Raw genomic sequence first — 72,089 nt, 5'->3', positions numbered from 1 at the left:
TGAAATGCTAGCATCGGAGCACCGGAGCTAGCATCCTGATGTACAGAGCCAGACTGGCTACTATTTGGCACCGGTGTCTGGCATATTGTGTTGAAATCCGACCTGTCCTCAAACAACATTACCCCAACTAATCACTATTTTTCCACAATAAAAGCACACTATTCTCTCACATAAAGGTTACTATTCCTTAGTAGCCACACTCTCCATTATACCAAAGTCATAATATAAAATCAGTTTATAATTACATATGTATGCAATAATATTTCTGAGAATAACAGATAGAATTATAACTACAGCATTCTAGACAGTTTGGTGGAACTAAGCACAATATCATCTCTTCCCTTGTCATAATCATAATGAAAATCTCTTTCTACGTAAAACAAAACAATATTTTTTATATAAATAGAAATATTTAAAGAGGTAAAGTAATATATGAAGATCTATATTGTTATGCTATCGTCTGCAAAACTATCCAGTTTATCAAACCAAACAACATCTTAAATAAGTAAGTTAGTAAGCATTATTGTTTTTCAACTCTCCTTGGCATGGCTGAAATTTATAATTTTTTGGTAAAGAACTACGGACAAATTAATCAGCGCTGGTGGTTTCAGTATTCGTGAACAAAGGATACCATAAGCTACAAAAACAGCGTTCCTACACGTAGCTCGAAACATTTTTCTGTCGGATATACCCTCCGGATCAAGCACGAAAACATCTTCACATACAACATGAATATCAGTAGCACTTTTGTTACACGAACTATGTCAAGTACCCAGATTGAGTGGATTTATTTGTGCACATATAGGCCTATAGGGTTGCCGTACTGAAATTACCTAGTACAGTTGCAAAATGATACAAAATTAAGAAAGGAACTATCAATCTTACTATAGCTACCAGAAAGTGGTGTAATGAATTTTTATTTCGACGTAATTTTATTCCAAATTTTTGACTATATCCAGATCTTACTGTAATTGCAATTGTAGTATATGAATACACAACGAAACCGCGAAGTCGGATACAACAGCAACCACTGTTTTATTCTATGAAATGGTATCAAATGATGCCATATATTAATGTGGAAAATAATCCGATTTTTTTCACGAATAAGAGTGCAACTGGAGGTAACTAACAACAAGTGCTTAAGAATATTTTTTTACTTATTTTCAGTTCGCACTCTTTTTGTGAAAAATAATCTGATTATTTTTGCTGTAAATATACGTGAAAAAGTTAAATAAAATGACCTACGCACCAAGCATTTAATAACTTTTCACTTGCCGATTATGTAGATTCAAGAAGTCTGAATATATAACCCGCTCGTTAGAATAATACTAACATCCGTTCCCACGGTAATTTACGAAAAGAGACGATAAGGACATACACTACCTCACTCTAACAGACTTTGAATAATGACAGCGGCTGAACTTTTGGGCTGATAAAATTGACAACTACTGAAAAGTGAGACTCATGAGTGACTCAACAATTCCTAAACTACGGATATTGTTACAGAGGCGACGACTCGACACCATAATATAAAAGAAAGTCATCTCATATCTCTTTCTGTTGGGTTTCAAATTATTATATTCTCTGCGGCAAGAACTAAACTCCCAAAAATTATATTGTCAGTTCTCCCTTTTATATTCCGCGATATGAAGCTTGTTTTATTTTGCTGTTGCTTTTGCATGCACCGACTTAACTCTGAAGAGGATATGACCCATTCTTACTTTATAGGGAAGGTGAGTCACTAAAACATTTTTATGAAACTCTCAAAGAACTTGACATGCAGATTTTCGCCAGCAGTACAAAACAGTATAAGTTGCCTCATTTCCAGTATTCAAGGATTTCATTAATTCTTCAGGGAAAAAAGCTCTCTCCGCTGAAATGCACAAAATACTTGTAGGACAATCGAAAGCATTAGCTACAAGTTTCCGAGAATATTTGCGTGCCCCACAACCTGGCAAATGTTGGATTGAAAATCCTTTCACTAATGTAGAAATCCATAATATGTAGGAGACTATGAATCTCTCTAACACAACAAGAACAGCCATTGGAACTAACCTGCGATACTTCAAGGAAAAACGTTTTCAAAGAAAATTAACTTCGTAGCTTTTGGTTGCGTGTGCGTTGTATGAAAAGTTGCTTAAAAATGCATTTCATCATTTGATGCCTTTGACTACTACTTATTTACGTGAGAAGACCTTTTTTACTCTTAGCTGTATTAAGACCCTAAAAAGAAATCGTCCTCTTGTGAAATCGGACCTAAGATTGATGGTGTTATAGCTTATTCCATATTTCATCGCAATTATGTAAAACACAAGGAATTATATTTCTGACATTAGTAACCCACATTTAAGAACATTGTTCATCAAGTGGATTTCCTTTAACAAGAGAAAGAAAGTAAAATAAAAACGAAAGAGAAATGTCTGATTTTCAGTCTTGAAAGTTACTTTATTTTCAATTGAAATTTCGTTTACTAGAAAACAACCATGTATCTTTAGAACAAATTATTTATTGCATTACTTTTAGTGATCTTCTTGTGAGTTATTATTCTAAATAGCATATTTTTTTAATACCGTCTGCTATTTCAGATAGCATAGAAAGGGGAACCACTCCGAATAAACGCGATTCTGCGTTATCGAAAAGTTTGAGAACCAGTGGTCTAGAAAGTTCAAAGATGATAGTGATCTAAAATGCACTATCCTTCTTTCCCAACGTCCTTCTTGGATTTCACTCGCGAATTCGTTTTCCATGGGAAGTCTTGTTTTCATTTCATTTAGAATGTCCGCAAAGGTGTCCCGATAACATTTGGATAACATTTTATTGTCCACTTTGGAATCAAATAGTCACACTTTTAGTTGATTATACACAGTAAAAATGGTTGTGTTAATTCAACTCAATTTTAACACAACGCAGTGGTTCCAGCGTAACCACGACTATGCGGTGTTAATTCAACACACACCACGCGGCGTTGGCGTTTATCACAGGGGGTGTTACGTCTTTAACACACAACCTGTTTTGTTCGGTGTTAAATTCGGATCTGTGTTAGTAATTTCGGTGCTGAATTGACACCATGTCAGGGACGGTAGTGTGGAGAAAAGTGTTGAGTGTACCTGTGGCGGTGTTGCTCCAATACGAAGAAAGTAACACAGTGTGTAGTGTGTTAATTATTTTGTGTTAATATTATATCATGTCAAGTATCAATATAAAACTGTCCCTGTCTTACTTCAACATCATTTTCTTATTATTTCAACACACAATCTATGTCATAATTCAAGGTCAAAACAGTATAAGTAACAACGTTTTGGTGTTAATTCAACACTTCCTGTGTTAAAATTCAAGGGCAGGCCACTAGATTAACACCGTTTTTGATGTTAGTTCAACTCCACTTCTGTGTTACTACAAGCCTATTTTGGTGTTGATATAACTCCATGTGGGGTTTTGATGTAAGCATTTTCCAGTGTTGAAAAACCATGTGTTGTGCATGCTCACGCTTACCGGATATTATTATTATTATTATTATTATTATTATTATTATTATTATTATTATTATTATTATTATTATTATTATTATTATTATTATTATTATTATTATTATTTGTCCCACGCAAGATAGCCGTGAAAAACTTCAACAAAATCGTTTTTTCGGAGTTCTTACATCTCTAATGAAAAAGTAAGTCACATTTTTTTCATTTGTTTTCTGCTTCTAATAAAGGTTTTACAAAAATAGAAAAATTAACTAGCACTAAAAACAAATGGATGAAAATAATATTAGGATGTGATTTGTTATTTTATCTCTGTATTGCTTAGTATTCACACTCTCATTATGTCTTGGGTTTGCTATGATTCCTTCGTTTCTGCTTTTTGTAAATGTAATATTTTAGCAACATTGATCACTATCACAAGTTCGGAAATGCTAAATTTAAGTTTTACAAAATGTTATTCAACGAAATTCTATACATTTTACTTTTAACAGCTTCTACAGTGTTGGCGTTTACTTACCGGTACCATGAACCGGGAAACCGCCTGAGACCACACACTTTACAGCAAAGTCGGATTTAGATTTAGTGGTACCCTTTACGTGTCCAGGTGAACGTAGGCACCCTATATACATAAATGGATAAACTAATGATATTTTAGGAAGCAGGCTAGCAGGAAGGGTACAATTACTTTTATCAATGTAGTCTACACAACAGTAAGCACCGTTGCTACGTCCTACTTATATGTGAATTTTATTTTATTGATTGATTTTCTTATACATTGGAAACGGATATCGAGTTTTCTTCAGGTTTCCGGGGCCGCCAAGACAGTTTGGTCCTAAGCTATAGCTTGTTTAGCTTATACGTAAATCCGGCACTATTTTACAGGAATACAACTGATTTTTAAAAGAAACATTAATGGACAACAGATCATGCACCATTCAACAAAATTCTACAGCTTTGAAAATTCCGATTAATCAAACTGATCGCAGTTCCGTGAGTAGGTCATCTGGAGGATACCAACATATTCACCATGAATAAAAGTATACCCATTATTCGCTCCATCTAAATGTTTGGTGCCTTAGTTAGTCCCATCCTACTTCAATTCATCCTGTAGTGTTCCTGCAGATCTTAGAAGGAAATGCTCTGTTTTATCACCAATAAACGCTAAGTTTAATCAGAGCATTTAGCTGTCGAGAGAATCTTGTGTGGGAATACACAAGAAGTGTTACCAATCAAATGGAGAAATTACGTCAAAACAACCGCAATTTATGTACTAAGCAAGTGGTTCTTGAATAATATAATGAACAAAATTTTGTATTTTATCCTCAACTTCCACTAACTGCAACTTGTTTATTTAAGTGTCTCTAACGTTCGCCGACGAAGGCAAGACAAAACCTCGAGTACGAGTACTGCGTGCTGAGTTTGTTTTTGTTCTTTTGTTTGATTGATAATTGATTGCAATTTAGCCAGAGGCAACTCTATATGAGATGTGGAACATACAGATTAACCTGAGATCCGAACCACACGAACTTAGACTGGAAATAGAACACGAGTCTTCGTACCAAAGGCACAAACGCTAAACATACAGCTACAAGGAAGCTCTGCTTGCAAGGGAAGATTGTTTTCTATAATATAATGTTATATTAAATACTATCGTCACAGTCGTTTCTGATTTTCCGATTTATTTTACAGAACTCCTTCATAGCTATATAGATAGAGCGAAAGACTGGGTTCCATTCCCTTCGAGTTCATGAGATTCGGATCCAAAATTAATCTGTAGGACAGTGTCATATAGTTTCGCTTCTGAAAGCAATGTAAAAGTTTCAAGTATCTTCCTACTTATTATCCTACCTTACCTTACTGAGTTACTTACCTTATAAACAAGAGATGTTAAGTACAGCAAAGAGTTAATAAAGCAAAATGACAATAATTCCGGATCCCCCACAGGAAATCGAATACAATACAAAATACGCACACGCTATCCAGCAAAAGGTGATGGTTTTGTCTCGAATAAACAGTGAAACGTGGAACAGCTATCAACTGCATATCCAAAATTAAAATCAAGCAAAAAAACGCTAGAAATATATTTTATTGAAGTTATTTATTACCCAAAAATCCTGAGACGAATATTCGGGCATAAGAGAAACGGCAATGGAAATGGTTGAAACTTCGTTATGAGGAACTGCATAATTTGAAAATCAGATTGAAAGAGATTTCTACAGGCATGTCTGCTGTTCATTTGAACCTTACAAACAACCATTTCTAAGGGTACAAATATCAATCTATCTAATCAGGATTTTAAAATTCTACAAATTAGAAGTCTCATTTAGGAGTTTTTATCATGCTTTTCGCAAGTGAGACCAATGTGCGACGTTGTAAATCCCACACCTTTGACCTATATAACAAAAGTCGTGGAGACATTTGTTTGTTTTATTTTGTACATAGTATCCACTTTCGTTTCTTTGATAATATTAGATAACTTATTGTATCTAATTTACATTCTACATTTTTCATACTTTCTATTCTCCTCAAGTTATTTCGTAGAAGTCAAGAAAGTGGCAGGAAGTGTGTGAAAGGCTCATGCCAAATAATTTCTATAACGTAGAGTGGACAGCTTCTTTCCTCTCCAATAAAAAGGGTCCCAATTAACATGTTAAATGACTACATTGATGTTGATTACTTGTATTGCTAAATAGCTTACAGCTACGTTCCTTAACACGAACTGAAATTTTCTTCATGCTACTTGATAAGATTTAGTTTTTTTACGAAAGGAAAACAATATTATATTTATTTATATATTTATTACTTCATGATTCAGGTTGAATTTTAATATCTAACGTACATGAAGATAGCAGGGCCTTTAAGACCATAAAATACTGGTATGGTGCTAAATCCTTGTCTCTATAGTTCCAAGAAATCTAAAAAAAATTAAGCCGGATTGAATTCATTTAGCATTAATATTAGAAATGTCTCTTACAAAATAATTAAGTACGATTTTTCTGGTTTCATAGTAGATGTACTTACTTGTGCAAGCAATATTGAATTCCTCTGATATGAAGATATTTGACTTCTTATTCAATCAAACAACATATTTTTGTGGACAAAGTGGAAAAAATAAATAAAAAGAGACTTACGTGCTTTATTTTTCATGCAGCAAAATCCTTTAGCGATTGAAGACTGCTTACATGGAGATCTAACCACATTCAACCAATCAATATATGGCACGTGGGATTTCCTTAAAGGAACACATATTCCAGTACTTCCAGCTTCGTTGGTACACTTCTGTATTATTGCTGGTTATATTTTTCGTCTTAACCTCTTGACTTTCAGTTGATTTCCTTTGATTGTATTATTAACGAATTCTTTGAAAATTTGAATGATGCTACGTTTTTCATCCTTATCATGATTGAGGTGTTGTTTATTTGCTGAGTCAGTTAACACTATAGTAGCTATGAATATTATGGAAAATAAGTTCCGAATTTCCTGCAAAATTAAATAAAATTTATTTATTCAGAAGTAGCATATAACTTCACATAATTATACCTTGTGTTTTCCACACTCGAGATCGAGAGTGGGGCGAATAAACATCGGAAAATGATATGGTAGTTGCCTGCAAGCAGTAGAGCTGAAAGTGCATTGCTTGTAACATTCAAGGTTTCCGTAATATAATAATGTTCTTGTTTAATAATAATTCTCTCTGAACAGGAAGAAGAAACAATAATATGTTTGATAATAATAATTCTTTATAATCAAAATTCAATGGAAATTAAAAGTTCGCGGTTATTCTCTCTATTAACGGAAACTGCTGACCACTGTATAGTCGACTGCTGCATTTATTACGTGGGAAGTTTCAGCTCTTGATCAAGCACCAAATGTGAGATATGTAGGTATGTTCTTTAATGATTCAATTCTATTTGCTGTTCTTTCAAAAGCAATTGTAATCTGTGTATTAATTTGGGTTATAATATCACCAGACGTTGTGTAGTGTAAGAATTACCTGCAAATGGAGTAAGGACAGTGGGGGATAAGGCCCAGGGTCAGGGGGTTTTAGACTTCCAATCTTTGAGTGACAAAATAAATAAAGCTAGTATTTATATATTTTTAAAAGTTTATACTCATGATATGCCTATCATAATCTGGCTTTGGCTGGTTCCCCAGATTTCAACTTCTAAATCCGCCACTGAATAAGGGGCACTCTGATTACGTAGTAGACCCTGATGCTATGGAAGCCTGGACCAATCCTAGGTCATATGAGTTTCTGGTAGAGAAAATCCTGTTACTGGGATGTTTCGGGGCTCTTCCGTTTTCCTTCCACATTCTAATTCCACTACATTTTCCATATTCACTTTCATTAAAACGGAAGAGACTTACCCTTACCCTTACCCTAAAAGGCATAAGTAAAGGGTAAGAAAAGTACAAATTCATTTTTTTGAGCACAATGGAAAAAAAATAAAAAAATGTCAAAATTCTGAAAAACCGAAATTTGTCTTTTACAATATCTCGTGTATTTTGTGATTTTCGTTTCATTGTCATATTATTTATGTGCACCATATTATGATATTCATTTAATATACAATTATTAGGTTTTTTGTATTCCTTTGTATTTTGTACGTATTAGAAATTTACGTTAGATGTCGCGAATGTCCTGTGTATTCAAAAGTGGTTGAAAATAGGAAACAAAAGTGAATTATTTTCAAAGTATTTCGGCAATTTTGTTTTTCTCCATATTAACTGCCGAAGCCTTTAAAGCTGAAAGAAAATGCAAATTTGCAATAGATAAGAAAGAAAGAATGTTATGTTACACTGTTGATTTTCTTAGAAATGTTTTAAAAAGTTATTTTGTTACAAAAGAATTCTGAATCTATCAAGTGTCAAAAAATACGTCTTTCTTGTGTTATTTTGTATTGTTCAGTACATTGGTATTTTGTAATTTATTTTGTACTCAGCCAACATATAAATGAAAAATATATTGTTACCCATCTTCAAATGTAACTACAAATAAATGAATTCTTCTTTCCCAAGAGAAGGTGTTACCCTCTGCGGCTCACCCATCTTCATATCTGAGTGAAATTTCACTCTTTAAAAAAAGTGTTGAATTTGTGCTGTTAAACTGAAAAAATCCTATATTTTAAATGTTAAATTGAGAATTATTCTAATTACTTGGTAGAGCCCCTTCTTTGATTTTATGGATAGTAATGAGCGCAAGAGTCTTGGTCTTGCAGTTTTTGCAAGAGTTTTGCATGCAAGGCCAAGACCAAGAGCATAGCTGCAAGACCAAGACTCTTGAGCAAGAGTCTTGCACAAGTACCGGCTCAGTGGTAGAGCGTTTACCTTTGGTGCTCGAGTGCCTGGTTCGACCGCACCTTGCACCATGTGAGCTTTATTGATTAATAGAGACAGTGTGCGTAGTTTTCTCTAGGTTTACCCGGTTCCTCCTACTTTCTTCATTCCACCATTTCATTCATTTCTCATCATCACCATCCCTCTTAGCCTCGGTGCATAATCGTGGCACGTAAAACTAGATATTACATTATATCAAAATATTAATGGTGTACTTCTTCTAAAACTAAAGAGAAATGTAGTATTGAACATCGGTAATTCCCTACACCATAGGTGCCGCCTACATGGATATGGCCTTGGCTCCAAGCATCAAGCATCCGTTAGAAATTTTTAATGTGTGCTCAAAAAATTAATATCGAAATAACATTTTTATGACATTGACAAAAACTTGTGTATGTGACCGTAAGTTTGATTTCTTTTGCCAGTGCTTAGACGTTGAATAATTGTTAACACTATAACTTTTAGCCTTCTCAGGTATATGGCCCACGAGGATTGAGCGACATAACATTATACAACAATAAATAATCCATATTTACAAGTGACAGTGATTTTGTACAGTTATCTCAAATAACGTGGAGTTTGATGCTGTGTTTTTGTATTCCTAATATAGGTCAAAAGTATTTGTATAAGCTAAGCTTACAAAAAAGACATGGACAGTTGAGACGTTTTAAGTTTTTACTGAAGTTATACTAAAATATTAAAAGTTTGATTATAATCGATGCTATTCTGCCAGTATTGGCAGGTCACTTGATGCTACTGAGAACCTTTGATATACGGTGATCCTCAGTTAGTCTTTTTCCTCTAGACGTAGCAATTTTCTGTTTTAATACCTTCCATCAACTACAGTCTCCTTTGCCCCCTTCCTTTCTTTCCTTCCACCATATTCTCTAGCATAATAAAGTCCCCCTCAACCAATGTCCCAACCAGTTCTTTTTCCTCCTTTTAATTACATCTACAATTCTTCTTTTCTACTTTACTGCTACTTTTTAACACCTCTTCATTCGTTTTCCGTTAAACGCAGCTAATTCTCTTCTTTTATCGAAAGCCTCCAATATTTTTTTCATCAATTTTGCGTAATGTCCGTGTTTCTGTTCCATAGAGTACATATTGGAATAAGTAAATAACAAAATCTCAATATTTAACTGGGAGTTTGTTCAATACAAAGATTAGCTACTCTTATGGAAAATAAAAAAAAATATCTGACTCCTTTAGAGTGTAAAAATAATTAAACAATTTATGATATTTCAGTAAGCTGTGCCGTCTTGATTTTTCTTCATGCGTCTCTCCAATTTGGGAACCAGTAGAGTATTAAATCTGTTAAAAAACATAAAAAGATAACGAAACATTGTAATTTATCTTATAAGTAGTGAAGATTAGGGACCCGTTGAAAAAATGAATGTTATCACCTATGTTGTATACAATCATCATACTTACAAAAAAGTAAACTATATTTCATTTAGAAACATACATTGTATTTCCGTTACTATTGGCGCTTGCAAGACCAAGACCAAGACCACCCAGGTCTTGGTCTTGGTCTTGCATTTGCTCATCACTAGTTATGGATACCATCTTATGTCTGATCATCAGAAGTAAGGCAAGAAAATACTTTGATATTTCCTCAAAGACGTTAGTATCCTTTGTTACTGTCTATGTAATGTATAATTTATGTGTTGAGTTGATTTTCAGTTTAACATTTCTTTCAGCAGCTAGTATGTGTGAGACGTGCAGCTAGAGCTGAGAGTGGAATAAGAACCACATGATCTTCCGCCGAGAATTGAGCCGGGCCTAACAAGCAAAGCTTACATACTGTGATATGATTTGGACTATTAAATGTGTAAAAAAAAAGAGAGAAAGAGAGAGAGAGAAAATTTAATATTTTATTGTAAAAATAGGATTAAATAATACCGTACTTCCTCAAAAATAGGAAATTTTTACTTTTCTAGGAAGCAAAGACTCCTAAGATTAGAGTAATTCAAAAAGAAAAACAAATACAAGTATGAGTACAACAGGTGAAAGGCAAAACGATATATAAGCTGGGTGCAAGACAAACAAAAGGGAGAGAGATATAGAGAGTTGTTCATATTGGATTGTTGTTGAGTATTCATAATCATAGTAATTCTCTATTCAAAGCGAAGATGGATAAGGTTCTACTACCTTCTAATTTTTTTTCCGTAAGTTGAACCTTAGTTTTGGTTATAGAAAAGAGAATTAATTTACGAGGAGTTCATATGCCAGGAGGTCTACCTACGTGCAGGTTTTTAATTTTAAATTAAGATGTAAATATCTACTAAAAGTTCTTGTATGTTAGATAAAGAAAATAGAAAAGATGCATATGAATCTTTTTCTTTTATTTCTACCAATAGATACAATCTATTTCAGTATTTGATAATTATCCATTCGCTAATTAAATTATCTAGATATTTATTTATGTCTCAGAAATTAACTAAACTTAATTCACAAAAACAAAGCAACTGAAGTTAAAAAAGTACCGAAACGATACGATAACTTTTTAGGGAGTTTCTGGATATATATGTGTAATATTGTAATACAATGAGTCGTTAAAAATATTTCTTTCCCCCCAACAACCTAATATTAGGTAATCTTTAAAGTATTGAGTTTTTTAGTGTTTCAAATCTCAGGATAAATGAGTCGCAGCGAATGAGCCTTAACGTTATTTGACAGGTGACAATTGAAGTTACAAGATGTACATAAAGTATTGGAATTCTTAAAACCCACATAAGGTATTGCACTGTGATGTTGAGTAAACTTGGCATAAAAATGCACTACATTCTAGAATTTTATTTCGATAAAAGGCGCAAGTGCTGCCGACGAACATGAAGATTGTTTATGGGAAACGCACGTAATCAACGAAACAGCTAAAAGATGGTTCACCACTTTTCAATCTGGAAATGTCGAGGTTCAAGATCATACTTGGAGTGGGCGATCAATTACAGGAAAAGTAAATTATAATCTGCAACAGTCGAGCAAGACTGGCATGTAGGCGGTCGTAATATAGCGAATAATCTAAACAGCAAAGCTAGGTACAAAGAGAACCTCACTGGTTTTTACATAATCTGACTCAAAAAGACATTTATTCGATCGAATTACTATCTGCGAATCTCTACTGAAACGTAAAAAACTTGAATAATTAATGAACCGGCTGATCACGAGTAATGAAAAGTCTATGACAACAATGTGGATAAGAGATAGCAGTCAAAATAGAAAAGAAGATGCTCCACTGTCTGTAGCAAAGCCCAGTGAAGGTAATGCCGTACGTTATGTGGTACGAGGACATCGTGCACCACGCGCTGGTACCGTCGGACAGAATGATAGGCTCTGACCTAAAGTGTCGATAATTAGCGCATGTGTATCTATCAATTATGACATAATATGTGTATCCACAGTATAGCCTGGACCTGGCGCCACGCTCCTATATTTGTATCGGCCTGTGCAGAACACTCTAAATATTGTTAAATTAGTTTCAAAAGAGGTTCGCAAAAATTTTTCACCAGAAACAACAGATGTTCTAAAGCGTTGGAATTAGGATATTATCTAGAAAATGACTGCCCATGAAACATAATGTCCTACATTTAGCTTGATAATGTTATTTTGATATCATATTAAATCAATTTTCAATTGTGACCTGCAAAGGCGCTATACATTTTAGACAACTAGATAACTAATCAATTGTTTACCTGACTCAACGATAATCTGTGACGATCTATGATTAAATGTAGTATCTAAGTTGATGTATACAATTTATGTGTTAATTAATACGCTTGTGTATGGTGTGCTAATCCATCTTTCTTAAGTTTTATATGGGGCGCGATTGGGCTCTTATGTAATATATATTTGTTTACGTAAGAATGTTTCTGGTTGTAATGTCTATATAAATGTTATGACCACTGTAAGAGCAAACCAATTCTACAATAAAATGAATTCGTACAAGGACTTTTGTTAATCATTTCTATTTAACCTATCTAATTCTAGCCATTGCTCTATCTATGGAAGACAACTGATACTTGCTAGTTATTGAGTTTACACATGTGACTCAATACACGGCAGGCACGTAGCCAGGATTTCGTGAAGGGGAGGATTCGTGACATGCAATAATGTGTTCATCACACCAGGGGCTAGTTCATTTTAAACTATTATACTGTAACATATATTGGTTCGTTAGGCCAGGGTTATGAAACGGGGGGGGGGGGGGGGCGAGACATGCAATTCTGAAGGCCCAAAAGCTCGATCAATCTAAACTACTTTGCTATTAACAAATTTTGTTTAGTTAGGACAATAAAATTAGAATACGCTGGAAGTATTTTAATATTAGAATATGAAGAAATCTCGAGTAAAATAATAAAAAACGTATTGAAAAGATTTTACAATATTCACGTCCTTCCTGTTTTTATTCAAATATTACAATTTTCCTTTCATTATCTCCTCAACTATTATAAAAAGTACATACTCAATAATGTCTTGTAAAATATTTTAGAATATCTGCTTTCCTTTGTCTGTTGAATTAACTGTTAACTTTTTACCACATGTTAAAGGAGCAGTAGATAATTGTTTTTGAAATAACATGTTTGATACTGCAAGAATGCGATGACGAAAAATTATGATAAAAATGTCCACGTTGTTACACAACGGAACTATGGTTTCGGAAGCCTGAAATCCCCATGCCTAGTAGCAGAAATTCTGAGAATTCCGTAACTTTCCTAGAAATTTCAAATTCCTTGACTCATGCAGGTTATCTCGTTCACCTCCCCACCATGTATTGCAACTAATACAAATTTCCTCAGAAGAAAGAGTAACCAAAAGCTTGCTGCAGCTTTTTATTTTTAACGCTGATTTTTCTTCTCATTTTATTTTGTTTCATCCTTCCATATTTTTTTCCATTTCTAGTCTCGAAGCAAGGGTCCGGACCCCGTATTCCCCTTGGCTACGTGCCTGTACACTGTATCTGTGATGCGTCCCAACATGTGGTAGGTGCGAAGTTCCTAATTTCTCGATACGAAAGGCGATTTTATTATCTACCTTCCGAAGTGTTTTTTCTGGTCCCACATTTAGTGATGAACAGTTTTTTTTTACGAAAGAAGAGATGGCAGTTAGTATATTGTAGACTTCACAATGTTTTTTTTTAATTCTTGGACTTCAATTTTTAAATAAAAAAGTCATTCTGTTTATTTCACTTCTAAAGTTGTCTTTCAACGTTCCTAACCGGATTGCTCCCTCTACCAACTACTGCATAGATGCCTATACTGTTCCACCCACTCGGCATCAAGCACAAACAAACACATAATATATTAAATTGTATCTGAGAACGTTAAAAGCAACCTCATTCAAGGCCTGGATACTTTCAGGTTATTGCAGAATAACATTAAAGATTGTATAATTATTTTCATCTCAAGAGCGAAAGAATATTGAAGTCAGCGTTGCCAAATCTAGCACAATGATGTTAGATCTAGCATAATTTGCATGTCTTTAGCATCTAGCATCTTGCTGTTAGCATCCTGCCCAAATCTAGCATAATTTCAGCAAGTTTATCAACAAGCCGTAAAACCTAGAGATGAGAAAGAAGTTAGTCGTGGGAAGAAAAAGAACGGCAGAAATGTATCCTTCATACAGTCAGTAAACTATACATGCAGTCTTATTTTCCGAAGTAAGTTAGAAACGGCTTTGGGCTTTTTTTTTCTTGTGGCCCCACCCAGGGATTTTCTAATCCTTTAACCGCGAGGCATGGGCAGATCTATGGGGGCCATTCTCCCCCCAACTTTTTGACAACTTCACCACCTTTATTTCTGACTTCATGACCATCTTTATTCCTGAAATGAAAAGTCTGAGACCGACCAAAAATCTGCCCCCCCCCCCCAGCAGATAATTCCCAACTCCGCTTATGCTGCGAGGTAATTTTCTTTCAACATATGTAAACAAACACTTTGCATTCATTTTTACGACATATACGCCATTGAGTCTGGCAACGACTGCACTAGTTTAGTTGAGTTAAAGCTTTGGTGCGTCAAGTATTGAGTTCTATCCACGCATTCTTGCGCTCTGCATATTTTAAGTTACGTTATCGTATCTCAACTTCATTTTTTTTCTTTTCTTTTAAAACTCCTGAATTAGTAATTATGAGGATCTAGCATAATTTGACCGAATCTAGCATAATTTCGATCAGGTTTTGGAATAATTCCGAGCTGTGAGTCTGGCAACGCTGATTGAAGTAAAGTATTCAATGTATTTGAGAAACACTTCTTACTCGTCCAGTTCGTTAGTAGAGACTATGATTCAATATGGATTGGAGAAATATACTATTTTTTGATAATAAGTAATAGGTTAACAGAATTTCACTAAACAGTACAGGGTGTTCCATGAAAAAGTAGCCCAAAACTTAAAGAACTATGCCTTTTAAGCTACAGGAGATGAATGATTGAAAGCATAAAACAAATGAGTTACGTTTCAAAGTTAGGAACTATAACTTTGAAACTATGTGAATTATATACTCAAATTTGAATTAGTACTTCTGTAAATACTGGTTGTCATAGAGTGAGAAGATCAAGAATTGAACCTGTTCCTCGGCCGCTGAATTCTATCAAAAAGCTATTACTTGCTATTCCTTACTATTTTTTCAATATGCCGATAAAAATTGAAATAAAGAAGTCGTTTATTTTAACCACTTCCGGTTTTCATAGACTTGTTTCTTCTTGTAATATATATGGTAATATAAATGGTAATATACAACGACGAACTATTCTTCTAAGTGCATATATATATTATCTTGACAAGAATAATTCCTCGTAATCCATTACCAATCTTTTCAATTGCAATAAATGTTGAAACTTGAAATGACTAATTCGAACCACCTCCGATTTGAATAAAAGATTAAAGCAGGAGATAATAGCCATTCTTTGACACTAAAGGGATTGCAAAAAAAAAAAAAAGTTTCTCGATATCTTTCTCCATTTTCACCCTGACACCTATCGACAGACGATCGGATGAAGGAACAAAGCCGCTCTATAGGTCTTCCGACACTTATGCATAGCATAGATTGAAAATCTAATAATTGCTGTAATGCGAGTGTGAGGAAACTGAAGATTCCAAAGAAAATCCATGAATTGATGTTGTCTGCTATAAACTCATGTGGACGGAATCAAATCAGGGATTTCTAACACCAGACGTATACCACTGAAGCACTAAGAAATCAATTAGAAAGAACATTTATGAAAGGGTACATTCCGGGATACATATGAATATATGAATTTTGCTTACCTTATAATTACGGTTTGCTTATCCACTGGTAAATAATAGTGAAACATCAGAATAGCATTGCTCATTACACCACTGTCTCTTTGCTTTATTACTCTTCGCTCGTAGATGAGCCTTCCAGTTGCTTCAACTTCCATCTGCACTCCAAGGATCTTCCGAGCCGCAATAGTATTTAATGAGATGTTAACATTATAGGAAAGCAATAGATTTCATTCGATCCCGGCCGGTAGCCAGTCCAAAAATTTATGGGGGCCCGGTAGAAGTTAGGGGGGATCCAACCATACTATAGTTAATCACCTTATTATAGTTCATTTGCAAGCCTACCGTGAAAATTTAAGCGTGGCCGGTAAAAATTTAGGGTGGCCAGTCCCTCTAGACCCCCTTGGATACGGGCCTGCTTCGACCCATTGCGTTCATTTCTGCAGAGGCTCAAATTTTTATTGTTGCATATAATGAACTGAAGATGGTAGCAACGGCTTAGTTATGTTTTAATTGCATCACCTTTACCTATTATCTGCGTGTTTCATCTGATTATACTGAGAAATGAGACCTCAAGCAACATTCTTATTTTTAATTCGAACTTTGGAAGTCTATTCTTATTCGGCTACACAATATACAGTAACAGAAGAAATGCATCTTAGTATAATAACGGCAAAAATACATTTTTTGAGCCTAACGTTGGTAATCATTTATATTAATACTGATAAAGAGAAATTAAGCAACCTGATATTTAGAAAGAAAAGGGGAAGTTAAGCAACATACCTACAACCAGTGTTGAATTCAGACATTTTCACCCGGGGGGGAATGTGAACTCGTCGGGGGGAGGATTGTTTTTCTGTATTTTTGCAAGAAAGCACCATATTTAACAATTCCATTCACATGCACATCTTAGCTAATATTGAAAAAAAATGAAATGAAATTTTTGAGTTTTACGTCCCACGGTTATGCCGGTTAGGCTAAAGGAGACGGTGATAATGAGTAATGAATGAAATGGTGGAATGAAGAAAGTGGGAGGAAACGGGAGAACCCCGAGAAAACCCACGCACACGGTTAGCTAATATTGAGACTAATTGCTGATAAATATTCAATGACAGATTATATTTAAAAAAAAAACAATCGTTTAATTTTATCTAAAACATTAAATAAAGACTAGCACAAATATTTTAGACTAAACTTTAACTGCTGTTTACAGTAGCTATTTTAGTTATTTTTTTCCCTATATTCAGTAGTTCCTGTTTGTTACTAATGTAGAAGTTTTTTAAAAAAGATTTAAATTAACTCAAATATTTTTTGTCCTAAAACAAACATACATAGGAATATCTTAACAAAAAGTAATCATTCTTTCTCACACTTCTGATTCTAAATCAAGTATATTAGCCTTGGTTTCTTCACTGCATACACATCAATAGTTTAGTTTACGAAATCTTCAGTAGGATTAGTGCCGTGTCGTGGAAAGTCAGCGCTTGGGGCGAGAGTATACGACGGCACCCCCGTACATATGAATGAGGTCCACAGGCCAGCTGCGAAATGTGAGAAAATTTTAAAAAGTAAACCCTGCTTTTCCTTGATTTTGAGCACTTTTTATTACTTTTTTTCCTTCCATTTTATATATGTGCACATGCCCACATGTGCACATGTGTTTCATTCCCTCTTTTTTCTTTCCTTCTTTTCTTTTCTTTTTCCCTCCCGAATCGTCCGCCCCTTTCTTCGGTGCCCGGGGCCGTCGCTCCGCTTGCCCCTCCTTCGTCACCTTCAATAGCAATCTTTCACTTATATACTACTATTATATTGATAAATTCTATATAAATCTCTAACCCAGGAGGGATAACTGTTCCTCCCTGATCCCTCTAAATGACGCCCTCTGAATCTCATCCTTTACCTGACTTATTTTTAGTTAAAGAAAGGTGTGTTTACTTTAACAATCGTAAAACACATTTACGTCTGTTACTTCCGATGCGAGAAATGAAATTTAGACGCTCTATTTCAAATAATGCAAGAACTGTACATTTTCAAGAACTGAAGTCTGCTGACATCAGAGATCATATGGAATGATCGAAAGATCTTCCCTATCTTTCCTTTCCTATCTCAATCTGTGCTAGTGCTACATACTAATATATAATATAGGGCGAGTATAGTACCTACTAAAATACAATCCTCTCTTCAACAGTTGACAATTTCATGTTCTGTCAAACTCGGTCATAGCTTTAAGAAATACAGGTTTTATTGACTATTTTGGTATTCTATCTTAGATGTTACATGTTTAATATTTATATAGAATGGGTCTGCGTCATTTATATGTATATTGAGAGATCGATTTCGTCTGCACGTGCACGGAAAGAAAAACAAATAATTGGGGGAAGTAATTTCTACATTTGTGACTGAAATTTTGGGAGTTTCTCCGGGGGGGAATGAATTTTCTTCGGGGGGGACATTCCCCCCCGGGCTACCCCCTGAATTCATCCCTGCCTACAACGCTTTTGGCCTTCACTCATGGGAATATGATTACTTCATCATGAACTTCTGGTGTCTGTAATACTATCCTGTGACATCATCTGGACACTTTCTGGGATTCTATCTTCCAGTGGAACATTATGCATTCCCACGAGATGAGGGTGCGTCCCCAGCGTGTTTCATCCCAAATACCTTCTACAGCTAGTCCGGAAACAAACTTATCGAGGACATATGGGGTATGGTGGCACTGTACCTGAAAATCAGTCTGCCAAGATGGATACCTTCTCTTATAAACCGTAGTATATATTCGTTGTTTTTCCTCTGTTCGGGCTTTAACACCCGTGTACACACCAGATGTAGTAGCACACCTATCATAACCTTGACCACGCCATTTACTTAAAGAAAATCCGTTTCTTCCTATGGTATCAAGAATTTTCTTTTCTTATCCGGCGACACTCTGCTATTCTATTGCTGTGAAACCTAAAATACTTTTATTGATTTTTACGTCAGATGGGCGACCTGCATCATCACGACGAAGTGTAACGTATCTAAATACTTGACTCAATTGATCCCTTATTGTTGTCTTGAGTTGAGTCCATTACTATAGAAAAAGAATGAAACAAGCTTTATTTCATTAACATATGCTTTTTCAACCTGTTCAGCCCAAACGCTAATGATTTCATTTTGAATTGTAGGCCTAACGTACTTGACCTATTTCAGTTTACTGATCAGCACAAAGGATCGTATTTTGACAAAAGTCCTTTGATAACTAAGAAGTTTCCCATTATTACATTTTCCGGTTTCTTTTCTGTGTTCGCGAAATGAAATATTGTTTTGCAGTCGATGTTAAGGTTACATTCACAATTTATTGTAGCGCCTGTTTCCTTTCCAGTCACGCACTCCTGACTTCCAAGATTATTTTTGTTCCCCGAAAGGCCAACAAGGATTGCGATAAACAGTATCGCTCTTGAAGGAATTACATAGACATTTCCTGAAAATGTGTTGGCCTGTGATCGCGGAACTTGAAATAATATTTATTAGAAAATGATATAATTTTCTGCTTGGTATCTTAAGGGAAAGGACTAGTTGCTTGGAAAGGGAAAGGACTTTCGAGTAAATAGAAACATTTTTGCAATGGCTACCAACGTCCCGATTCTGTCGGGACTGTACCGATTTCTGACCCCGATTTTGTCCCGCGTCCCAACCAGATACTCGTCGGGACGCATATTGCACAGATTCATGGGTTTTCAATGTTATTTAATATTTTACTGGATTATTTTTTAAAAGGTATAACTTTTTCTTTTTCACGCACAGTTTTAAGTATAAAATCAATTTAACAAATTTGTGTTTTAATTTCATACATGTAAAAATAGTTATCAGCTCTTATTTAATTTATAGCAGGGGCGGATCCAGGGACCGATCGGGGCGATCGCCCCGAGAAAAAGCTACTTTCTTAATTTATATATATGAAAAATCATTCCAGAGTTTGGAGCTCGTAAAAATAACTCTAAATAGCAGTATTAGTACCCCCCCAGAAATCCGTCCTGCATATGCCCCTGATTTATAGTTATTCCCTGATTGTTTTGAGTTGATAATCCAGTTGATTATGGTGATAGTATATTCCATGCAGCGTTAAAATAAAAATATTGTTTTTGTAATCTCTGCATAAAAGCGACTGCTACCGCAGTGGCAGTAGCACTATCGCTCACTTCATCGGGTGACCGATTAGCAAAAGAAAATAATTATTTAGTTGATATTCTGTTTCAGTTATTCTTTATATATATATCATTCATTATATATATCATTTGCGTTGTGTAATGAAAGTGTACCTACCGATGTTTCGTGACTAAGTAAATAATTGAAATAATTGATATTCTGATTACTGAATACCCTTGTAACTTTGAACGATTTTACACTATATTTCTTACACTTTTGAGTTACAGAGAATTTTGTATCACATATTTAAGCAATCTGAGCTTCATGATCAGAAACTACTGTACTAATCACTTGCGCCCTTGAGTTCAAGTTGTCAGAGTTTAGAATTATCTGATCTAGTGCTCATATACTGGTTGCAGTTACCCTACTAGGTTTATTTACTAAATGTTTTAAATTAAACGTACCCAATAGTAAACACATCTTTTCAAAATGAAAGAAGCGTCTTTCCTTTCTTTGTAAGCGGAAGTGATTTTAAAAGAAAGCATCCCGTCCTTCCCAACATGCACAAACTGGGACGCAGGGACAGCATTAAAGTGGGTGGGGTGGGCGACCACACACCTGGTGGATGGCTTTGCCCACCCCTAAAGCTTGTGCATAATTTAAAAATTGATTCGGCTATAAATACAAATAAATATATAATAAAGATGTTAAGATACAAGTACCGTTGTATGTGGCGTCTGAACCATAGGACCTTTTAAAAAAAGGAGAAGTCCTGGACCGTTAACTATTACATACTAATTACTCAACTCTTTGAATGACCCTCGTATATATAAAAATTACAATTCATATAATCACATATAATAGTTTACTTTTATACCAATATTATTTTCATATTCTATCTTAATCCTCTTAATTAATTTCATTTCAAATATTTATACACTTCAACGTCGATAACAGAAGGTACATTCAGATAACGGTTGTTTAATTGTAGGTTCTTTGGGGGTCCAGGATACGAATTATAAGTTGAATGTTACCAAAATTTATATTATTTTATCGGGCAAAACTAAGAAGATTGTGAAAAGAATATCATTATGACATTTACATAATTGCTCTTTTAAACAAGAAAAGATCAAATTTAAACAAAATACAAATTAAAATTGAAATATCGACAATATCCGGAACAAAACACGAAATTAACATCAAAACGAAAACTAGCATTACAGTTTGAATAAAAGACGTTCTTATTAAGATCATAGATGTACGAATTGTTCAATTTGTTAATTCATCGAATTATCTTCATAGAATTCAAATAAAGTACAAATAACAAACGAAATTATAAACATATTTACAGTGAAAATAATCAAAAATCAATTGAATATAGTTTTCTCGCCATAACTTGAGCTTAAGTTGCATGACCAACGAATTCGTTTAGGTTGCATTGGAAATCATAAATCGGAACACAATCTTGCGCGTTATTTACATCTATAGTTCTTTATTTCCTATTTTGAGAATTTTTTGCCTCTAGAAAATTTCAACGAAATCCAATTCAGGGGAATTAGATATAATGATTACGTGCTTCCTAAGTGTATTACGATTACTATTACTGTTGTTACCAAGATTAGATTCGGTTACATTACCGGTACACGTGAATTTAACATTAATTTTTACATTGGAATCACACTTTAATCTCTCATGAATATTTCGAACTTGGTTTCGATTAAGGTTAATTTGGTTCAGGTAGGTATTGTATTGCACCATTGATGGATTTTCAAAATTTTGCAGTCAACGCATTACATCATGTTCTATAAAAGCACCATCGAATTGTTCACTATTATCATTTTGTCTTTTCTTTCAGTGAACATTTAAGATTAGTTCCATTTTCAGGAAAGGATTCGAGCGCATCTAACGCTGACGTAGTTTCTCCCCACGCCACGTCAGCCGGATCTAGTTTAAACTACGACTATCTGACAATTCCCTTATATTACATTGTACTCCACAGTTCTGTGTGTTTTCTTGACTATGTAAACTGCAATGGTATTTCGATTTTTATACTGTGAATTCCTGCCACCTGTGAACCTATTAGGAAACCTGTTTCGTGGAAACGTGTTACAATTATTATTCCTGTTTTTATTCCTGCAATTAGGTTCGGTTCGGGTACCGGTAAAATTTAATTCATTGGTTCTACCATTAAAGAGAATCTATTATTATTTCGCCTGTTTGAAACACCCTCCTCTTTAATATTGATACTACGGACAGATGCATAATTGACGTAGCTACAATTAGGGTTGACTTGACCTCTATTGTTATTTTGCAACATAATGAGATGGTTGAAGTTGACACATTGAGCCGAAATTAACATTTGTTGTAGGTTAAAGAGTAACAGAATACGTATGGACGCTATTATCCTTGATTCAGGTTGGAAAGGATTGATTGATTTCAATTCATTGCAAGTTGCTATTACAAGTTAGTAATACTCCGGTCCAGTTTAGGATGATAATGCCTATTACGAATTAATGCATCCCTATTAGCTAACATAAAGTCATTTTCAAAGTCATTTATCTCTAACGGGTCCAATGTACAGAACATGATCACTGCCCCATCATTTATCAGTATATTATGACTGAGCAAATATTGGTTGAGGAAGAAGATATCCAATCCCAAAAAGACTACAGACTTTGGATATTTCTTCCTGTACTTGACAGAAAACTTGCAGAAATCAATAGGCGTTTTACAAAAAATACAGGTATTCTATGTGGGATGAGAATCTTTAATCTAAAAGTTAACACTTCCTCTCATTTGAGAACATTGAGCCACTTACGGACGTGATTTCGATAGTTTAGAGGTGGAACTGAAACTTCCCGCGAAAATTTTTAAACGTTATGAAGAGGAAAAACAATGCAAAATTACGCCTGTGTGAAGTTGGCCCCCCAAAAATTTTGGGCTACACGAGTTATTTATTGGGCCAGAAAATACTTCATTTAGGTTGTTTGGGCTAGCAACTTTTAGCGTTTGGGCTACTCTGGAAACAAAGTTACAGCCTCACAAAGTTTGAGGGTCCAACTTCACGTCAGCCCCCCAAGTGTTTGGGCCAGACGAGATTTTTATTGGGCTGGGTAGTACTATCTTTGGGCTTATTGGGTCAGCAACTTTTAGCGTTTGGGCTATGATAGTTTCCCCAAATATGGGCTATTAAACTCGGAAAAGTGATTTCCTTGCTTCTTTTGTCAGGGTTATCTTCACTAATGTGATATTTGTGACAAATACTTTTACTAATTAGTTCAATTTCTCTCTCTCGTTTTTTTTTAGTTCTTTAAATGATATTTATAATGGAGATTATACTTGTGCCAACTAATTTGAGATAGATTAAGATACCAGTTACTATATACTCAAATATACGATGTTTTCTTCGTCTTTATGTAATACAATTTGGAATTCTTTTTCATAAGATTTTGTCTAATGCTGCCCAACATGCATATATCCAGATTTTAGTGTTTCATTATACGAAATCCGGATTTCGGCTTTCGTCATTTCATTATCCGAAGTCCGTTTTCGGTTCTTGACATTTCATTATCCGAAATTCTAATTTCGATTTCTGATATTTTATTATCTGACATTCGGATTTCGGTTTCAGTTGAATCTGAATTTTTAGTAGTTATTAAAGTTAAGTTAAGTAGTTATTAAATTTAAGTAGTTATCGGCTTTAATCTCCTAAATTTATTTTACTGGAAATGAATTACTGTCTTAATAAACTGTAAAAGCAATAACTTTACAATTGTTTGGTTATATACGGTAATCTGACCTATGAATAAGACACTGGTGAAAATTATATATACTACATACATAATTTAATTGCGTCAAACCTTGAAGAATTATGTCCAAATATGTTTTATATCCATTCATTCTTTCCTTTTTACGTAAGCCTTTCGTGAATACGTGAATAATAAATACCTGTGTTTGATGCAAAAGCTCCAGGTTTGATTCCCAATGGAGTCTCAAGGAGAATACAGTATTGTAACTAGTCTCCTTTATATTATTATTATTATTATTATTATTATTATTATTATTATTATTATTATTATTATTATTATTATTATTATTATTAACACTTCTTTGTAATTTTTAAGCCAAATATTCATCCACATTATATTGTATATAGGGAAAGCAATAAGAAAGCAATCTCTTTTTCTCACTTGGTTTATTTTAAAAGATTACGATGAGCACTTCATGTTTCTAGGGAAGTACTTGAATTCTTCTGCTCCACCTTGCTGAAAACGAAATACAAAATTATAAATTTGAAGTATAAAGCTTTTCTGTCTTTTTCGCCTATTTATAAAAGTATCAACGCAGGTGGGTCAAGTGTTTGCTGGAGTCTTGGCAGTTTTTGGTATTCTTACAAATTTAGTCTTGCTTTTGGTCTTGCATATGCATCCTCGGTAAGAAGGCTGGGGCAACCGCGGCGATGCCCCCGTCCAAAAGCGATCATGGTGCCCGCAGGTACAGTCGTAAATAAATAGGAGTCGTAATTCCAAGACCAACATTTTAATGGTGACGTACAGTTTCTTACGGTGCAATTTCACACGGTCCTGTTTATCGGATTAATCATTCTGCAAGTGTCGTGCACTTTCACACGTTCCACCTGTCAATCATTTGATTCATCTTGAAAACGCTTTCACTATAGGAGGAGGGAGGACACAGAACGACTGTCAACTAACTAAGAACTGAAAAAGAGCAATCACAAGTTAAATATGAACAATTGCAATTAATACTACAGGAGGACAGCTTAGGAAATGTTTCAGTTTCACAAAAAGAATAATCAAAATAACCGGAAATTAAAATAACTTAAGAACAAGACAGAAGAAAAGATAAGCAAACCTAAGTTATAGTAAGGAAGGAGAGAAAATAATAACATAAACAATATGAAATTGAAATAAATAGGGAAAAAAATAACAAAAATTATCGCAAATTGAAATAGATGAAAACAAAAAAGAATAGCAAATGAAAATAAGTAATAAGAACAGAAAAGGAACATAAAAATTGTAATCATCAGAAATAGGAGATAGAACAATCACAAATTAAAATAAATAAATAATAAAATAAGCAGCACATCAGAGAATTCAGTCAGGAAGTTTAAAAAGTGAAAAAATGTACCCGCCCCAAAGCATAGAAAAACGTTGTTTTTGTGAAACACAAAACATTAGCTGTATACTCCAAGGCAGTTTGAAGACGAACCTTGTCGTCTTGATATTTTCCGAGCGAACAATACATTGCTGAGGTAGAACATTCATACTTCTGTACATCGTCAATTCATTTTGTACTTATCATAGTTCATTATTCCAGCTTTTGAAGATGGGTAGGAGCAAGTTCGAGCGAATTCTTTTGAAACTCGACTCGACTCGAAACAGACATCTTTAAGCTTGAGTCGAGAACTCGGCTCGAACAATTTCCTCCAACAAATTGAGGTTAAGTTTCGAGTCGAGTTGAGCTAAATCGAGCCAAATCCTGTGTGTAATTTCAAGTACTTTCTTCAAGTATCCTACATAGACAATATAATTATTATCAATGATATTACTACTGCTAGAATTTTTTATTATTATTATTATTATTATTATTATTATTATTATTATTATTATTATTATTATTATTATTATTATTATTACTATTATTATTATTATTACTATTATTATTATTAACAACAACACAGCATATAAAGAGGAAAGACAGGCGGTTTATATCTGAATACCAAAATCCAAGGCGAGTCTAGGAGGCAATGACACCGTTTACGAGCTTTTCGGTTTGAGTTCCGGAGAAGGAAGAATTCGAGCTGCAGCCAAAAATCATTAAAAGTTATAGGGCATCGGCAAACATGTTCAACAATGCTCGGCCCGGATTTAGGGCTGTCAACGGCTCGAGCTGCTCAGGTCACAGCTCATCCACTATCGAGTTGAACCGAGAAGTTAGCCGAGCTTACAACTCATCCAACCGAGCCGGCTCGAGCCATGGGCTCAGTTGAGCCTTGTCAAACCAAGCCAATGAATTCATTTCAACCCAGCCTGCTCAAGCCGTCGGCTCAATTGAGGTAGTATTAATTCAATTGTTCGTATTTATTTTAAATTGTGTTTGCTCAGTTTCTGTTCTTATTTAGTTGACATTTTTCTGTCGTCCCTGCCCATATAGTGAAAGCGGTTTCAGGATGAATCACATGATTGACAGGTGGACCGTGTGAGAATGCACCACACCTGCAGAATGATTAATCCGATAAAGAAGACGGTGCGAAATTGCTCGATAATGAGCACTGTGTGAAACTGTACAGTGCGAAATCGCACGGAATTATTTTAAAGGTTTCGGGTGACCACTTCCAAAATCTGCCAAACGTAAATTTAGTACTATCGTAGATATTAATAATGACGAAATTCTGTGTCAAAACCTCTTGCATAATGTGTGGAACATTGCATCTTTCTTCACCATTTGGTGTTCTACCGATGTATAGTCCAAACAGTTTATAAGTTAAGAAAAATCCCTACCTATTACATTAAAACCTATTATTTCCGGCAGCAAAATATCTGAAGGTCTAACCTCTTTGAAATACAGACCAAATATGAATAGCCCAAAACACTAAAACTTGATGACCCAATCACCCCAAACGAAATACTATCCAGCCCAATAAAATTTTCGTCAGGTCCAGTACCTTGGAAGGGCTTGACCGTAGCCCCCCAAACTTCGTGAAGGTAAAACTACTTCAACTACAGCCCAAATCTTGAACTTTACTACACTACTAGTCGACACAAAATATTGCCAATTCTAGTAAATGTATTTGTCAGAAATGTCATATTAATGAACTTGACCCCTACAAATAAAGCAGCAAAATCACTTTTCAAAGAATTTAATAGCCCATACTTCGGAAACTATAATAGCCCAAAATCTAAACGTTGCTGACCCAATCAGCCCAAACGAAGTACTATCCAGCCAATAAAAATCTCGTCTGGCTCAAACAATTGGGGGGCTAACGTGAAGTTGGTCCCCCAAACTTTGTAAAGCTCTCTTTCGAAAACAGCCCAAATCTTGAAACTTCCTAAACTGCTAGTCGACACAAAGTACTGTAAATTCAAATAAACATGTTTGTCAGAAATGTCATATTAGTGAAGTTGGCCCCGACAAAAGAAGCAGGAAAATCACTTTCCAAAAAGCTTAATAGCCCATATTTCGGAAACTATAATAGCCCAAACGCTAAAAGTTGCTGACCCAATCAGCCCAAACGAAGTACTATCCAGCACAATAAAAATCTCGTCTCGCCCAATTACTTGGGGGCTAATGTGAAGTTGGCCCCCCAAATTTGTGAAGTTTTACTTCTATTTCGAAAACAGCCCAAATCTTGAAACTTCTTAAACTGCTAGTGGACACAAAGTACTGTAAATTCCAATAAACATGTTTGTCATAAATTTCATATTAGTGAAGTTGGCCCCGACAAATAACGCAGGAAAATCACTTTTCGGAAAGTTTAAAAGCCCATATTTCGGAAACTATAATAGCCCAAACTCTAAAAGTTGCTGACCCAATCAGCCCAAACGAAGTACTATGCAGCCAAATAAAAATCTCGTCTGGCTCAAACACTTGGGGGGCTAACGTGAAGTTGGCCCATCAAACTTTGTGAGGCTGTAACTTAGTTTTCAGAGTAGCCCAAACGCTAAAAGTTGCAAGCCCAAACAGCCCAAATGAAGTACTTTCTGGCCCAATAAATATCTCGTGTAGCCCAAACTTTTGGGGGGCCAACTTCACACAGGCCAAAATTACCTCTGTTTCTTAGTTGACTGAAGTAATGGATCGTTTCAAAATTCCTTTCACGGAATTCGTAAATTAGCCGTAATATTTGTCACAATTCCTGTATCTAGGTCACCATGTGAGCGTTCTTTCTCGTGTCTTAGACGGGTTAAAACATATCTAACGTAAGAAATCGTATGTAATCTTTAGAGTATGTGGTAAACGCATTCCATGATTGACATAAAAATTGACGCATTCTTCTCCGTTAAGGTGTAGGTATAAATGGGTTTTTAAGCTTGTTCGTACCATGTAATCAGCCCTTCATAGTTTAAAATACATTGTTCATTCTGTAGATCATAATGAAGTTGTGTTAATTGCTATATCCAATTTATATTTTTTTTCTAATTGAGTCTCAGTTTCAATGATATCTGTGTAGTGTATGATTAAACAAACATAGGTCTTTGCAGACGCATAAAGAGATAGCGTCAAAAAATCTTGTTTTACTTTACCTACTTATTGTGCATTTTATGTTATTAACGAAAGGCAGAGTATTATCTGTTAGTGTGTGTTGTTTGAACTTTCTTTTATTTCTATGCATTCATGCACATTCTTGGAGAGAGAGGAGGTAAAGCTGTCTTGAACTTCATCGACTACACAGTACACACCGTTATTATTGTTTTAAAAAAAACTGGAATTAGGGGTAGTGTATCTGCCACCCGGAATTCGGTAGGTCGAGCATATAGCCACGAACTCCGGCAGCCCATCCTAAGTTTAGCATTTCTTCAGTCCCGTCAGGCGAATGCCGGAATTGTTCCTTCTATAAGGCCAACACATCTGCTTTCCACATTCTTGTTACTCCCCTATTTCGGCCTGAACCTTAGCTAGCTAAAGAGTATTAAAAAAATGAAACGTATTATTGTCGAAAACATGTCTACATTGCCCAGTGCTCATTTTCATTGTCCGCCCACCCAGCAACTAGGTCCGCGTCTTCCCGCCCACCGGTTAAAGCGTTTCTGGCGTCGTCGCTCGTGAGAGGGCAAACATATCCTTTCACCCATTCCAAACAAACCAGTATTTAGACTTTTTCTGTTCAGACTCGCAGGACAGTTTCAGCTGATGAATCACGAAGCACACGAAATGACAACTTCGTACCACTTGCTTCCCCCAACAATTTGTTTCTAGTTTTGAAAACACTTTAGAGAAAATACCACTTTTACTTACATTCGTCAATCTGCCAAGTCAATCCGACAAGTCCATCGATATAAAGGAATCTTTCGCATAACGAGTGGCAGTATAAAATTCTTCTTTGGCATCTATCAGAAGAATTTTTAAAAAATCTTAGTAGCCCAAATTGTTAAAAAACACAGTGACGTTGAAAGGACAACGTCGTTAACTGCATCCTTTGCTAACAAATGGGAGATTCCCCTAACATTAAAAAACTGGACTCCGGATCAATCACGTTTTTAGTTTGTGCCTTTTGCATGCAATATCTCTACTTAAATTACAATCAAATTGTATCAAAAAATATAAATCTTTAAAATCGAATTTGAGCCATCTTTTACCTGGGCTCGTCCGCATTACATGCCTTGTGGGCCCGAACGTGCTACTGAACTAGTCAAAAGTTAACTGTGTAATAAAAAACGTCAATAGTATATTATGGAATCTTTATATCATATAAAGTTATCGATCATTTTTGCTGCTAGGTGGCTGGTCTGTTAGTACCATAATATTTTCCAAACTTAACAGTTTTGTTACATTAGCTATTGAAAATAATTTTAAACCTTATTTAAAATGTTCAGTTGTAAATTAAAATATATATATTAGACTTTAATGATGTGGACCAGTCATAGACGTAAGTTTAACTTAAACATAACTTTCCGGAATGCTTTACAAAGGATTTGTCGACTACACTAGAAAGTGCAATATTGCAGAGAAACAACCAGTAAAATGATCTTGAATGTTCTAAACCAGCTGTTTAGGAAACAGTGTTCAGATGTCTAGCGTATAGTTAGTTATGACATATGTAGACACCTTATCTAGGTTAAAATGGAATACAATATCCCACAATTATCCTATTTACGCTAAAGAAGAAGGATGATTGTGAAATTCCTTTTTGTGCTCTCCCAACGTGAATCGAACCTACCAGAGACATGTGCGCTAAACATTCTTAGGTGTGAGGAGTACTTTTCGTTCCAGAAATCATTTGCGACCTACATATTTATTCATTAACCATTAGAGGGAATTATAAAACAATAAGAATGATTGATACAAAGAGTATGGCACTGACTATTGCGAGGTTACTCTCACCACTTCCAATTCGAACATCAGATCGCGGTCGACAGGTTAGTCACCCCTAACAAAACAATAGATATAAGTGTATTTATTTACCATTTATTTATGTCTCAAGGTACAAAGGGATGAATCTTAATTAATATTCTCACCAGAGCTAGAGATTACAATAATTCGTCACAACTAACGTAAGTAATTACTCCATGGTCACCAAAAACGGGACGTATATAAATCAGAAGACGTGGAGGGCTATTTGTCAACCTCTATTTCCCAAATTACATTACGCGCCAGCAAAGTTATCAAGTTACACAATACACGAGGATCCATTCAAAAGCTCGATTCATTCAAAGCCCTTTGAAAGTTCCAGGCTTGTCCAAAAATGAAATAGAATGAAACTTTTTAGTTTTATGTCCCATAGTTATAGTCTTTGGTCTAAATGAGACCAACGTTTAATAAAAGAGAATGATTGTCAAATTATTTTTGTGCTCTTTCCCCTGGGAATCGAACCTAGAACTATAAATACACGCACTAGCCACTAGACACGCACTAGCTTCATTGCCTAAAAATTCCCAATTGATCATTGTGCGAAAAATAGTAATTATAACGAAAGAGTGTAGAATTTGCTCTGATAATTTATATTTTAAATAATATTTCCTGTACACTCTCTAGTTTTGCATAATAACGGGACATTTAGGTTCTCACCTAATGATCAGAAAAGAAACTGAACAACGATTGAAAAGAAGGGACTGTCTCGGTTAAAATATGACTTCTGGTTATTTTAATTTACTCATCTGACGGCAGAGAATGTACACAAAATTAGAGAACTTTGATTTGCGTTTCTAAATTAGAGAACACCAAATTATAATTCTGATACAGAAGAACTTATTCATGCGAATGAGGAAAGCATTTCAACTTCATTGATGTACTTTTGCTGGCAAAGTGTTGTAATAAGATTTTTTCCTCTAACAAAATCCAGTTGCAATCATGACGTCATGTAGTTAACTTTCGAAGCATTGATGAAATAATTTACTTCCTTCATTCGGATCGACATTTATGCTCATAATTACATTTCAACGTTGATTAAAATTGTCCTTCATCTCCCGCCAGGTGTCTGTTGTACTGCATTCTAAAGGTCATATCCTGTTGCAATACATAGAAGTTTTCACTACAACGTTCGCTTTACGTACCACTTTGAGACGTAACCAGTCTTCGTAGTTTGAAGGAAATTTCCCTAATCCAGGGAAATTTCATAGGTATGTTTAGCACAAAAGGTAAAAGGGATTTTTTGATAAAACGTAAAAATCCAGGGAAACTCGCGCGCTGACTGATTCACCAACAGAAACGCTTAATTTTTTATATAAATAAACTAATACATTAGCAATAGTTTGTGTATGTATGTACGTGTAGGTATGTACATTATAAAGGTAATGAGCATTGCTTTAGAAAAACTATTTTATTGTTCCGATTATTACAAATCTTTCAAATTCCTCAAAATACGCTCCTGCTGCATCGATACACTGCTGGAGACGTGTTTTCCATGCCTGGAAAGGATCTTTAAAGTCTCGGCTGGAATGGCTTTTAAAAACCTTCTAACATGGGCTAGACTGTTCTGCACGGAGTCCCAATGTTTTCCTTTGAGTTGTTTATTCACACGGGGAAACAAAAAAGTCACTAGGAGCCAGGTCAGGACTATAGGGAGGTGGGGGACCACTGGGGTTCTGCTCCGGGTTAGGAAGTCGACGACGGTGAAGAAGGTGTGACTTGGTGTATTGTCGTAGTGGAGTTTCATTGAGTCATTGATGTCACTTCGAATGCGGGCGACCTGCGTTTCAGTCTCTTGAGCACTTCTAGATAAAATCCTGCGTTGACAGGTTGTACTGGTGGCACAAACTCGAAATGGATGATTCCTCGAACGTCGAAGAAGACAATGAACATGGTTTCGATTCGGAATTTGTGCATGCGGGGAGAGGAGAGGATGAGGTGGGATCTTGAAAAACACTCTTCCTTGTAGGCCTCTTTCAGCATCTGGTAAGTTTCCGAAGCATTCCTACCCAACGTGACGCAAAATTTTATGGCGTAGCGTTGTTCGAACAAACCCTCCATCGCGCCGTGTTACAACTTGTAAAAACGTGCTTCACGCGGATCGACATCCACACGCTGTCACTGCTCGCAGCAGACTGACTCCGAGCGCGTTTGGAAGGACAGTCCAACCACTACTTTTTCCGCGCCGGCAGCGCGTGCTGCGGTGGATTGTTGAGTCAGGGTAGCATCATGCTCATTACTTTCATAAAGAATCCTGTATGTGTGTGTTTGTGTGTGCGTCTGGTCAAAGTAGCATAATTTGCATACCTTCTTGGCTGGGTGTGCTTGTGTGTACTTTTTTGTGAAAAAAATGAAGAAAATAGAAAAAAGAAACAAAAACCAAATGAATAAAATAATTATGGTTGGGACGTCCTTTAACATGAATGTCTTGATTTTCGGAACGCTGGTCATGTCAGATTCACTAGGCCAATTTTGGGTGTGATTTAGACGGTTTTAGACAATCCTGAAACGGTTGCACTTTGCGTCTCTAATTATTACAATGGAGCCTAACAAGAAAAGATTAATTTTCGGCATCATTAGACTTAGTTAATATGACTGTTTTGTTAGTAGAGTGATCACATACACTGTTTCAGTGATGTAAGTTACACGTTTCTCCGTTGGAGTTGCTTCGAATCGCGCTGTTTCATTTTGATAATACACCACCCCATTAACATTTGTAGACATGCCAGCTAAACAGAAACGCAACCATACTTAGTAAGCTGCACCGCTGACGGTAATTAGCAAACGTGTATTGTAGGAGCACCCAAATACATTAATTTCAAGTTTTAACTGGTGTATAGTACATGGGTACATCAAAAATAACAATCCTATTTGAAAAAGTTATATTTTTAACACAAAATAATCAAAAAAAGTCGAGTAAATTTTAAACTGCAAGCCTAAATCTGAAAAATTAGACAATTTAACAAAATTTCACTATGATTTTCTACCGATAATTAGGAGTTAGGAAAATTCATTCTCATTCATAATTATTTCAGCATTTATTCAGGTAGCCTACACTGGAATGGAGCTCCTTATTTCTTTTTACGTGAACAACAATCTCTTTAAACTGAGTCAACGCTGAATGCCCTGAACACTGGTACATACATTACTGCATTGCCAACGAAATTCATGCTGCACAGTTGTAACGGAATAATTTGTTGTAGCAAGTAACGCAAAAGACCTTCTGTTTCAGTTGCGAATCCTGAAGCGCCATTAAAGCATCTAACTGCAACAAGTAAATCATTATTGTAACAAAAGCGTTATATTAAGATATGTATTTTGTACTGCGTTTTTTCTACTGTTTTAATTTTGTGCTGGATACGCTGTAAGGAAAATCAAATATAGGAACCAGGGCCTAGTGTTGAACGGTATTCACCAGGTTACAGTATATGCTTATGATGTTAATTTATAAGGGATGATAGGAGAACAATAGAAAGAAATGCAGAGATCTTATTAAACGCTTGCACGGACATGGGTTTAGAAGTAAATGGAGAGAAAACTAAATACATGGAAGTTCATCGGGACCGTAATACGGCAAATTATGGATGCGTTAAAATATTAAGTAATACTTGTGATAAAGTGGATATTTTCAAATATCTAGGATCAATATTAACAGAGGAAAATCATATTCACGAAGAAATTAAATGTCGACTAAAAGCATGGAATTCGTGTTACTATTCGGTTCAAAATCTCTTGTCACGAATTTTGTCGAGGAATTTGAAGCTTAAAATATATAAAACGATAATCATGCCTGTTGTTCTGTACGGTTGCAAAACGTGATCGCTTACTCTGAGGGAAGAACATTGACTGAAAGTATTTGAGAACAAGATTCTGAGATAAATATTCGGACCCAAGAGGAACGGGAATGGGGAATGTCGGAAACTTCATAACGAGGAAGTACATAATTTACTCGGCTTAACCAACATTGTTAGGGTCGTCAAGTCTAGGAGGCTTAGGTGGGCAGGACATGTAGCTAGGATGGAAGAAAGTAGAAATGATTTCAAAGTCTTGACTGGAAGGCCAATCGGGAAACGATCATTAGGAAGACCTAGGAGCAAATGGGAGGACAATATTATGATGGATCTAGCAGAAATAAGAATACAAAGTAGAAACTGGATGCAATTAGCTAAGAATAGAAGTCAGTGGAGAACTTTTGTGAGCCTCCGGGTTCCATAAGCCATAAAGTTAGTTAGTTATATTGTGACTATTTCTTTAAATATACTCGCTTCAAATTGGATAGTTATTTTTACACATTACAACGATACTTGTATTTTAACATCTTTATTATACTTTTATTTGTATTTATGGGGAAAATGTACTTTTAAAATATGCACAAGCTGTTCAAGAAAGGAAGAATAAGAATATGAACAGAGAAATAGAAGTAATTCCTTTTCTGTTGTTATGCGATGATATTTTGTTATGATTGTGATTTGACGATATGACTTTAGTTGTCTTACCAGTTAGTAACGAAAAACAAATAATATATAACAAAGGATCCATCTCGTGAAAATTACATGTATATTTTTTAAAGTATGTACAGGTATAATTTGTTACATAGTATAATAAAAAGGTGATATCATGATACAGAGTTTATACGGATTTTGATAAAATCAGTAACCTTATTTATATAAATATATAAACTGTGGGTCTTACGTTATAAATAGGCGTCTTCCGTTCCAGGGTTACGTCTTATAAATTTGGTGGTTCCGCCCAGGATTTTAGGAGATTTGTCTGAAATTAAGTAAAAATCTCCTAGATAATTAACTCCAGGATTGCAAATTGATTTTAAGGCTACGTAGTGATTTTGCTAAAAACATCAAAACGGAATATACTTTATTAAGGAGTGGAAGAAAAATTTTCACAAATATCAAAATGAATCATCCTGGTATTGAAAATGCAACACAATCAAATGGTAATAGGGAGATGAACTCCCTTGACCTAGATGACGTAATTAAATAGCAGATTTGACAACTGAGGAGAGATTTTGGTGAGCGAATGAATCAACAAATGGAACAAATGAAACAAGTCGGCAGTAAAATAGACAATAACAATCAATATTTATCAGAACAGATTAATCAGACAAATCAACGGATTCAACAAAGTGACCTGAAAATGGAACAGACTATACGTAGATTCACTGAAGTGCAAAATTCCGTTGAAATAATAGAAACTATATTTAATGATCACACTACCCAATTAAGTTAACATAGAAGCAAGATTAGAGAGTTGCAAGAAGAAGTAAATTTTATCAAAGAGAGTCTTGTTGTTCCTAATGACAATCATGTCAATGCTCATGCGAATGAGGTAGAGTTCTCACTGACATTATGCAGGCATCCCAGCGTCATCTTCGAAGGAACGTGAAAGAAGGTGATTCATCTAAATCTTCGATAATGAGTAATAACAAGGTTAGTATGGGTCACCATCGGAGAACTAATCGTTCCTCGCAGCGTGGATGAAATCATCCTGTGAATTCCCGACGTGCAAAGGACAAGTACAGCCCTGTTGTGATACACGACATTTAGCCACCAATAAGACGAATGAGAACTGAACCCAATTTTACCGATAATGCACTGAGAAAATGGAGGGTTTGCTAAGCCAGGGTTAAATGAAAACTCGTTTGACAGTAGCCGAATTTCTGTTAAAAATACTCTCATTGAAGAAATTCTCTGGGTTATTGTAACCTAGCAGTGTTCGGTTAAATCATACTTTGCTGTTTTAACCTAATTCTAGGCTACTAATTTTGAAAAATTATATCTAACTAATTTACTCGGCTACTTCAAATAAGGAGAGATCGGTAAACACGCAACGCATTTGATAATTACCGAGTACGTGTGGTATTTTAGACAATGAAATTGCCGTTGCAGGGAAATTGGCGCTCTGCTTTATGATAAAGAAAAAATAACATCGCTGTTCTGTCGCGGTTATCTGTAAGGCGGCATATGTGTATGCAAGAGTGTAATCACAGAGGAAAGTGGTGTAATATTTCCGTTAAATCGATTAAGATGCAGGAAACAAGAACATTATTAACAACATGGAAATTGGAACAATATATACCATTATTCGAAGGTAAGTGTGTGTTGATCATGTATGTATGTATCGTTACACCCGGCTCATAGACCTTCGAAAAATAGCAGTGTCTTGATAGTTGTTAACATAAACTGAAACGTAGCTTTCACTTTACGTCTGTACGAGACACCTCACACATAAATTTGATGTGATAATGCTGTTGAATTGTGCGTACAGGTTTACTTTTGGCGCACCACTAGGAAGGATGGGTTAAGTTTAAAGGTTAAAAAAAAAAGAGAAATTAAGTAAGAAATGGTGATTTGGAGTTCTTATGTGTTATTTATGTGTGTATTCTTGGCAGTAAAGTTATGTTTAATAGGCTAGAATACTAGAAACTGGGTTTTGGCAAGGGTACGAATTTCATTAACACAGAGAAAATGCATGTAGAAGTTGATACTATCTGCAATACGAGGAATGTTCCGATGATCGAGGAGCATGATAATCGTATAGGATGGTGAATCGGTACGTTGAATATGATATTTCTTTTACTTTGACTTTTACCGAATTACACAAGAAAATAGAATCTATTATGAAGTGAAAACCAACTTCTGTGAAAAGCGGCTAAAGTCACAGTTCTAGTGTAAGTAAAGTATTACCGGGAACCCTAAACTAACCTAATCGAACAATTATTAATGGTTTAACTGCATTTTTGAAGGTTTGAAACTGGACGTAAGCCGAAAGAATTGTTGGAAAATTAAAATTCTTTCACTAGTTTTCTTCTTATTGTGTCCTAAAAGGATTCTACTGGGCAGTATAAAAATATTTCACGTGACATAGATAAAATTCAAGGAGGCAAACAAAAAAGTTCTTAAAAAATTACAAGTTGTGCATAAATACGGCTTTCGGATGTGTAACGTAAAAACTATAGTGCACAAAACACAAACCAACTTATGATAGGCGGCCACTAAAAGAACGAATCGTATCTAACTGAGTGATGGAAGGGCGAAGCTGACTCGCCGTCGCATTAGCGCGGGTTGAATCCGAAGGGACTGCGCGTTGGCGATGGTGGGTATACGCGAAGGCAAGGGTAGCAGAAAGTGGGTTTAGGCCAGGATACAAGTTTCATTAAAGCTTGTCATGGTTTCATAGTAGTATAATGCTCCACTTTTAAACATAACAGGATCTGTACACGGTGGAGAAATATGCAGCCGGTGGAAAATAGAAACTTCAATTATTTTATCGGTCGTAAAGAACTTGTAACGCTATTACACTTGTAAACCTGAAATATAGTCGTATTATTTTGTTTCATTCTGTAGCCTGCAGAAATTTCATCCTGATAAATGTCTTTTCATGGAAAGTATTAAAAATTTGCCTGTAAATCTTTCAAAATGTGGTGCTCCAAAACTACTACAGCACCGAATTGTGGCTTATTTTGTTGGCTTCATGACAGTGACGGCGAATATGGTATTTAATGCAGTATGTAATGTCGAAAGTCACTGCATGTTACAACCTGAATTTCCCTTTGATATCTATTTCATTTCTTTTCTGTACGATGTGTAAATGCATTTGATTACTGATAGTATTTGCAATGCCTATTTTTGTGTTTCTTTTATGTAGTAGATGTAGCTTAGTATTTCAATTTAATTGGTACTAGCAGCGTTCACCCCGCTTCGCTGCGGTCACCCCGGAACGCAATAAACTTTGTTACTTAGATAATTTTTACTTTTTCGCTTTCAAGTGATATGATAAAAACCATAGAAGATTGCAGTAAATGTTAACATTATATCGCCTGTCATTTATGTTAACCCGCCCCGCTTCGCTGCGGTCACCCCCGAACGCAATAAACTTTGTTACTTAGATAATTTTTACTTTTTCGCTTTCAAGTGATATGATAAAAACCATTATAACGCCTGTCATGTATGTTAACCCGCCGAGTGACACGGTCATGCGGGTTGCATATAAATACGTTTATTTTTATACCTATGATGAACTAACAAAGGATTTGTACGTAATGGACACCTGAATGGTCAATTATCTCAAGACACTGGTAATTGAAAATTAAAGTGATATGATAAAAACCATCTAGGGTCCAAATCCTAATAACCCCCCAAAAATAAAAGAAATTGGTTCAGCCGTATTAGCGTGATGAGCGGACAAAGGATTTGTACGTTCTCTTTTATATATATAGATATATGTTTATGTATCTTTTACCCTGACGAGTCTTCTTCACCAGCACAAATTCGTGCAATATGCATGATTATAAAGACGAAAGAAAGTGAATGAATGAATTTAACCAGAATAACAATTAATTGAGAAATAGTTGGTGTAACTGAATGACAAGATTTATAATTTGCAAAAGCAATGCAAGGGAGGTATCATAGTGTTGAAAAATGAAATGTATCAGCACAAGTGAGGCTGTTCGTAAAAACTAGCGAAATTTTTAAGATCCTTTCCGGCATTATTGAAATGAATTGAAATGAAATCTTTGTTTTACGTCCCACGATTATGCCGGTTATGCTAAAGGAGACGGTGATGATGAGTAATGAATGAAATGGTGGAATGAAGAATGTGGGAGGAAACGGAGAACCCCGAGAAAACCCCCGCACATGGTGTTGTCCACCACAAAGTTCACTTTGGGGGGGCTGGGATCGAACCCAGGACCTCAAGCACCAGAGGTGAACGCTCTACCACTGAGCCACCGCGGCCCCTTCCGGCATTATTATTGAGTGACCCTTGAATTTGAAACTTCAAATTTTGACAGTACATATGATTTGTGACGTAGGATACCGCTAAGGAAGAAATTTTGGAAATTTGACGGCGTAGGTGTGGAAAAGAGGGTGGAAATTATTTTAATAAGATGCCCATATCTCTGAATCCCTTAGGCTTAGAAACTTGAAGTTGTTTGTTTCGACTTCTTATTTAAAATAAGTTGACACGTGTTTAATTGTTTTGATATTTTAGTGAAAAGGAGGAGAAAAGAGGCGGAAAGAACAAAATCTAGTCTATTTGAAGAGGCATTTAGCTATGCAAATTTACGAAAACCTTAAATATAGTTGATTTGATGAAGCTCTTTTGCCATTTTTTCCCTTTTTTGTTAGCCCTTAAATTAATTCTAAAAATACTGTTTCTTTGAAAATAAAGTGTAAACATAAAAAGAGAAGAATATTTGTCATTATATACAATCGCATTAATTGATTTCCCATGAAAGGGTGTTTTATTACGCAACAAACTCTTAATTTTTCTTCTTCTCTCTTCCTACCTACAGCTTTACAGGTACTTAACAATAATTGTCGACTGAGAAATAATTTTAATGTCGCTCCCGTAACGGTGAAGTGCTTTTAAATTATTTTAAATTTCGCATTTCATTGCAAGAATGAGAGCTTCCTCATACAAATTTATTAACTTTATCGGTTCTTCATGCTACGGAGATTGTTTTAGTTTATTAAAGGAAACAAATAGGACTTCTAATTAGCTTGAAAACACTCAATGCAACCATGATGATTCGTGTGGGTCTGCGGAGAAATTATACTGTTGTAAGGATCGAAAGAAATACTACTGAAAATTGGGAGAATGGCAGCCTACACAAAGAAAAAAAAATCTTTGAGTTTTACGACCCACAAATATGCCGCGCCACATAGGTTAAAACAACTGGTTATGAGAAATGAATGAAATGGTGGAGTCTAGAAAGTGGGAGGATACTGAGAAAACCCATGCACACGGTGTTTGTCCACCACAAACCCTACTTGGTACGAGCTAAGATCAAACCAGAGGCTACGCGCATGCTCTACCACTAAACCATGGCGCCCTCCAGCCTACACAACCAATACGCAATCCAACGACGGTGCATCCAGTTCCACACCTCTGCTAGCTGCGACGTCATCTATGATTTATTTATATTCGACTGATAATTCTGGCTGTCTACCTTCACAAAGTAATTTGTTATTGAGAGTCATATATGTTACCTGTTAGTTTTCACTGAATAAAATTCAACATTTCAAATTTTACTATAACTTACTTTTAATCGCACACACAAAAAGGCATTTAGAATCTATAATTTAGGTTAGCAGCTCAAAATCAAAAAAAGCTTACTTGTTAGGGCCATCTAGCCTTTTTTCTTCAGAGGTTGTTAGCAACACTGAAGGTGAAAGGGGCTCTTTTGTTTGACGCAGCGAATCGAGTACGTTCAGCTAATATATATATATTTTTTTTTTTTTTTTAATGCTCAGATCCGCCTCTTCAGTTTCGGCATCTGAATACTTTAACCGAAACGGGCTATCATCATCGCATTTTATTTTTCTTTAGCCTTTTTTCATCATCCTTTATTTGCAATAATTGAAGGGAAAAAGGGAACAAGGAAAAGGGTGGGAAGGACGGAACCACAACACTCAACATCAAACAACAATGAACAACAAACAAAACAAAACATTTTGAAAAACAAAAAGAAAACGAAAAGAAAAACAAAATGGACTTGAGCTATCTCAACAATATTGCTAACTAACAAGAATTTAATTACTATCTAAATCCTACCAAATTTTATTATCATAATATTTAACAGAATTCGATTGCAATCTAGCTCCTACCTAAATCGTCATGTATATTATGTTGATAATTCTTTAATATTTCCAAAATCTACAATTTCTATTTTCGTCTTATTGATTTTAGAGTTCATTAAAATAGCACGAAAAAATTTTCCTGTTATGCTCTGATCTCCAGTCAGATAATTTTGGTGTCTGCTTAATGCTGTTCTCTTCCTAATCTTGGTTTCTCACCTAAGTGATTTTCACCTGTGTGTGTGTTCCTCTCCTGTGTCATGGTTTCCTCTGTGTGGTTAATAATCACTATGTACACATTACTTCACTAAACACTGCACATACATCACTTCACTAAACACATCACTTTTCTGTAATGCACATAAGTGTCATGCTGACAAAGTTGGTTCTCTGATTATTTTTTTTTAATTATGATTAAATTATGATTTTGGCTGTATTTGTTAATGTAGCTGTATTATTCATTGATCTCGGTTCATCCTGCACATCAAGAAACGGACCGTGAGTATCGACATGAGGCCCAGGACCCACTCGGAGCACTTAGTGCGGGCCCTGGTCAGTTGTGTCCCGCAGCCGCGTACACACGGACCGGAAGTCGCACGCTATCGTGACCGGATCGCGAAGCGGCTTCGAGATGATGCTCTATTTCCGAGTCTTCATATCACAATTTCGTATATTATTATATATGATTGCTTCTATTACATATTAGTGTATATTTATTCCCACTCATTTTATCACCATCGCATCACACACACACTCCCAGAGCATCCGGAGTTCCTTACCAGTCAAAAGACCGAGAATGCTCTAGGCACTCACACACCATCACTCAACCTCCTTCCTGGGGGCGCGGAGATCCAGCGCTTCCAGAAGTTTCCTTCGGTCCAGGAGGAAGGAATCCTCATTCATTCTATTTTCCATATTTTATGTCCATTTAGCTTGTGTTTTCTCTGTAAAATGCTTTTTTGCATAGTTCTGAGTATTCCTCTGCTACATGTGCCAGGATTCTATAATCCTCTTCATCTTCCAAAATAGCTTTAATATCCTTCTGTCTAATTTGGTCACGAATTCGCAAGTGCTCCTCCAGGAACAGGCACCACAGAACACTGTGTTCAGGTGTCCCTAGTTCTCCACATTCACACCTATCATGTTCTTTCTTGTTGATTCTATAAAGATGGGTTGGGTAGGGACCATGTCCTGTTAGGAAATGAATTAGTCCTTTGTTGGGATTGAAGTAATTCCATTTAAGTCGCGTCCCAACGTCTGGAATAAACGTAAATAATCTTCTTGATGTTTTATCTAGTTGCCAGTCCTGTATCCACTTTTGTTGGATTTGCCTTTCTATTTCATCCAGTTTTTCTGCTTTGATCCCTAAGAGTTCTTTCGTCTTATTTAAATTTCCTTTTTTATACCAATACGTTGCCGCTCTCTGGATTACTATTAAATACATTGGTTTGAAACCCATCAAAATACACAATGCGCTGTGCGGTGTCGTGCTGAAGGCGCCACCGAGCCGAATTAAAAGGTTTCTTTGTGGGCGATTTATTTTTGCTTTTAAGGAGTTATTCTCTAATAATCGATGTGCCCATACGCTGGAAGCATAGTTCATCGAGGCGCTTAGGATTACCTCCTGATAAGTCTTAATTAATTTTCTCGGTAGCCTATAATTTGTTTGAGCCAATGAAATGAGTTTATTTGTTACTTTATGACCCTTTTGAGTAACATAATTAATATGCTCTCCAAAATTCAGTTTATCGTCTATCATAATCCCTAAATATTTAAATACTGATACCCTCTCGATCTTACTGGTGCCTATTTTAATTATTGGTCCTCTTAATAATTTACTTCCAAAAATCATGTATTTCGTTTTCCTCTCAGAGATTTTTAGCTTAGACTTTCCACACCAATCAAGTAATTCGTTTATAATTCGTGCTGATTTTCTCTCCAATTCTATTCTAGAGTTTGCTGAGATTATTACAGCCAAATCATCAGCAAAAGCAATTACTCGTTCAGTTTCCTCTAATTGGTTCAGTCTTTCTAAACACGGCTGAAATTCCAAATCCCACATCAATGGTCCTAAGATCGATCATTGTGGACATCCCTTTTGTGGAGTAACTTTGATATTTCCCAGGTTCTCATGGATGATGATCTGTCTATTCAAGAAGTAATCCCTAACTATATTTACTAAATATTGTGGTAAATTTAGTTCTTTCAACCTTTCAATGAGGGATGGCGTCCATAAGTTATCAAACGCTCCCTCTATGTCAAAAAACAGGGCCAATGCATATTTTCTTTCCATGCTACTTTCCTTAACTTGATATACAAATGCATTTAAGGCATCTTCCGTAGATTTGCCCTTTCTGAAACCATATTGTAAACTATCATCTTCAATATTCCTATACTTTCGAATTCTATTTGCTATTATCCTTTCAAATAATTTTGAGATGTTTCTCAAAAGCCAGATTGGACGGTAAGAACTCACTTCTGTTAAATCTTTATCCTGACTTTTTAACAAAATTAGCAATTTCGATTCTTTCCACAACGAGGGAAATACCTGCTTCTTAAGTAGTGTGTTGAACAATTTTGTTAGATATGGAGTCCAAATATCCTTTTTATTTTTGTAGATCTCATTTACTATACCATCTAATCCTGGAGCTTTTTTAGTTTTTAGTTTATTAATTATTGTTTCAACTTCCTCATTGTCCGTTAGTTCGATATCTTCTTCTGCTGCCAATGCGATGGGTTGCAAATATTTGCTTCTTAATTCTTTCTGTTCTTCCGTATCATCTTCCTGATTATCTTTGGGAAAAAATTTGTTACTTAATTTCGACAATGTGTCCTCTCTAGTAGTAGTAAATGAACCATCTTCATTTTTTAACGTTGATAGGGTCAGAGGATTAATTTTTTGCATAGCAAGTTTATATGAGAATCCCCATGGACCCATTTCTAAATTCTTTTTTAAAAAATGTTCCCAACTTATTTTCTTGGCCTTTAATATTTCCTCAGTGTATTTTAGTTTGATTTCTCTATATTCATTTAATCTTCTTCTTTTCAAGACTGTAGACCAGGTTGCTTGATAACTTTTCCGTTTAGCTTTGACTAATTTTTTTAAGCGATCTAATTTTGGTGACCAAAAACCATTATATGTTCTTTTAGGAGCCAAATCTGGAGTAGAAGCCTCTATTGCTTTTTTTGTATTTTCTTCTATTAAGGATACCAATTCATTCATATCTTCGAAATTGCTTATTTCAGGTAATTCTAAGTTTTTCTCAATTTTGCTCCAATCGATTTTATTCATATTATATTTCTTCTTAATTTGCTCTTCGTTTGATTCACTTCCTATTTCAAATGTGATTACTTCATGGTCGCTGGTGGTTACTCTCTCCTGTACCATCCAATTTTTTATCCATGTCTCCAATTGTGGAGAGCATAGTGATATATCAATATGGGATGAGCCCATGGGACCCACAAAAGTTGGCTTATTACCCCTGTTCAATATAATTAATCCATTTTGATTTATAAAATCCTCTATCAATTCACCTTTATTATCAGTTTCAGGGGATCCCCAAAGAACAGATTTGGCATTAGCGTCCATGGTTAATATATACTCGTTATTTGGGTTTTGTTGAATAATTTCCTGTATTTTATCAATAAAAATTTCAGTGTTCATGCAGAATTGAAAATATGAATTTAAAAGCCAAAAACTTCTTCCATTGTAGTTAATTTCGACACAGATCAACCAATTATCACAATACTGGCCAATTTTGAGTACCCCAATTTCATTATTCAATACAGCAATTGCTACTTTTGATTCATTTCCTCCAATTAAAATCCTTGCTAATATATATATCTTTGTGTTGTAAAGTGTCAATTTTGGTTAGGAGTTGTTTTATTCTTGCTTTTAATATGAAAAGAAAGGGAATATAGAAGATGCCCATAATGTGAATCTGTTCGTTTATGATAGAAAGTCTCAGTTTTTGTATTTTCTCCCCTTTTGCTTTGAGTCCTTTCCTCTCTTCCGTGTTTATTAATTAAAAATTAGTGTGAGTGTACGATGTTGCAGCTCTGTTAATTAACCGTGTCCATGAAATGTTCAATAGCTTATGCATCTTTATGAGATTCTAGTAAGTGCAAGTGAAAAGTTGTTGTGACTTAAATATAAAATACCGGTAGTAAATCTACAATGGGTTAACCAGTGTATATGTTATCAAAAGAATAAAGTTGCATCCTCTCAGGTTCCAAGATGCTAAAACGCTACGACTGGACCGAGAGCGCGGAGTGTCTGAAGCTTTCTGTCAATAGTCTATTTGCTTAGGTATAATGTGGGTGTTGAAAAGAAATATAAACAAAGAGAGAATGCGAAAGTAAAAGTAATGAAAATAAATAATATAAGTTACCTTCTCCAACGGTATACATATAAAAATAATAAATATTGTAGAAATTGAATATGTTCTTATGTGTTCTCCGCAGATTTTTAATTGGATATGATACATTCACGACTAGCCTCCATAGTAGCTGTTTCCTTTTATTAATATTAAAACTAAAGGAATCAGTAAATAGCTGCAAAATTGTAATAACAGAGCTTTTACTACATGTATAATGAAGAGGTCAAATCGCTGCGCAAAAAAAAAAAAAAAAAAATCTTTTGTAATGCTTACAATAATCATTTAGAAAAATTTAGATAAAAGGTTTCATGTAACAAATTCAGTTTATACACCGATTTCTTCAAATGTTTTCTGATAGCTTAAAGAATGGTTGTTCAAAAACAAGATTTTCTAACGAATAACTCGCACTTGGAGGAGCAAAGAAGAAGGGAGTGGGGTGAGATCATGTGATAAAATTTGTTTCTTTGAATTTGTCCTACTTGTCTGCAGGGCAATGTTAGTCTTCTAATAATTTAATATTGCTTTTCTTAAATCTTAATTGGAAGATCAACAAGTGTAAATTTAATCACAACTAAATTTTATCACAATTTGAATTTTTAATAAATGCTAAACGACATAAAGTTGAAAGTTGTCTTTAGGATCTAGTAATGTTAAATGTGTTAATACAATGTATTTTATTGTTATTTAACTATTATACGTACTATACGTCTTAAGATGGTAGAAATTAGGCATAAAGTCTTTCAGTAAGTCATACTATAGTTTTAGAGTGTGAATATTGAAAGTATCTTAAAAAAAAAAAAGATATTTTTTTTTCTACTAAGGTCAAAGTGTTCAGTGCTGCATGCTCCTTTCAGATATTGAACTTACTCCGTATTTGATTTCCGGTATTTAAAAAAGTTAAATTTTAATAAGTGAAAGTTTAAATAGATTTTATTAAAATCTTGTTGTGGCTGTGTCTTAGTCAAAATAATAACCAGAGGACAAAGTTAATAGTGCAAGACCACAAGTCCCCACTGTGGTTCATTTGTTCGATGCTCGATAATGGTAGTTATTGGCTTTTGCTGTAAGTGCTTGAGACGCAGCACTCATTACCAACGGAAGTAGTACAAATTCATAGCCTTCAACTTAGTTTATTCGATTTTGAAATTATTACAAATTTTAAGGCTGTGTACATACAATATTCTTTATATTGGAGAGTGTTTTTTTAAACGATTCCCTTATACTATATGGTGATTAGTTTATTCGATTTTGAAATTATTACAAATTTTAAGGCTGTGTACAATATTCTTTATAATGGAGAGTGATTTTTAAACGATTCCCTTATACTATATGGTGATACAATTACTTTATACGAAAGCTAATATTAATTTGGATTAAAACCAACCTCTTTTGAAGTATGGTGCCATCGTGCAATGGGTCAATATCAGATCTTTATGTATAAAATGCAAAATCTTGAGTGACTGATTGAATGAATGACTGACCCTCGCACAAGCCAAACCGCTTAGGCTAGAAACTTGAAATTTGGTCAGTACATAGGGTTTGTGACGTAGGGTAGTACTAAACAAGGATTTCTGGAAATTCGGCGGGTATGTGGGAAAGGGGGGTGGGAAATATTGTAAAGATGGCCGTATCTCCTAATTCTTTAAGGTTAGAAACTTGACGAATTGTTTTGGACTTCTGATTTAAACAGTGACACGTGTTTCAGTTTTTTATTATATTTTACAAAAAATGGGAAGAAAAAAAAGAAAATGAAGAGAGGTGTGTGTTTGTAAGTATTATAGTAAAATATCGATATGTCGAAACATTGAAGGTTAAAAACATGGAATTTGGGATTTGGACTTCTCATTTAAAATAATTAGACACGTGCTTCGGGGTTTTTTGACATATTGCCTAGAAGAAAATAAAAGGATGGCAGGGGGAAAATGTGGTGGGAAATATTTTAATAAGATGGAAATTGCTTAACTTAGAAACTTGAAGGGACGTAGGATTCGTGACATAGAGTATCTCTAAGGAATGATTTATGGAAATTCGACGAGGAAGAGGGGAAAGTATTTTAATAAGATGGGCATATTTCCTAATCATTAGCATTCTTCGGAATACCCTTTTGGGCCATTAAGTTAGAAATTTTGAAGTTGTGTATTTGGAATTCTGATTTTAAATAATTTGACACGTGTTTCAGTGGTTTTTGATATCTTAGTAAAAATGGGAATTTCGAAAATTCTGTTTACTAGGGTGGAATTCATGGTCAGACGCCGCGAAGTGGGTATGTGAAGCTACTATTATATATAGGGTGAGGCATTTAAAACTCTGGAAATATCTGAAAAACTAAGACAGAAAACGTTGAAATTTTGCACCATTCAAACATCGGCAGAGATGATTAATAAACTTTATAATAAACACAAATACAGAAAATTTATAATAAATACAAATACAGAAAGCTTATTACAAAATAATTACAAATATTATTTAGAAAGTAGTTAAAAAGGAACCAGTACATGATAAGTCATCAAATATCCTTGAGTTCTTTCTTCTGGTCCTGCCTTAACCTAGATTTTTGGGTAATTCATATTCTGGCCACACTTTAATTTCTATGATGGCAACACTGAAAATTCTTCCGATTCATATTTCGGGTGTAGAATAACATTATCTATTATTGTGGTAAGTTACATTTCATTATCTCTTTCCACTTACGAGAAACAGGCAAAAGAAAATATGTTAGCTTTTGCATCATTTTTAGTAGTCTGCCCCCGTAATCACATCACACCTTGCAGTCTTATTTTGTCCTACAGAAGTGTAATTATTTAATATATTTTCCAGAGAATGAAATTACTAGCAACATAATGGCCATGCTCCAAGGCGAAGACATAAATTCTCTGTTTCCAAAAGTGGGACACAGAGCATTGTTCAGGAAACATTGGAACATGTGGAAGAAAGATATGCATCCACTAGTAGACTGTGATTCTGCGGTTAGTTGTATATTTTACTTATTCGTAGGTTTATCATTACTAACATATCTGAAGTATATAAATGACAAAGCTTCTGAAGTATTTAAAGGTATCGTATAGTTATATTACACTTCCAAACGATGCTATGCATAAGTGTAAGAACAAGGTTCCTACTTCTCAGAGAGAACTGAGAGAAAATGTTGCAGGTCAGGGGAAAAGACTGGCAATCAGGGAAAGTCAGGGAAATTTTATAAAATATATTTTTCTAACATTAATTGTACACCAATTTCAGCTTAGCCAACCATTATAATACCTATTTGGTTTTTATTTCTATTTTCTATTTACACCTGAGCTATTGAGATGTTTTAGAGCAGAAAAGCTCACCACTGCTGGAACATATAATGTTAGTATGTTAAATTTAGAATGGGTTTTATACCTTTAATTACTTCTGATTTGAAATATAGTTAACTAATAACTCTGATTGCACAATACTATTCCATTTGTGATAAATTACCTAATACATATGTTCCAGTAGTGATGACCTGCGCACATAGGCTATTTTTGTCATAATAACTTTTACATAATGGCATTTTGGGATATTAAATTCCAACAAAGGTGTTTTTGACTAAATATAGGTTTAGAAATTATTATTGTAAACCTAATAAAATATAGTACCAGAGAGCAAGGAGCATACGTGCTACCCTAAAGATGTTCTAATTTCCCCGTTAATGATTGTTAGACGAGACATTCCCATTGGCGAATAACTGTTCCCTTTTAGTCGTAACAGCAGAAATCAAACAGGCTCCTTATATAAACAGTTACTTTGAAACAGAGTTGCATAAAATTCAACTATGATACCTCCCGCTTCTCTGCCGATCACAGTATACAGTAAGCACAACAGAAAATAATAGCATAAATGACCACACACAGGGAAGCATAAATGACCACACGTCTTCCTTCTATTTGACATCCACGACAAACGGGATAAGTTGATATTAGAATACCTTGAGGTTTATGGACTTATATTTAATATTGAATGTATTTAATGGCTTAAGATCTTAATTTTAAAAATGTAATAGAAAATGATGCATAAAAGAACATTTGTTAACAGAAGTAACCATACACTTTTCATTTGGTCTTGGAAATATATCAAGGTATTCTTGTCGTGTTATAACATCTATTTTCTGTTCTTCGCTATCAGTATTTCTCGCAGGATTGCTCATTGGAATAAATTTCATATCTATCTCATTTAGATTTTGGATGCATGCTTACTAACATCATTTATTAAATGTTTCTTATTGTCGAATTAGTAAATGTGGAAAGATATACAATATTCACTTAATGGCAGGCCTTTTGTTGTAAGCAAGAAAGAATCAAACATACTAGTATTCTGTATTTTAACGAAGTAGGCGTAATTTCTTCAGGCACGTTTCTTTAACTAGCTCAAGTACTGGCAGCGAAACACCGTAATGATAATATATCTTAATGTCTTTGTAACTAATATTAATTTATATTGGAATTAGCTACTACAATAATGAAAATAATTACTTTTTTCTTTCCAGCACCTTAAGGACTATGAGTACATGTACTCAGACAACACAATCGGCTTATTTGAAACTTTCCCAGTATTAAAATCAAAACTTTTTGACGTTGCCACGAAAAAGAAGAAACCACGAAACTCTGATGGTCGACTGTTTCATTTCCTACAGTACAAGAACGGTACGTAACTTTTCCCTGTGTAAAAGTATGTAACAAAGCAGAATCTTTAAACAGTGATCCCAAAAAAGGGTATTACTATGCTTTGACAATTAACGTAAGTGTGCATCCAGAGTAAATTGTTTCATTAATTCTATTGAAGTAAGTTCATGGAAATCCTGAAACGAATTGCTTAAGGAAAGAAAAGTTTCTACGCTAAAGATGGACTTTCTTTTTTACATATCATTTAGGAAAATATGAAAAAAGATTAGAAAAATATCTGTACTAACTAGAAAGCAAGTTCTATGGTTTAAACCAGGTTTTTAGGGTTGAAGTAAGTTTTTTTTTATATAAAGAGAGTTTTTTTTTGTCTGTCAGTCACAGCAAAAACTGTGAGAATTATTGACAAACGGCTTTCGGAAATCGATTCAGCATCCAAAGAATTGGTTGCATCTCCTTCAACAACCATTCACTTATACCGAAAATGGTGGAAATGGACCATTTTTGGTTTCAATACTAATGGTCATAACTCAAAAATGGTAATGCCTAGCGACAAACGGTTTCCGGAAATCGATTAACGATTTCAAGAAAATAAACCATCTCTACTCTTGCGTTTATACTAAATCCGAAAACTGTAGAAATTCACTACTACTTCCGGTTTCAACATTAATGGTCATAAATAAGAAATAGTCAGTGGTATCGACAAGCGGGTTTTGGGAATTGATTTAGCATCGCAAGATTAGATCCCATTTCTTTGAACCGGAAGTGGTAGAAATCTACTACCTCCTGTTTCAACAGTAAGGACTACAACCCAAAAACGGTAATAGATAGCTCAAACAGTTTTCGCAAATTGATTCAGGGTTTTACTATTGCATTTGTATATTTGAAGTATACTGTACCTTTAAATTGTGGAATAATACTTACTTGTTTACATTATGTAATTCGTCACTTCTGTCTCTTCTTGAAAAATATGACAAGTGTTTTGTGTATATCTGGTTTTGCTGAGTAACCAATTGTGTATTAATGGTGTGTATAGGTTTCTTCATGGTACTTCAATTTCCTCTTACTCTCCTTCCAGCAAGTCTATTATTATCATTCATCTGTTCTTTTCACTCAACCTACAGTCACAACAGCAGGAAATTAAACTAGATCAAGGCATCTAGTTCCTGCATGAGAAACATATTTCTTCAATAGCTATTATGCTATCTTTATTTCTGTCGGCAGGGTCACTGTTCAATCCCTTGGTAAGATCTTCAGAGACAAGGTTTGTCTATAGATGTACCAAACAAATTATGGGACAATACCAGCAAAGATGGTTCAGAACGATACTTCCCAGCCCTACTTTGCCTCTGCAGGGCAGACCTTTTAGTCATTGGGGTTTTAACTCTTAACTGGATAAATACTTATATAGTTGTAGTTTCTTAAACAAAGTCCTAAGATTTTTTGTTTTAAAAATGTCTTTCCGGTTAAAAGCGCTTGAAATATTATGGAAATTGCATTAGTTTTTTTTTTTCATTCAGTCAACATGTTCTGCTCACAACTTATTTTGGACTTTTTCATTCTAAATTGAAATATGGTATTACATTCTGGGGATCTACTGCACTGCTAAATTCCATATTCGTTTTACAAAAGAGAGCTTTAAGGTTTATGACCGGAAGTAAACTTCGACCTTCTTGTAAACCTCTATTTAAATTTCTGGAAATCTTACCTCTTCCATGTTTATATATATATGAACTTCTAAAATTTGTAAGAGAAGATATACAGATAGATACAAGCAGGTTCCGGTTGAACTATTCATATGCATAATACAAGACAAGCGTCTGACCTTCATGTAGAGTCCTCACGTTTAAAAGTACATAAGAATAGTACATTTCCTATGGCAGTGAATATTTATAACAAGCTTCGTTCCACTTTAAAAAACAAAATATCTGGTTTCAATAAAGCAGTCAAGTCCTACCTACTCGAGCACTGTTTCTATTCTGTAGAAGAATATCTCGCCTGTAGTAAATAATGTTTAAAGTATATATATTTTGTATATCTATAATGTAAGGTTTTATTAACTGTTATGCTGTTTTATATCGATGTATGTAAATTAGGATAATGAAAAATTGTATCTTTTTTTTTTAACATAAATTCACATTATTTTAATATTGCATGTAGATTTAAACCTATACATATGTACACATTCAGTGTTCTTATGACGTGTCCAACTCATACGTTCACGCTGTGAACAATTTGTATGAAAAAGGATGAAAATAAAAAAAAATGAAATCTTTGAGTTTTACGTCCCACGGTTATGCCGGTTAGGCTAAAGGAGACGGTGATGATGAGTAATGAATGAAATGGTGGAATGAAGAAAGTGGGAGGAAACGGGAGAACCCCGAGAAAACCCACGCACACGGTTTTTGTCCACCACAAAGTTCACTTGGCGGGGCCTGGATGAAAATAAATACAATACAATACAATACAATTATAATTAGTAGCAACTGAGAAAATTTCATTCGTGACACGGCAATAATAAAGCCGAGTTATGCAGAGAATTCGTACAGTTTCAGTAGCTGAATGTTACAGCGCTCACATTGGTGCGTGGAGTCACTAGTTTGATCCCACTCATGCTAAGTGAAACTTGTAGGGGACAAATACTGTGTGTGAAGGTTTTGTCATTGTCGTCATCAAAGAATATTATATTTCTGCAATGGAACTAAATCTTATTTGTAAGAAATTCATTTATAAATTTATTTACTAGTACTTTTCAACTTTATTCCAGATTCGGAAGAAGTATCAACATTAGCAGCTTTTCTACTCATACCCTATCTTATGAACGTAAATAGCGTTCATGTGAAAACTTCGCAGAAGATTTGGAGTCAACTAAGGCCGAAGTACAAGAGGGCTTCATCTCAAGAATACAAACGTGTACAGAATTAAAAGACAGCATAAGTGCAAGGCAAGCGAAGTTCAAAGATCTGCATTTAACAGTACAGCCATACGTCATGGTTGTAGGAAGAGAACTGAATGAAGTAAGTGGCTTTCACGTAATATTCGATGATGTGGTATATACGTTACCAAATATAATGAGTGCCGTGGACTGATGTTTTAAGATTATATGGTCCTTAAATGCTAGTTATTCGGTAGAATCTCATGATGTGTGGGCATTTCTTCAAAGATCATGTTACCATTTATCGTCAACTTACGACAAGGAATCAACAGCCATCAACACTCTCCTTAGTGACATTGGAGTAGCTTAATATACATGTTCTATATTCTGACTTTTATCTTTTACGAAACAACAATTCTTAAATAATTACCATCCAAGTATATTTAGTTTCATAGCTTTTGTAATAATATGTATAAAAGTGTAACTTGAATGTAACAGTCATTAATTGTTATAATAACTTTTCAATATGAACGGTAAGCAATATGTGATACTTCGTTGTCACTTATAATTGTCTTCTTATTTCTCCTAGCCCAGGGATGGAAAACATGCGACCTCCACCCCTGGGCTGAGAGAAATAAGAAGCTAATAAATTCAGTTCCTTTGAGTTTTCACTCCCCTTCAGCAACAAGGCTCTATGAGACGTGGACCTACAGCTTATCGTAGCATCCCGATGGAAATCGAACCCGGGTGTCCCGCGCCAAAGGCTCGTATACTATTTACTTAGCAAAGAGGAAGATCTCAAAGTGCGGCCTTCAGTGTCTGTTATGAAAAATACTAAATTACAGTATGGCGTCGAAAATTCGAACTATTTGGGGCCACAGGTAGTTCGGATTTTCGAAAATGACCAGAAGAAAGCCATTTAGGCTTAAATATACTGTACGGTATGCACTTTTATCAATACAGTGTTATACAGTACATACAGTAATTACAATACCGTACGTAAGACTATTTACATTTAATGTTTCTGAAGAACTTGCTCGTACACTAAATTACACTGTTCTTGTAACACTCTTAAAATTATCTTTTATAGGCCTAAGGGAAAATAAAAATATGTATGCCAAATAATTACATATGAATGAGCTTTTGTAAAGTCATTGACTTCAGACAAAGAAAACTCAATTAGTGTACTGTCACTAGCTTCTAGGGACCACGTTCTGATTTTTGACGTCCGGATTATCGACGTCCTACTATATATAAAAATATGAAATATATGAGAAATTTAATTTTGAAGTTAAATATATCAAATAGTTTCATACAGTTTCATGTACATTATTAATGTAATTGAGTTCCCTCCATGGCTAAGCGGGTGGCATATACGCCTTTTGAGTGGGAGACCCGAGTACGACTCCCGATGGGAGCTCATGTTGCTCGGATTCCAGGTTAAGCTGTAGGTCCGTGTCGCATGTAGTCTTGTTGCTGGTACGTCCAAATAAAATAAAATCAAGATCTATTCAAAATTATCATATGCGACATTTCAGGAAAATGGTGTTCTCAGTAAGGCTTTCAAAACAAATTCCCCAGCTCTTTTGAAATGTAATTTTGAAAATGAAGGGGAAACGTTGTACTTAAAAATAACATTATGTTAAAATGTGAAGTTCATAAAGACGAAACTGTCCATATTTTAAAAGTTAACATTTATCAGTTTTATGTGTGGGTAGTCACGGCAGAGACACGTCAGGAGATTTTTCTCGAGTGACTTTTCATTGAACGTGTTCAATAGTGCGTTTGAGAATTAATGTTCATTATTAGACAGTTGTTTTGTTTTACCTTTATATTCTTTAGGAAGACCTTCAAGTCTATATAAATGTTATGAATGTTATATTGATTTTTTTTATTATTAAGTTTTCATATTTGGTAAACATGTTAACTATGATCGTACTCCGGAATTTTAGGTGTAAGTAAATAACTGTTCCAACTCTTTGTAATCGCTTGAAATGATGACATGTCTAGTTTAACGTCCCACGTTTCTGCATTGATGCTAAGGGAGACGGTGATAATGAGCAATGAATGAAATGGTAAAATAAAGAAAATGAGAGGAAAGGGATAACCCTGAAAGAACTCACAAACTTGGTGTTTGTCCACCAGAAAGCTCACTTGGCGCGAGTATGGATCGAACCACGGACCTCACGCTCTACCACTTAGCCAATGCCACCCAATTTGTACTCGCATTAAAAAAAAACTATGCTAAAGGAAACTAACTAGTTCAGTGCTCTCCTATGCCATTGAGCGTGTTTTTATTCTTGAGTCTAGAACCAATACAGACCCTACTTGGTCCAGTGGCTAGAATCCTTACCCTCTGTGTGCGTGGTCCCTAATTCGATTACCGGTGGAGTACAGTTGAACGAAAAAGTGGTTCGGATTCATTTTAATCAATAAGTTCACGCCTCTTTTAGCCATCAAAGTACAAACGTAGGACGTCAAACTACAACCAATCTCGAATCAATGCGGCACAAAAAGAGAATAAGCTATAAGTGAGCATAGGTGGTCTGCAAAATTATTTACTTGCACTTACAAATTCGGCCTATATAAGATATATGTGTATGTTCAAATATTTTCTTTTTCTGTTAAAAGTTATAAGGGTACCAATGTAAATAATCAGGTACTTGTTTTGAAAGAGAGTATTGACTACCTAAAAATAACAAAGTAAGCTTTGAATTATCTGTATTTCTCTTACGAAGAGAGATTTGTTTTGTTGAATCTTATCTATGTCATAAATGTGCTTTCCTTTGTTTTCTTTCTTCTCTACTTACTAGAATTCATGAAATAAAGTGTATTATGTAGCATAAATAATTGATTTTCTTTCGATAAGTAATACGTATTTCCCTCTTGCAATATCTGAGTGTCAGAAATTCCTAGAGTTAGCTACGGTTATGTTCCGTAAATATCAGGAAGAAATTTTTCTACTCTTTTGCGTTTTTGTCATTTTTTGAACTGAAAATAGAACCGTAATCTTGTTTATTTCAGTTCAAATTAAATGTTTTCATATTTTTTATATATATATATATTTTGATTCGATATTTTATTTCATATTTGTTTTCATATTTCATTTCTTATGTCGTCTTACGTAAATGCGTATTGCTATTGACAGGAACTTCTGACAACACAGTGGCCCATCCAGAGCTTTTTTTCCCTTCTTTAGTTAGTGTTGCTAAGGTAGTTGGTATTTAAAACATCTCTGCTAGTTGATAACTGTTTATAAGGTAGTTGGTAAAATTATTATCTCTGCTACGATAATTCGTAAAATATTTTTCAGAACTATAACTTTTATCCGCACCATTCTATTCGCAAAAAGACGCGTTTCTCGACATAAATCTCCTTAAGGAAACAATCAAAACTTGACTTCACAATAATTTATGTACCTATCTTCTGTCAACAGATTTATGCTAAGAAACGTGTCTTTTGGAGATTAGACTGGCGCGGACAAGAGCTATTGATCTGAAAAATATTTTGAGAATTATCTTAGTGGAGAGGATATTTTTACCAACTACCTTAGCAACAGTAACCAACATGCTCAGTTAAATCAGCCGAGTTAGAAGGTTATTTTTACCAACTACCTTGGTAACAGTAACCAACATGCTCAGTTAAATCAGCCGAGTTAGATAGTTATTTTTACCAACTACCTCGGTAACAGTAACCAACATGCTCAGTTAAATCAGCCGAGTTAGAAGGTTATTTTTACCAACTACCTTGGTAACAGTAACCAACATGCTCAGTTAAATCAGCCGAGTTAGAAGGTTATTTTTACCAACTACCTTGGCAACAGTAACCAACATACTTAGTTAAATCAGCCGAGCATAGACGGTTATTTTTACCAAGTACCTTGGCAAGAATAATAATACCCGGTTAAGGCAGCCGAGTACAGGGGGTTATTTTTACCAAGTACATTTGCTACATTAACGAATTTTGCTCGGTTATTTTTACCCTGTACTACTTGGTTGATTACCCCCTCGGTTGAATTAGCCAACTACTCGGTTAAATGCACGACAGTTAATTAACCGAGTAGCACTCGGTTGCAGTAACCGAGCTCTGGGCATGCTCTATATTGACAAAGCAACTTGGTTACTGGCAACCGAATTTTGGCTTATTTAACCCCAAAAATTTTCTCAGTGTAGGAATTTTCATAAATAAATCTACTTGTAAGATATCTAATCTGGTAGGTGATCCTACTTATCAGTTAGTAACTTTAAATTAATTTATCTTACTTATTTAAAGTTTAATCAGTCGCACCGAGAGGACCGCTCATTTTTTCTGAAGCTTGGTTGAGTCATTGTGTTTCTATTTGATTCCTAACTGATGTATTCTTCGACGATATTTGACAACAAAGTATATACTTCAACATAACTCCTTTCACTAAATTAACAAATGTTCGCTGAATGTAGCTTACGTAACATTGGTCAGATTAAGTTAACCGACTGACGCAAGATTCAACGCTGATGTCTCCTCTTCCTCTTAGTGTTTCATTTCTAATTTTCTGTTCAATTACCATCGTGTAAAAGCTTTAGGATCCTTATAATCTTCCGTGGGTGGGCTATTGGTTAAAGGTATAAAGAAAACTCAAAAAAGACCTTAAATATACAGAAGGTTTGTCACTCAAAAATACACTTCGAAATATGTGTTTTATACTAATAGAGAACAGATGGCTGATCGTGCTATGACTATGCTTTCGTCCAAGAGTGTAAACTTTATTACATATTGTGAAAATAAGTTTAAGACATTATTTTAATAACATATCTTTAATGCAAAACATTAGAGCAATATCAGTAATTCGCGAGAAACCTTTATAATGTTGGAATATGTATCTTCTAATCCTTGGATACTGCTTGAAGATATACAATTAAAAATTTATTGTCATTACGAAATGAGAAGAAATTTGTGAATTTTGAAAATGTCCTAAACGAGTTGGTGATTTTTTAGGAAATACACATATGCTTCTATCGATCGGTTTAACGGACTGAAAAGGAGAATGTTAGTTCCTTGTTGTTGATTGTACGTAATTTATCACTCTAAGAATACAATAACTAAAATTCTCTATAATTTTGCGAAAGGAACAGGCAGAAAGGCTGTCCGATATTCCAGATTGCCATAATTTCAGACTCTTACGTCTGAAATGGTAATATTCACAATTATATTAAGAAATAAAAAAGAAAATAGCGGTCCTACGCTGCCAATTATACGTAATTTCGAAGTTTAGGTTTGCAATGGGGAATGTAAAACAAAATACTACCAAGAAAAAAGGGGAACAGCACTCAGTGTTTCCAAATATACGTAAAATCCGATTGTAAGTCTGCAATGGGTAATATTCACAATTACATTACCAAAATAAATAAATAAATAAAATAAAAAGACGACCAATATTGGTTCCATATTGCTCATTGTCCGTAATGCTCGACTCCAAGTCACCAGTGGCTAATATTCACATTTACAGTACGAAAGAAAGAGAGTAATAGAACTTCCACGTTGTCGATTGTACATGAATTCCGGGTCTAAGTCCAAAATGAATATATCTACCATTACACTTTGAAAGGCAGAAAATAAATACAGAAGTATACATCTATTCTTGTACACTATCGAATCTGGAAAATTCGTGGTATGTATGTATTATTATTAAGTTTAAAATATTTGGCATAATATCGGTACTTTCAGACTGAACCGACTCCTGCAGATTTTAATCGTTGCTTTGGTAAATCGAGGTATGTAACATCGACAGATGAGTGGTTCTTCTTCATGATTGATCAAGATTATTTATGAACCTCTTAGAATCAATGTTGCAACTTTATTTTGTTTAAATGTTTTACCTTATTAATCCCGTAAAATACAAGAAAAGATGTCGTTCTTTTTTATGTTGAGATTTTTCTCCTCAGAAGAGATTAACAAAGTTTACGTTTCAATGTTCGCGTCGTCATGTAGAGGTAAAACCATAAAAGACAGAACTTACTGTTAATGTGAACTCCAAATCATAAGGAGAGCTTAAGTCTGGTGCAGTTTGTGGGTGCACAGAACATAATACGTGTATGAGTACATGTCATTCGCCAGTAAAATATTTCACTTTCAAGATACCTGGGTTATACACGCCACCTGTTTCAGGAATGGACTTTCAAATTTCATTACACACAGTGCACTTGATATATATTTTGATTTCTCCAAATTTCGAAAAATACTTTCATACATTATCGTCTACTAGATTCCAACGGCCTTGTCGGAGGGCATATAAGTGGGTAGAGATCAAACTACCATCTTGTACTCAGTATGAGAAACTGTTCTAAGAGGCGTGTGAATCACTAGGCATGGAAATGTGGAAGCAGAATAAACCAAATGGTGGTCCTTCCTGCGGTGAAGTAGTTCCTATTTTGGATGGACCTTCAGGTGGAGAGTACTCCGTGAAAGATCATCCAAAGAGAAAATAATAACTTTCAATTTAGCATAGAAACCTGGGAATTACGAACTTCACGAAATACCAATAAACTTGGAAATTTGAAAATACAATTGGAAAAATGTAAAGTAACATAGTCGTTTTGAGTGAAGTGAGATGATCAGAAAAATATTGAATATTGTCGGATAATTACAAAGTATTCTACCCGGGACGCTTTAAGGAACCAATCCTAAAGAAAATACCACAATGTTATCAAAGTGGAATATTGTAGTTACCGCATGACGTTTGAAAAGCTAAGCGAATCAGTGGATATCGTCGGTCGATTATCATGAGAATAAAGAAATATACAAGAAATATATGACGAAATTGATGATATATTGCACCTGGAGAGAGGAGGTAAAATCCATATGATAGTAACGGGATAATTCAACATTGTGGCGAGAGAAAGCGCTGTGCGTAAGGTGGTGTGATCATTTGAGTGAGGCAGATGAAACGGACGAGACCAGATGCTTATTGACGTTTAAAGCAACATTATAGGCTGATGAATCACTGGTTTAACACAAGGAAAACCAAGTTGTACCCGTGAACAATTCAGGAGACAAGAAAAGTTAACAAATCCATTACATTCATGTTAAGCAACGTTTAAGATATGGTGTTAAAGATGCTAAGACACTAGCAAACGCGGATATTAATTTGGACCACAATCTTTTAATAATAAAATTCGAAACATCTTTTATCACGGAAAATGAGGGGGGAAATGAAAAATGGATTTCATAACAAACTAAAAGTACGAACAGTAGTATGAAACAAGGGAAAGAAGAAAAACATATGCAGTGTACAATATAGTAGGCAGCGTACATAAAACATGGAAAACGTTACGGAGATTCTCTTAGATACACTCAACAACAACATCGGCAAGATGTTAAAAGCACCGAGAAAACTACAAGTAACTTAAATGAATCTGATGAAAATGATGGAACGCAGAACGGCAAAGACCACACGGAAGAGACGAGTGGAAAAATAACGGATCTCCAGCAACGGGGAAAACATTATTTGATATATCAGAAAACATAAGAATTGGGATTTAAAGCTAACACAAGTATACGGAAATAGTCACTGACCATCAACATATCCTTAAGTTCTGGGAGAAATGCATAAAGGATCCATATGACCAGAAGAACTGTCCAAGAGATATCGCAATCGATGCAGAGGAAGAAGTGGAAGAAGAAGAAGAAAAAGGACCCAGAATATTGAAAATTAAAGTAGTACATGGCATCAAAGATATGCATATGAGAAGGCTATTGGGGATAATATAAAGCTTATTTGATCACTGATTAGGAGGCAATACAACGAAAGTGCTGATGTCGCTTAATAAAATGAACTGCCTAAGTGTAGGACGCGAAAGCATTTTCTAGAAGTTGTTGGCTGATATAGAAGAAGCAGACAAATAATGTAGCGATCATAGAACCATTAATATTATTTCTCTACTGGAAAACCTAACACGCCCATACTGAATAATAGAAATGTTTGATAAAGATTTGTTTCAGGAAGATTAATTTGGATTCCGGAAACGAAAACGAACCAGAGATAATAATCATTTCAAAACGAATTTCCGACGTAAAGTAGGAGTTATGCCTTCATCTACTGGCTAAATGTTTTGAACTCGGTGCAAGTCAACTGGTTAGACATTCGGTTGTTTCTCAACCTGCTATCATGAAATGGAATGAATATTCCTGAATAAGGAGAAATCAACAGTATCTAATTTGGGAAAGGAGACAGAGAATGTAGAATGTGACCCCAGTTATTGAACGTTTGCTGTAAATGTTTTCCTACGTCACATCCAAATCTAAAGAATTCTTCAAATTAAAAAAAATGGAGGAGGGAGGTTTGTTCATATCGACGCCTCTCCCGATGTCAGTTCCTAATTGTAAAACTCTGAAGCACCCGTTCTATAACTTAATTTGTAGGTACAGGAAACTTATTATATAAACTATGCATCCTTTCTGACATTTTCATTTATACAAAATATTAAGTAGAACTTAAATGAAAACATTCATACAGCATAAACTAAATTATTTTATCTGGAAATGAAGGAAAACTCAGAAACAAACCTTGCTTACATTGTAATGTTAAAAAGGTTTATCCAAACGCTTGCTATTTACAATTTTGAGTGAATGAGTCAACAACAAATCAAAAGAAAAGCAACCGATACGAAATTTGAAAGCGTAACTATACAAATATATCTGTAATCCTAAAATAGAAACAGAAAGTGTTCAAGTTTCAAATTAGTTAAATTAATAAAGCTCATATAACTTTTCCTTTGTCCTATTTCATAAGTCACACACATTTTTCTGTGTACAACTTTCCGCAATCAAGACACATTCGCAGATCTACTGTTTCTCATGTTTCGGTTTCTCTTCAACCAATAACTTTATCACTTCCGCTTGCTTCGATATTTTTGTCTTTGCACCTGAAGGACTATCACCATAATTATTTCTTATTCTGTTATATTTTAACATTTTTCTTCAGCTTTTCCTCTTATAGTGTTCTATGTGTAAACTGTGGTTAGACTTTTCTTCTGACTTTTGAATTTCGTTTACGGACCGTTGAAATTTCACGTCGAATTTGTAGTAACACTTCCAATGAATTTGGTGGCAGTTGCTCATCGTTACACACTTCTTGCCCGATACCATTATCTTTGCTATCTAGTTCTGATACTATGTCTATAAATGTAACCAAGGAATTCTGACGTTTTTTTAGGTGTGTGTTCAACTGCCATTCACACCGTGAGTTGGATGCGAATTTAGGCAGAGGCTAGTTGTTGGTGTGGTTATATCCAACATACTACCTGCTTGGGGCAGTTCAGTTATACCGTGAACTTTCGTAAGGACATATTGAATATGGACCTCCACAGAGGTAAGGGTGTATATGCTGTACGATTTCAAAGTGGGGTAAAACGTTGCTGCAGTGAGACGAAAGATATGCCAGTCCAATTGCGGGGTGTCGTGAGTAACAGGACAGTGCTGCAATGCTTTAGCTAGTTTAAGGACGGTAATGAAACTCTGATAGACGCACCACGTGGCAGAAAACCAACACATGTATAAAATGAAGATCTTTAAGCAGTTATTGAGGTGAATAGTAGCCAGACATGTGAGAAACTGGTCTAAAATTAGGTGTGAGTGGAGAAACAATTTGGTAGCATCTCCATCCACTATGAAAGCAGTAAAAGTTAGGTCGATGTATTCCACATGATGTGACTCCAACCCACAAGGCAAAGCGAGCAGGCACCTGTGTTTCTTTACTGTCTTGACTGAGGAAGAAAGCATTTCTGTACAGGGTGTTGACATGTGATTTGAAGAGGATTCTGTACGAAGCTCCACGGCGTAGCCGTCATCGTTCGTTAGAATCCCACGAACCAGTATCAAAACAGCTGAAACCAGCACTGCACCAGAAGAGGATCCTCTTGTGTGTTTAGTGGACTGCTCGTGGTATCTTGCATCGGAAACTGCTACCAGCTGGTCAGAGCATCAATGAAGCTGTGTACTGTCAGCAGTTGAACCGTGTTCAAGAAAAAACTCAAAACTCTCGAGCCAGTACTTATGGATCGCAGTTGGTACTGCTGTTACAGGACAACGCTAAGAACCACGCTTCTACGATTACATAGAACATCATTCTGTGCCTTGGATAGGAAATACTATCTCATTCGCCATATTCCCCGTACATTGCACAGTCTAATTATCATCTGTTCCATTACTTATTTAATCACGTTAAAGGATGTTAGTTTAAATCCCTATTAAAGTTGCAAAATGCATTGATACCTTGTTCGCTTCATGGCCCAAAAAGTTCTACCGTGGTGGAATCCATGGTCTTCCAGAACGTGACCAAAAGATCGTCGATGTTGTTGGGGACAATTTGTGATCTTCCAGGTACGTGTTAGGTGACATATCGAGGTTCGGAGATGTTGGCTAAAACGCTAGAGATCTTTCTTGGTTAAATTCATAGAACTGATATACATACTTTCAAATTCTAAAGATAAACTTTTCATGATACTGTGGGCAAATGCGTAGGAAGAATTAGATGAAATTTGAAATAAATAAAGTCCTTCGGCTACGTAACTAAATTATAGGTTCTACAATATAAAGAGTTTGTGCTAGAGCTTGCTTCTGATCAATCTAGCACTGGGTTTTATTAACTATTTCCTGGAATTTGTTGGCGAATGCTTTTATCGTGGCTTCGTATGAGGATTGATTACATAATGTATTGAGTGTTCCGTGTGCAGATATCGCATTCATTTTCAGGTTAATGTTAGGTAACGTTGGGTGTGTAATATCTTCATATGGCTGATAGCCCAAGAAGAGTTATTTAAAAAAAAAATAGTTTTCAATTAAGCTGCAAATGAATTTCTCTGTCCGTCAGATATTCTGTATGTTCATACATTAAAATGGGAGGAGGAGGTAAAGAAAGAGGAGTTTCTTTCAGTGTAGATTGTTCTTAGACATGTCCATGTGCTCCTGATCCGTTCCTGACACTCTTACCATTCTTAATGAATTGCAGTACTATGTGTCACATCTCCTTTTAATACTATATCTGACTCACATGTCCAAGAAACTTTCCATGTCGGCCATCGCAATGATCAGACGTCTTCCCGGAAGTGTCCATAGCTTTCCTCTGCTCTCCCATTGTCTAGCAAATTTTCATTCATTCAATTCTTTTTATATTTCCTTAATTGTACTCGTCTTTAACAAAAGAGGCAACACTGAGGAGTGTTGCTTTAAACAAATCTAAAATGATAACATACTATCTCTTCTCTTCTACATTCTTAACACGATTATTCCCTCTTTTTCTTACATAACCAGTATTGTATTATGTGTCATCAGTTCCTATATGATGTAAACAATCTCTTGTTCGCTACGTGGCAACGGGAATGGGGGTACATGGTAACTCAGTGTTAGGGTACATCTATATAGCAAGCGATTCTACTTTAGATCTACGACCAAGTGAGTTTGTTTTGAAGAACCTTGTATCTATTGTTCTTATTTTCTTTATTTGTTCTGCAGGGGTACTCCAATTTTCTCGGAAAACCCTCATTGGACCACTTATTACAACGTCATTACGTATTATGATACTATGTATCCTTATGCACACAGATCATGACTGTGGGTCATAAACCTGCAGATGTAATGTTTTTACTTAATTTCCGTTTATCCACTAAATACAGTCCCAAGTGTAGTTATGCAACCGCGCATATCGCATCAAAATTCCTTAATTTTGATCAAAATATTGATGGTCTTTCAACGACTCTGTTACTTGGTGGAGGTTGTTTCTCTATCACGAGTTGGGCCCATTGGTCCTAACAGAATATTCGGGATCCCCAATATCTGTGGCTGACTTCCTTGCGCCGCCACTGAACGATTCAGAATCATGCATTTTTGGATAAAACATATTACAATTCTAAGACAATAACATCCCGCCGAAGCTTAATAGCTAATAGTTTTTCGATATTACCCCCGAGGATCATTTTCCCACGGTTTTGGACAGTCCTAGCTCTGAAACTTTGCAGTTTTGGCCGTATGTCCATATGAACTGTTTTTGTTAATTTGATGTGAGGAATCGCCTGTTTCAGTTTGTCGGTCTAGTTCAATAACTCCCTGAATATATATAAACTTAACGGTATAACAGAGGAAAGCGAATAAGCGCAAGTAACCCTTACGGACCACAGGGGGCGAAGTTTTACTGGCTACTAATATAAGCAAGGGAGCCCGAGACGACTTCTTTTGAAAAAAACGAACTTAGGCTTCCGCAACCTTTTTGGTAAAAAGGCTCAAGAAAGTATTTACAATCTCGAGAGTTCGACCAAGGCCTACAAAGTGCTGAACCTCGTGATCCCTGTGGGGCCTCTCGCCCTCGAGCCGTTGGCAATTGCCAAGTAGCCAACTTGGCCAGTTTGGGTCTGTATAACGAGCATACTATATATCGAGAAACTGATGTGAGTTTTAACTGTGAACGAGGAATTTGATTTGACTCCTCATGGAAGTGCCTTGAATTATGACAGTAATTTGTGTTTTACCAAAAACTATAACTTCGCGTCTCATATAACTTTAGTGCTGAAGAGGAACTCTATTCTCAAATTACCCAATCAAACAATAAGATTTTCAACTACGGAAAAAGAAAGAAAAAAAAACAATGTAATGTTTTGAAATATTCTCATCATATAAAATGACAAACCATAATTGGTAACAGAGGGCTGGTTAAATTATTATTAAAACAATTTTCGAATTATTGAATTTTCTTACAAGTATTAAAAATAAGTTTCAAGATTTATTTTAGAGCTTTACTTCTAAAGTAAGAAATATATTCCGTTTAACTGCTGTAGATCAGATACGAACGAAAGTTGAAAATAAATTTAAGTTTCCGTGATGGACGGTAATAGGTTCTTTGACTAGGGTAGAAACTAATGAATGCTTGGAAAATGCAATGTCAACGCAATTTTTATAATTTTTACAAAGAAGCTGATCGATGAGTAGAGAATCTTTTCAAGTCGCTAATATTTGATCAGCTCTTTTGTACGTTTACAATAGTTAAGACAAACTATTTAAAACAAAATGAAATATAATAATGAAAGATGATTACTGGAAGTGAATGGTTCTGAAATTTAACATTTTGTAGTGCCCTACATAGAATCGGATCCAAGGCACACACGCTAAACCGTTTTAGGTGTGAAGGTTACTTTTCGAGAAACCACTTGTGGACTATTCATTTAATCTCTAACCGCTGGAGGGAATCAAAAAATAATACGGCTGATGAAGACATACATATTACGCCGAACATCACTTGTTACCAAAGGACCCCATGTTCTGGTTTCCAAGGGGGGCAAGTATAAGCGATATTTGAAATGTAGTCTCAAATTTTGCGGTAACTGTTCTAAAAAGTGTATTGGGTTTTCGATCTTCCGAAGTACAATTTCCTCTAAAGTGGGCGAGCCCCCATGATAGACGCCCTTGAATGATACCTCTCACATTCTGGTCGACATATTTCTATCCCTGAAAAAGATGATGCATTGCATATGTTTCCTTTACGTTAAATAAACATGATTAAATACACCTCTCATAACAAATATAACAGATTAAAAGAGAATTGTTTCCAGTATATTTTCGATTTCTTACCTTTTACCAAAATACATGTCTATAGTTGAATATTCTAATACAAAACAGTTTTAAAATTTGACTTTAATATGAAATAGATACTCTAAATACATATTGAAAATACTTTATAAGTTAATGCGTGTTTTTTAATTTAAGCGCTATTCAGGGTTTAAAATAATTAAATTAGTTATAATCTTTTATTATGCATATAATATGGAACTTTGTATTTTGTGTTGTCAGTGAAATGGTTCCTATAAGCATACTCATCATGGGCAGTCCTTATGGAGTTTACCTAACTCACTGCTAAATCCTTTATACAGCTTCACAGTGGACATGGATAAATCAGCAATCTTGCCTTATTCACTGTTTACGTAATAGGAGAAGACACGGATTCTGGATTATAATGTCTTCACGTCTGGTACGATTGGTCTCTGGTTGCGTTTTTGGTGATTTGAGTTCGTGATATGAAACATTTGCCCGTCTTTTTTAAATCTAAATTCTCATGTTTTCTTCTACATTATCATCCCACCAATTCTTTTCTAATCATTCATTTTCTTTAATTTTTCTATCGAAAAAAATGATTAATCAAGTTTCCTTTCACAGTGTGAAATTATGGTAAACTTTCAAAGTATGAGAATTGAGGAGTTCGGTGTAATAAGGGCGAAGCGCTTTTACGCCCCTTTTGCGTGAATCGCATTTGTAGCTTTTGCCATTCTTGTTCAGCCTCCTGGTAATACTTCAATTCGATATCGAAATAAAATGCTGAATATTATATTTTTTATGTAAGAAAACATCACCACTTAAATTTTCAGCATCGTTTTTCTCCAAATGCATGTTTCAGACTTACGCCCTTAATGCATCAGACTCTTCAATTCAAAACTCAAACTTCAAGTACTACGTAAATAACGGCTGCTTGTATAGATTAATAAGATCAAAGATAGAATCTGTTTCTCGAACGCTTAATCCTTATCAAAAAACCATTACGTTTTATCATTTATTGTCTTTGTTCTATAACTATAAAGGCTGAAACCGGAAATCGTTGTTTGGACAACTTCGGGAATGAATATGTAAATTTTAGGGGGAAGATAGCAGCTACTCTTTGGAAGCTGAATCGATCGCCAAAAAAACGCAATTAAATATCGTTTATATTTTAAATATAAGGAAATAAGTATTGAAACATGAAGTTCTACTAAATTTCAACCACTTTCAGTTTTGGTAGGGTCTTGCAGTTTATGATGGTATGTTCTCTTGAGACCTTGAATTTTTTGCTGAAATCTTTATCTCTCTGTCTGTTGCCATTTTCGTTCAATGTAAATAATATTGAAACCGGAAATGGCGAATTTAAACTACGTTTCTTTCGAATTGAAACTTTACGGAGGACATTAAATCTATCGTTGGAATGCTGAATTGGCTCAAACAGTCGTATCTCGATATCTCTTTCCTCTGTCGCTATACTACTTCAAGATAGACGGTAAAAGTCGTTTTGTAAGACTTTCGACTGTTATAGATAACAGGGTTTGAAAGTCTTGCGAAAATTAAAACTTGAAACTTCATTTCATTTAATTACACAACAGAGATTCCAGGAAGAGGACATTAGGCACGCCTTTACATCAGTCTTTCCTTGTATCTTGTTAAGAGTACCCTCGTGGGTTTATGGTAAGAATATTCACCCTAGGCGCGATAGTATCAGGTTCGATACCTTGTGAGAGATCATATAATTTAAAATTCACCGTAAGCTATTGACACTTTAATCAAGTTCCTACATTTGTGATGTGGTATGAGTAATAATCGTTACTGGAATCAAAAAGTGCTATAAGAAGACCCTGTGCTAAGAAAGATCTTAGTGTTTATAATATACAATTACCTGGATACCAGGAGTAGAAGTGAGGGTAAACGCGAGACAATGCCTTTCTCCCGCTTTCAAACATTATCAATTTCGTAGCTCCAACTTCCTAAAATTACCTTGGTTAAAGATAGGCACGGAGATCGACAAGAAAAGCCATCCGTTCCCCTAACTTTTGAAATCCACTTTTACCTCTGCTTGGTATTCAAAAATGAACTGGGTGCTCAGGGGCAACTGTATACTGAGAATGAGCTTAATATTCAGAGGATAGAGGGAGAAGTGTCTTGAAAAGGAAGCTGTGTGATTAAATGGTGCTTGCCCTTGATTCAAGTATTAGATATTCCACTAGCATAACTACGGAGAAACATAAGTAGATCCGTAGCTTGTGATGGTCAGGGGCTCAGCTCCAGCCAAATATTGGTAGCGCCACCTAAAACTTTACGTTATTAGTCGATTTGCAGTATCAATGTAAAATAAACTGAGCATTGTATTCTGCAAGAAATATCCCTTGGGTCCCCTTGTCTTAGTGCTCTACAATTTGCCTAAACTTAAGGAGATGATAGTTGTTACTACATAGTATCTGGTATTGCTCTTCGCTAGCTTAGATGTTGGAAGAATCATAATAGATTTTTGTCATAAAATGTGATGTTAATCGATTTCCGTTTATGTGTTTCCTTATGACTTCTAAGGGAGCACGCGTGCATATTTATGCGTGTTGGATCCATTTTTTGTTTTCCGTTTCCATAGCACACACCGGTATATTTTTCTATAACGGTCCAATTCACCGAAAGTAAATGTCTCCCACAAAAGCAACCCGTTCCATCGTTAGAAGTAAAGTTTAAAGGAAATAGCAGTCTGTTTTGCGATAAATAAACATATCAAAAATTAATATTCTTGACACATACCCTATATTTGATTTCAACTTTCGATTTGCATATTTTAAATAAAAACGATTTGAATAGTTTTATTATTATTATTATTATTATTATTATTATTATTATTATTATTATTATTATTATTATTATTATTATTATTATTGTTATTGTTATTATTGTTATTGTTATTACAGATGGCAATATATTACAGTGTCGTAAACTTTCCGAGATTGAATAAACATTTTGTTTCATATTAATATCAGTATTCAAATATTGTTGAAACACTTTATTTCTACCAAACTGTATAGATTAAAGTTATTATTACTTGCCAAGTATTAAGCGATATTTATAAGAAATATGAGCTCCTCCCAATATATGTCCTGGATTTGTGAATTATATTACACGTACCTCCATGAGTATATGCTGAAATTGTTTATCCATGCCGTTTGAACTGTCTTTCTTCTCTCAGCTTATAACACTAAAAGTTAAATTTTAAAAAAATGTACTGCAGCAAAAACCATCAATGGAACTTGAAATTCAACACAGAGGCAATGTTTATGCCTCGTCCATACCTAAAGAGTATTTTTGTATGTTTGGGTATTGTGAATTCTCCGACACTCAATATAGGGGAAACTCAATATTTTCGTGACAATTGTACAACAAATGATTACGACATTATCCTGATTACGTTGTTATCGAAGACGTGCGAAGAGCGAAAACAGTCTATTTTCGAGTTAATAGGTTTTAAACAAGTTTGTGGTCCGAGTTAGTGTTAAAGATAAGTGAATGGGCTATTGTTTCAATCAATATACATGTTATCTAGATATTGTCACAGGTTGTCAAACAAGTTCGTAAGTTTGGTACATGTTTTGTTAGTCTTCGTGAAGAATTTTGTAGATGTTTGTATAAATATTATTAATATTAATGAAATCTGTACTTTATAACACGTGCATACCGCTTACTAGATATTGAAATTTAGTCCACTTCTTGGTTTCCTGTTTATATCTTGGTAGGTTATATCCACTAACAATAACAATATATCCGAACATAGTTTAGTGAAAAGAGTGAATTTCTGATATTGTAATTATGTGGCATAGAAATTTATTTCATTAACAAATCTATTGCATATCTTTAAATTCATTTTTCTTACAGAATCTGAGAAAAGTTATTTCAGTAGTTTAGGTGTATTTGATCCCCAGTACTTTTTTAAATATTTTATGTTGTATTTTATTGTTGAGTTTACATATTTATGTAAACCATCACATCTTAGGTAGTAAGCCGAAATAAACGAGATGCTATTGTGGTAAAATGCCTTCGAATCAGATTTTCGGATATCAGCTATTGGTAGTATTTTTAAAATTGGTTTCAAATGTTCCAATTGAAAGAAGTGAATAATTACTTCTTCATTGAAGCCAACCTCGATTGTCACAATTGTAATCAGACAGTAGCCCCCATGTTTTAAAACTGAAGAGAATTTTATGCGCTTTTTAAAAGATTATTTTGGTTTCCAAATCTATGCGAAAAATATTTTAATTGTGGTTATTCCTTCATGGTTAGAAGTATATTATTATTTTTTTGTACTGAAGACACTAATTATCTCGAACGCTATCCTAAGTTTGATGAAGATCATTCAAGAGGGTTCAAAACAAGAAGAAGATAGTAATACATATTAGGAGGTTGGAAAAACGATTTTAAGAAATTGAATTCCAATAGTGCGATAAAGTTGGGCCATGTATCCAAACGTGAAATTATAACTTATAAAATCAAGAATAACCTTTATTTCACGCATTGAGTCCGAGGTTTCCTCAAATTGTCATAAAAGTACTCTCTTTGGAACATCCTGTGCAAAATATAGTTCAATTTCTACAGTGTAAGAGAGCAGTACGTTTCTCGTAGACATGTAACAATATAAGAAAGGAAAGAAATTCGAAATCAGATAGTCTATTTAATTCGAGTTGAAAATTTCGTCAAGTTGTCAAAAATCGTACTTTGTGGAACACTCTCTATAAAATACATTATACTTTTCACTGAACGGAAACTTGTTCATGGCCAAAGAACGCTAAAGAGTATTTCATCGACAACGTAGATTAGAATGAAAGTACGAGAATTAGGATACAGAAAGAGAGAAAGAAAGACGAAGCTGCAATTTCTAGTATTCAGTGCCAAAGTGACACATAATCTTCTGAGAGTTGTTTGGACGAGAAGAATACAGAGGCTGTTAAACTCTGCACTAAAGGAAACAGGCTGGGAAAATGTTCACCAGCATAACCGCAAATGCGATTTATACTGACTGCTGCAGCTTTAGTAAGCGATATGTTTGGTTTATCAGACAGAGTGAACGCAGCAGTTGCTTTCAGTGTCTTACAAGACTTGTTTAATTAAAGAAATGGGCACGTCCTTGGTTATAGTTGAAAATAAAATTAGAAGAGAAAAGTAACAAACTAGAATAGCATTACAAAATAGATTTGAAATGGTACCAAAGCTATATACTTTTAAGCTAGGAAAGACGAAAATCTGGTACAACCGAAGGTACGCAATAAAATGTACTGCTGAATAGGAAAAAAGCATATATCCTAATTTGAGGAGCCTGATAACACTGGTTGCCATGCAAATCCTCCCACAAGGGTGAAAGAGTGTACCGGATAGCTTTGGAGACGCTGATTACGAAAATCGCATTGAAAAAGTTCCAGCACGTAAGTTTTTTTTTTTTTTTTTTTTTTTTTTTGGGCGGAGTGCTGTTTCCATAATTGACAGAAGAAAGGTTGTTTTTATATATTATGCAAAGAAAGGTTGTGTTCCTAAAGGCAAAATATCCATAAAAGCTACCATACGTACGCTTACCGTCAGTGAAGGAAATTGAATGAATCCGTATCTTCGCTTCTATCTATTTGCCCAATACCAACGATAATTTAATTCTGTTAAGAGATCATTAGTACTAATACAGTTTCTAATAATGTGTACTTGCAGGTAAATGTCGTAAATAAGATTTTCCCTTCTAGCATAATCCAGCCAGAATCGTTAACTCAAGTGGACATTTC

General features: G+C 35.0%; 1 protein-coding gene across 1 annotated transcript; it reads left to right on the top strand.

The window, feature by feature from the left end:
• Nucleotides 1–36,271: 36,271 nt before the first annotated feature.
• Nucleotides 36,272–48,311, top strand: LOC145679609 (uncharacterized). Its single transcript, XM_081750185.1, has 2 exons — nt 36,272–36,377; nt 48,064–48,311. The coding sequence occupies exons 1-2, from the start codon at nt 36,314–36,316 to the stop codon at nt 48,309–48,311; spliced, it is 312 nt and encodes a 103-aa protein (XP_081606311.1). The 5' UTR covers nt 36,272–36,313.
• Nucleotides 48,312–72,089: the final 23,778 nt, after the last annotated feature.

The sequence above is a fragment of the Thermobia domestica genome, chromosome 2, assembly GCF_964235325.1.
Source record: "Thermobia domestica chromosome 2, izTheDome1.hap1.1, whole genome shotgun sequence".
In the NCBI taxonomy this organism is placed as follows: Eukaryota; Metazoa; Arthropoda; class Insecta; order Zygentoma; family Lepismatidae; genus Thermobia; species Thermobia domestica.
The sequence above is the reverse complement of the archived record's forward strand: the minus strand, read 5'-3'. Positions and strand labels throughout refer to the sequence as shown.

Excerpts from the sequence above, each read along its gene's own strand:
- LOC145679609 (XM_081750185.1), top strand. The coding sequence starts at position 36,314 with ATGCAGGAAACAAGAACATTATTAACAACATGGAAATTGGAACAATAT. Across the intron at positions 36,378-48,063 it reads ATATATACCATTATTCGAAG|AGAATGAAATTACTAGCAAC; the intron begins GTAAGTGTGTGT and ends TATATTTTCCAG.